The sequence below is a fragment of the Gossypium arboreum genome, chromosome 13, assembly GCF_025698485.1.
Source record: "Gossypium arboreum isolate Shixiya-1 chromosome 13, ASM2569848v2, whole genome shotgun sequence".
Taxonomy (NCBI): domain Eukaryota; kingdom Viridiplantae; phylum Streptophyta; class Magnoliopsida; order Malvales; family Malvaceae; genus Gossypium; species Gossypium arboreum.
Window position 1 is genome coordinate 17,832,763 of NC_069082.1, and position 72,089 is coordinate 17,904,851.

Sequence of the window (72,089 nt, forward strand, 5' to 3'; positions counted from 1 at the left end):
CCCGTGTGGTTCACATGGCCTAAGCCCCCTAGGACACGCCTGTGTCCCTAACCTGTGTAGAATTAATTTCTAATCCACACCTACAGGGGTTTTCACACGGCCATACACACACGATGTACTAAGTGTGGGATTTATCCCAAGCCAATACATTTGGCCAATTCTCAAAAACTTAAAATAATAAGTTCTAACCCTATACATGCCATATTCAAAAATATAAATCCAACTATATCGAATGTTTCGGCTGATAGTGTGATCGATATCTCTGACTTCAGGTGATCCTTGATGCTAATTACGCGGCACTGAAAGAAAAGGGAAAGGAAAGGGAAAGGAAAGGGAGTAAGCATAAAGCTTAGTAAGTCGCATTTAAATAAGTATACCACAACATTTATTCATAATCAACATGCTCATATCACCAAAGTAGGCATAGGTGTAACTTACTCACTACCATCCATACAAGTCACATTATATATATATATGGATCTCATATCTCATACGTACCAATTAGGTACCTGTACCATTCACAACACGGTTATACTTTCCTTATTAACTCTAGAACATAACACTCACCATTGAACAATTCGAAAAGTTATCAGATATTGATCACGAGGTTTCGTGATAGGTTTTAAATATTTATAATTACTCGTTCTTGAACGAACTGTTATCGCGATGTAGGCAAGTGTACCTACCGAACAGTAGTATATTTTAGTAAGACCGGATTATCGAACCCAAAGGAACTAAAAGTACTAGTAATGACTATCTTTTTATTATCTAGCCAAAGAATAATGGGGTTTTGTTTTAATTAACTAAATTATCTAAACTAAGAACTTAAAGAGAAAAGAATTGGGGAATTGCTTTTGGGAAAATCGATTGAATGAAGACAATACCTAAGGAAAAATCCACCTAGACTTTACTTGTTATTCTGGCTCCGAATCGGACGATTTATTCATTCAACTTGTTCCGTAGAGATCCCTAAGTTATGTTATTATCCCTATTCCAGACTAATAACTCTAATCCCTAGATTGAATAACCGAGACTTTTCTCTAATTAACACTCTAGGGTTGCATTAACTCGATCTATGGATCCCCTTATAAGGTTTCACCCTAATCCGACAAAATCTTATCACCCTATTTCTAGGCGCTCAATCAACTCCGCTTAATTATGACAAAATTACTCTTAGACAGGGTCTATTCCTCCTCTGAATAAGAGCATGTCTTGAATCAGTATCCTGGGATATCAAAACAAGAATTAAGAACACATAATTAAAAACAAGTTAAATATTTATCATACGATTCAGAAAATAATAACAAGATTCGTCTTAGGTTTCATTCCCCTTAGGTATTTAGGGGTTTTAGTTCATAACTAAATAAGAAAACATCTCAGAAGAATAAAGAATACAAAACATAAAGAAAACCCAAAACTCCTGAAGGGAAATTGAGGAGAGATCTTCGATTTTGATGATGAATCCAGCTTCTGAGATGGATCAATCGGCTTCCTTGGAGTAATTCCTTACCCCCTATTCACCGTCCCCCCCTTTTCTCCTCTTCTAGGGTGTATTTATAGGCTTTGAAATTCCTAGACGCCCTCAAAAGTGGCCCTTTCCAAATTGGACTTAACTTGGGCTCGGCAGAGACATGCCCGTGTGACACGTCCGTGTGCGATTACTTCAAGCCATGTTCGAGCCTGTTAGAATGGCACGAGCGTGTACTATACCCGTGTGAGTTATGCTCCAATTTTTCCAGATTGACATGGCCGTGTGGTCTGCCCGTGTGAGGAGGTCCAGGCCGTGTTAATTTCGTACTTTGGCCCATTTTCTCTGTTTTTGGCCCGTTTCTCGTTCCTTTCGCTCCTCTATGCTCTCCTAAGTATAAAACATGAAATTGAAGCATTAGGAGCATCGAATTCACCAACTCTAATGAGAAATCATCCATAAAATTCATTAAACATGGGGTAAAAATATGTATAATTTACGGTTTATCAGATATTCACTAAGCCTCAAACATAGTGTATAATGTCGATGCCATGTCCCAGACATGGTCTTACACTGACTATCAAAATCAAGGCTAACGCCATGTCCTAGACATGGTCTTACACCAGCTCTCACATGTCCATGCCGATGCCATGTCCCAGACATGGTCTTACATTGGCACATCTCGTAACCGATGCATGTCCCAGATATGTCTTACACTGGCTTACATCTCGAGGCCGATGCATGTTCCAGACACGTCTCACACTAGCACTCGTCTCAATGCCGATGCCATGTCCCAGACATGGTCTTACACTGGCTCCCATAATGTGGTCGGTCCATGACCCAGACATGTCTTAGACTAGCTCACACAAGTGACCCAAATGTCACGGCCTGAATATCCGATTTATTTCATAGGGTTCTACGGGATTTTCACTATCACAATTTCTATTTATGCATTCTCAATTCACAATCAACCAGTTCATGATATATCAATTTAATGAAAATTCAAACACATATAGTAACAATGTAGTTGTACTATTCATATACGACTTACCTCGAGTTACAAAATGTAGACGACTCGTTAATTAATCTACTTACTTGGCCTTCCCCCGGTCTAAAGTCGAATTTGGTAAATCTTGATCTATATTAGAAAAATACACTCATTTAGTCACTAAATAAAATCATGTAATCCAAAATTCACGGCATTTGGTAAAATGATCATTTTGCCCCTAGACCTTGACAAAATGATCATTTTGCCCCAATGCTCAGAAATTGATTTTTATCAAATTTATTCGTATTTCAACCCTAGCCAAACTCTTTTTAATCTTACAGTAACCTTAAAATACCACTATTTCACACACTTATTACCTATTTTGTAACTTATGCAAAATAGTCCCTTTAGGTGTTTACATGTTAACACCTCTCACAAAAGTTGTTTATAACACAACTAGGACTCATATTCTTCCATAAAGACTCAGCAAATATCACAAATCCATTCATGGCAAAACCCTAAACTCTTAATCATTTTGCAAAAATAGACCCCTCATTTGGAAGCTTATGCTTCAAGGAGTCCAAAAATGTAAAAATCATTAAGAGAAACTATCAAAATCACTTACTTGAGAGGGCTCAAAGTTGCTGAAAATTTTGAAGCTCATAATCCCCAACAATGGCTGATATTTTCGGTGGTGTATGGGAGAAGAAAAGAAAAGATGACAACTTTTCTTTATTTTACTCAATTTGCTCATGTCATCAATACCTAACACTTTGACTACTTGATTTTCCTTGTCCCATCACCGGTTATGCTTACTTTTGAGGGTCTAATTTCCTTTTAAAACCCCTAATTTAGGTTCTCTAGTTATTTGACACCTTTAACTATCAATTTGGGACTTTTACACTTTATGCGATTTAGTCTTTTTTTGCAATTGGGCTCACGAACTTCAAAATTAACTTACCAAATTTTTCATGCACTAATATATTAATGCTAGAACATCAAAATAATAAAAAAAAATCTCTTAAACTTTGAATTTGTGGTCCCGAAATCACTGTTCTGACTATGCCCTAAACTAGGCTATTACAGTATGCTTGTAAGAATGATCGTTATAATGACCATGTGAGTATGGATTTATATTCATGATGTATAAATATGTGTTGAATCTTATTGTTGAACATATGTAAGACTTTTAGATTAATGTGATTTGAGACACAATGTGTTTATCCTTTAAGTTTGTGATTTGTGAATAATGTCAAGCTATGTGACTTGAAAAGCATGATTACACTTAAGTAATATGCATTAGTAGTACATATGCTGAGATGATTAGTCGAGTGTTGAGATGTACATTTATGAAGAGGTTATGATTGCTTGACCAAAACCTAAGCACAATAAGCTATGATCTAGTTAAGCATGATAAGCTATGATCTAGTTTAAAAAAAATAAGTTTTAGAATCTATTGATTAGTAATTATGAAGACATTTTGATGGAATTGGTAAATGTATGTAAATGGAATACTTATTATTTTCATGCGGGCTTACTAAACTTTAAAGCTTGCTCCCTCCTTTCTATTTCTTTTAGTGTTGTCAGGTCAGCTCGGGAAATGGAGATCGTCGGAGACAGTATCACACTATCAAATTATCAATTTGGGGTATTAAAAGTCTTAAATGTTTTAGAGAGAGTGGCATGTATAGAGGCTTAATTATCATGATATGTGTTTTTTTATGATTTGGCCAATGATGTTGTCTTATATTGATTCATTATATATAGCCATGAGATGTGACTTATGTTGGTTATGGGTTTGTAAGCCTATTTATCTATGCTAATGTCCTGAGATATGGTTATGTGTATGCATGTGCTAAGATTTCATATGATGTGGTTACGCTTGTTTGCTATGAATGGATAGTGACATGGCATATATACATATGTGCTTGATGAATGCATTATGACCAATCGAAGTGGTCATAGCCATGGAATAAATGTGTGATATGGTAATAAGATAATAATGCCCTGAATAAGAATGCTTGATGATTAAGTTGAGATTAATTGGTAAGTTGATAACCATAGTATAAAGGTAAAAGTAGTCATCAAAATGACAAGGCTAAATGAATGTGAATTGGTGTGTTTAGATGTGGTATAATAATGAGTATGTGGAATACATGGATGGTGGCATGTAAATGCTATAATTGTGCCTTAAAAAAGGATGTTTAATCATTAAATTGATGCTATGTTATATGCTTTTGATGTCTATAAGTATGGTTGGGATTAAGAGTAACAAAAGGCTTAGAAAATAGCCTAAGTATTGGCTACACGGCTAGAGACACGGCTGTGTGTTTCATCCATGTGTAGGACACGGCCTGGAGACATGGGCATGGGTCTAGGGCGTGTGAATTCTACACTTAATTCGCGAGAATTTAATTAGTCACATGGCCTAACACACAGGCGTGTGGCTTGGCATTATGGTTCATTTTGTTTGCTGACGTCATAAATAGAGAGTTGCATGGCCTGAAGACACGGGCATGTCGAAGACACACAGGTGTGTCCCTATGTCCATACGGGCGTGTGACCCTGTTCCATGAAAAAAATTTTAAGTTTTCCCAAACTTTATCAAAGTTCTTGGTTTGGTCCCAAACCGCTCTCAATGTTTGTTTTGGGTCTCGTAGGCTCGTACAAGGGACAATTTGCATATGAATGAATGAATTTGATTAGAACTAAATTTATGGCTCGGTTTTACATGTTTGCTTGTGTTTAAGTCTTGTAATACCTCATATCCTGTCCCAGCATTGGACACGGGTAAGAGGTGTTACAACTTCTCTGGAAATATATCAGAATACTCACAGACTACTTGTACTGACTTAATCTTTGACTTAGATACTTTAGTGTCCAACACATAAGCAAGATAAGCATCATACCTTTTTCTAACATATTTCTGTGCTGACACGGTTGATATCACATTATACAACCCGTCCACTTTATCAAATTCAATACAGAGTACTTCACCATCTAACATTTCAACACAATATGTTTTTGTTTACAATTTACCACGGCATCATGCTAAGTTAACTAGTCTATACCCAGAATCACATCAAATTCATCAAACGGTAATAATATCAAATCAGCCAGAAAACAAATACCCCGTATCATTAATGGAAAATTCTTGCAAATTTTATCCACCATCACGTGCTGGCCTAGGGGGTTTGATGCTTTAACCATGAATTTAGTGGGCTCAATAGATAAATATTTATTGGACACTAAATTCGTGCAAATGTATGAATAGGTAGAACCAGGATCAATTAAAGCAGTTATATCAATATCAAGAAGAGAAAAAGTACCAGTAATAACATCGGGTGCAAAGATAACCTCACATGCACGAATAGCATATGTCCTTGTCGGTGCTCGTGCTTCAGGTTTAACAGTTGAATCTTTTTTCGTACCTTAATTTCCACTCACATTGTCGGGGTTTCGAGGTGGTCTACCTCTTGTAGCAGAGTTACTTGACTTTGAAGTCTATACAGTATCTTTCTCAGGCTTTTCCAGGCAATATCTAAGATAGTGGTCAAAAAAACCACATCTAAAACATGCTCCGCTTCTCATGCGGCACTCACAAAAATAGAATTTATTACAGTTTTTGCACCAGGGTTTGGTGTTTCTAACACTACCTGCACTTGCTACAGATGTAGCCTGAGATCTTGGATTAGAGCGTTGAATACTTTGTCTCTCCTAGAATACCCTATAGAAGTGGTAAAATGGTCATGTTATTTCTTTGATTTCTTTAAAATCGACTGTTGTGATTTATCCATAAATCTTTTACTTGTAGTTCTAGCTTCCATCTCAACCTGTCTCATTTCTTTACTCAATTCTTCAGCTTTATGGGCTCGGTCGACTAGTACCACAAATTCTTTTAATTCTAGAATCCCAACTAACAACTTTATGTCTTCATTTAAATCCTCTTCAAACCGCTTGCACATTGCGATTTCAGTCAGGACACATTCTCTGGCATATTTACTCAATCTGATAAACTCTCTTTCATACTCAAATACTACGATATGCCCATGTTTAAGCTCTAAAAATTACTTCCGCTTCTGATCAAGGAATCTCTAACTGATATACTTCCTTTTGAATTCAGTTTGGAAAAATTCCCATGTGACCCTTTCTTTCGGTACAATAGAAATTAAGGTGTTCCACTACTGGTAGGTTGAGTCCTTTAACAAGGATACAACACATTTCAAACATTCAACAGGTGTATAAGACAATTCATCCAAAACCCTAATAGTATTTTCTAGCCAGAATTCAGCCCTTTCATGATCATATTTAGCTATTACTCTGAATTCGTCTACCCCATATTTATGAATTTTATCTATAAGAGGTTTACCAGTTCTAACAAGTTTTATACCTTGTGGCATATAGGGAATCGATTGAAAGATAGGAGAGCGTGGAGGTTGTTGTACAACCGGATTTGTTCTTATGAATTCTGTAAACCATTCGTTCATCATTTGGAAGTAGACTTCTTTAGCCTATCCTCCTAGGCCCTCAAATACGGGCCTTCTACTATTTGAAGCCGCTCTTTGAACTGAAGCTTGAGCATCACTCTTAGCTTCTTCAGATTCAACTTGGTTGGACGATATTACTATATGAAAAGCATATTTAAAATGGTCAGGAGATATCACACTATCATAGGTTATATAATGGCATGTATAGCTAGACTCGTACAGGCTACGTTAGTCTAAGAATCAGCTAAACCATAGCTCTTATACCAATAAATGTAACACCCCTAACCCATATCCATTGGTGAAAAAGGGTAACGAAGCATTACCGAATTTTACAGATTAAGTACAAACATTTCATATCATCTCTTTTATATCAGAAATCAATCATAAACAATCATATTATTCCTTATATGAGCCCTCGAGGCCCAAAATATGTAATAAAAATAAGTCGGGACTAATCCGAGTACTTAGAGAATTTTTTGCAAAATTTAAAAATTTTTCCAAGGTAAGGTACACACATCCGTGTGGTCAGACCGTGTGTGCATTCGAAATAGGGCACACAGAAGTGTCCCAGCCCATGTTAGTACCGGTGTAACTCTCTAACTTGAGTCCCACGGTCAAGTCACATGCCTATGTATTAAGCCGCGTGTAAGTGCAGGGGTCACATGGCCAAGCCACATGCCTATATGCCAGGCTGTGTGATCAATTCTGAGCATTCTGTTTTGAAATTTCAAAGATGCAGAGAACACACAGTGAATTCACAAGCCTTTGGGCTAGGATATGTGTCACACACGGCTAAGACACATGCTGGTGTGTCTCCCTGTATGGACAAAATAAGGCCATTTCTAAGCCATATTTCTCACCCAATTGGTCTTTCACCTACATAAACATTTTAACACATATACAAGCCAATCCAAGATTTTTAAACCAAGCCAAAAATCAAGTCCTCTGCATGACATATTACTTCATAAATCCATATTTCTAAACTTACCTATTGGACCAAAAATACATTTAGAGATACTTATGAAATTTACTATCATTTGTCCATACTTAACACTCATATCAAACATGACATTATCTCATATATATATATATATCAAAACACATTGATCACAAGCCATTCCAATGGCTAATTATAACCAAAACACATATTTGTCATCAATGACCTATTTGCACCTATACATGCCATTATACCAAAATCTAATTCTTTACATATATCGAAATGAGCCAAAGGATAGTGTGATGATGCTCTAATCAACTTCCAACCACTTTGAGCTTCCGAATTACTATAAAACAGGAAAAATAATATAAGGTAAGCATATCATGCTTAATAAGTTCATATAACGGGAAATTAACTTACCATTCATTTACATTTAAAATAAGCATGCAAAAATTCATTCAAAGAAATTTGGCAATTTACCTAAACACATAATATCAAGAAACATGTTAGTCATGTAATTCATGTGAATATCAAGAAACATGGATGAGCTCATCATGTAAAAAATTTTCATGTACATATGTTTTCGACATTATATATTCATATAACATATACATTTCCATAATAATTTATCTCAAATTCAGATCATTCCATGTTAGAACATTGCCCATTGAATTTATTAGCAATATCAATGGATACACAGGTAGTACACTTGAAGTGTACAAACTATAATCTATCAATTCATATTTGGGAGTGCTCCTTAGACCACATAATTGGGAAGCCCTCTCTCGAGACATATAACAGGAAGCTCATGTGAAAGCTAATAACAAGTAGCTCTAAAGAGTCATTAATCGGGAAGCTCCGAATAGCCAGTATCGGGAAGTTTAAATGAGCTATATCAGGAAACTCCTGAGAGCCATTAATCAGGAAGATCACAAAGAGCCTTTAATTGGGAAGCTCACGAAGAGCCATATAACAGAATACTCATAAGAGATGCGATGTGTCTACAACACATGCAGAATCACCACCGATCGGGATGCTCCGAAGAGCTATTTACGAGAATCTTGTAAGAACCATATAATGGGAAGCTCGAGAGGGCTAATAACAGGATGCTCTTTTGAGCTGTGGTGTGTCCGCAACATATGCAGGACCACAACCAATTCGGGAATCTTGTATCTATCGAACTTCATTTATTCAAACGAGACTTAACATTTATTGGACTTTGTCGGATATGTAATCAATTTCATATACATGGATATTACACAATTCATATATATATACAACATTCAAATTCAAACATATAAATGTACACAATTTAATTACAATAGCTTACCTTGACAAGTGTTCATTGATTTATTGTCTACTAGTCCGACACTTTCTCTTTTCCTCAATCCAATTGTGTATTTGGTCTATCCGAATCTATACGAGTAAATTTAGCTCAATTTAATACAATTCATATTTAACTCAATCCAATTCACATCCTAGGTAAAATTACCATTTTACCCCTATTCTTTTAATTAATTACAATTTCGTCCCTAGGCTCAGAAAATGAAATTCATGCAATTTAATCCTTATTTCAAGCCTAGCCAATTTTTACATGTAACATTAGTAGCCCATATATTTCATAAAATTTAGAATTTTTCCATGAATTTAACAACTTTTCAATTTAGTCCCTAAATCATAATTTCATCAAAATTCCCTTTACAAAAGTTGTTTATCTATCAACAATCTTTCATTTTCTAACATAAAACTTCATAATTCAACTATATTCATCCATGAACCCTAGTACTTTGATAACTTTCCAAATTACTCCCCAAGATAGCTAAATTAAGCTATTATGATCTCGAAAATATAAAAATTACTAAAAACGGGACTTGAATACTCACCTAATTGAGCCAAATAAGCTTGTTATCTTCAAGCTCTTCTAACTAGGGTTTCCATGTAAAAAAATTTGGAAAAGATGATGAAAAAATTATATTTTCTTTATTTAATCATTTATAATCTTTTATTATTTTTACTTTCCAATTTAGTGCTTTTCTTTATTTAAATTTTCATAGATGACTAAGCATACTTATCTACTAACTCCTCTTAATGGTCTATTTTCCATATAAAGACATCAAATTTTGAATTCCATAGCTATTTGATACTTATAGCTACTAGAACTCAATTTTTGAATTTTATGCAATTTGGTCCTTTATCAAATTAGACATGTAATCGATAAAATTTTCTTAGCGAAATTTTTGTACGACATTCCTATCATAATGCAAACCATGAAATAATATTAAAATAAATTTCCTTACGGACTCAGATTTGTGGTCCCGAAACCACTGTTCCGATTTCACTGAAAACAGGTTGTTACAGTCCTCTAATTGATTCTTTCATTATTGGAGAACTGGCTTTCAAAGAGGCTAGCATGTATGCCATGACTACTATCGTTGGGGAATGGAATTGGGACTATTTTGAGAAGGAGTTACTAGAGAACTTTTTATCTTATATTGCAAGCATTCGACCCCTAAGAGATGATGTTGGCCTTGGTAGATTTACAGTTATAGATGGCTATAAGACACGAGTTCAAGGCGAGTGGACTCCAAAAGAAGAAAAATGGGATTTAGCTTGAAAATTTAGAGGCTTGCGGAGAGTATTTGAAGTGATGCTGTAGAGGTATGTGTTGGAAAAAAATTAGTTTGAAAATGGTTGTTTTGCACATCAAAAATTTAAAATTTTAAAAATCGACTCGGTTTGTGATCTTTATAGTAATAAACCTTAACCGAATTTGTACTTATGTTTTCAGCTTAGCAGACATTTGTTATTCTTAACTTTCAACCAAATGATATTCTCCGCTATTCTCATACCACAAACTACTTCGAGTGTGAGCTTAATCCAATTGAATCGAAATACAGAACTAGAAAAAGTTTTCACTCCTTTTGGAGCGAAAACGAAAATTCTCTCTTCTTAATAGAAATTGAAAAAATTGTTGTTCTAGAAAAATATATGTAATAGTTAAGAATAAATTCTCTCTATTTTTTAGCAAAATAACAATCTCTTAAAGTTGTGTAAATAGCTCTATCGGCGCCACTATTTATAAGAGGAGAAAATAGAACCCTTATTGAGTTGTAGTGGTTTATTTCAAATAGAAAAACAACTTCTTATTTAGAGTAGGAGAGAGGTGTATGGCACACCCTAATACTCCTACTAGGGTTGATGATGTCCACAAAACTAACTAAAAATTTGACTAAATGACCAAAGATACGTTCCCACGAAGACCAAAAGTACTAGTAATTACCGTCTTTCTTTTATTTAACTGAATAATTCAAGTGATTAATTAAAAACTAAAATTAACTAAATTATTAATGAACACGACAAAAAAAACACAAAAATAATCGATTAATAACCAAGAAACGAAACAATAACCAGTAAAGAATTCACCTAGATTTCATTTGTCACTATCAATCTAAATTACGCAATTTCTTTACTTAATATCTTGATCCGTAAAAATCCTTAAATTATACAAATATCTCTTTCGAGCATAAGAGCAATTGTCTCTAGGTTGATTAATTGAAATTTCTTTCTAATTAAAATCTTTATTATTGCATTAACTTGTGCTATGGATTTCCCTATTAGATTTGACTCTAACTCGATAGATTTATGTCGTCCTATTTCTAGGATTACATGCAACTCAATTCAATTACGGAAGATATACTCTTAAACAGGGTCTATTCAACCGCCAATTTAAGCACATCAAATATGGATTAATAATCTAAAAACATCAAACCAAGAATTAGGCACACATAATTAAGAATAAGAAACTAAGTATTTATTGCGTAAAATAAAAATCAAATGACAGAATCCATCATAAGGTACATCTCCCCTAGTTATTTAGAAAATTAGTTCATGCTTGAAAATAAAAATATCCAATATACAGTATAACCGAAAGAACTAAAGAAACTCATGATAACTTCCTAAGATATCAACTGGGAATCTTCAATATTGACAAAAATCTACTTCAGAATCAGCTTGAATGGTGTTTTTTGAGTTGTTTTCTTAAATATTCTACAACGATTCACTCTGATCTTCTTATTTTTGTTATATATATATCTTAGAATGCCCGAAAAACCTAAAAATCATGATTTTCCGAAGTTTGGTGTGAAATCCTGTGAAAACAACACACTTACCACACACTCGTGTTGGTTACACGGTTATGTGGCCAGGTCATCTAGAATGGTCCAGCCAGTGTGGCTCATGTAGTTTGTTCCGATTTTTAAGTTTTCTCTATTAATCATCAAAACATGAATTTAAAGGATTAGGAGTATAAAATTCACAATTAACATCGAATAATCACCTAAAAACGCATTAAGAATAAGGTTAAAACATGTTACTTTTAGCACTTATCGTTGTGGCCCCCTTCATGTTACATGAGGGGTTTTAGGCCTTTCTCACATTAGATCCAATTACGAGTATTTCTTGGGCCTTTTTTATCCAATACTCTGTAATGTGGTCCAACCTAATTTAGTTTTCTTATTTCCCAAAATAAAATTTAATATTTATATATAAAATAATTTTCTCATCCCTATTTTACCCCCAACAAAATTTTAATGATTTTTCCCTTAGTAAAATTTTGAGAACATATGTTCAATATCTCACAACTCAACATGTTCACTATGACTGTAACACCCCGTACCCGAGTCCGTTACCGGAGTCGGACACAAGGTGCACACAGACTTAACTTAATAATTTTCACAATCCATTTAAAATTTTCCAGACAAGCTGGTTACTGCATCACTGTTGCCTTAAAAATCATATCTTGAGTTTCAAAGCTCGAAAATCAGTTTCGTAATTTTTCCCTAAAATTAGACTCATATTTCCATCTACATATTTTTTTCTAGAATTTTTGGTCGGGCCAATTAGTACAGTTTATTAGTTAAAGTCTCCCCTTTTACAGGGATCGACTACACTGACCTTTGCGCATTACGACTTGGATATCTCCCTGTACAGGGATTCAATACTGATGCCGTTTGTTTCTATAGAAACTAGACTCAAAGAGAAATCTATAAATATATGGAATGACTTCTAATTATCTCTGGTTAATTTTAATGAATTTCCAAAGTCGGAACAGGGGATCCAGAAACTGTTCTGGCCCTGTTTCACGAGAACTTTAATATCTCTTAACATATAACTCATATGACTGTTTCGTTTCTTCCATATGAAATTAGATTCATCAAGGTTCATTTACATAATTTATTCACTATTTAATTCCATTCCTACAAATTTTAGTGATTTTTCAAATCCATACCACTGCTGCTGTCAGCATCTGTTTTCAAGGTAAACTTTACCTATTTCGTGATTTCCATGGACCAACTAAAGTTTTGTCATACATAGGTCCACATATACTCATATTTAGCCATTCCAATGGCTGATCATTTGCCCAACACTTCCACTCCAGTCCATAGTCACATCATGAAACCATACATATATACATAAACACAAATGGTCTAATGCCATACTCCACTTTTACGAGCCATTTTCGCATGGCTGTATACACATACATCACAAAATGTACTTGAAAAACAGCAAAGGGTAGTCCTATACATGCCATATCCAGAGTTCAACTAAAAGAGTACCAAAAGGGCTTCGATAGTGTGGATGACTTCGACTTTGATGATCCCGAATCCGATAGCTAACGAGCAAAATCTATAAAACAGAGAGAGCCAAAGCAACGGGGGTAAGCATTTTAATGCTTAGTAAGTCTCAAGTAATGAAATCAGCTTTGACTAAAGTATTACATTCACTTAGCTAAATGGATCACTTTAGTAATACACATTCTCATAATCATACTTACTTCACACTTCATCAACATATACACACACAAGGTATCAACCTATCTAAGAGCCGAAAGTTCGTTAGTCGATTGAACGAATATTATTTCAAACGAATCAATTTTTCTGATGCACATGCAAACATACCTTATCATTTGGGTTTTTCGAGCGTATTAGTTGAATTTATTGCAGCACAAAACGCTCACCATCAAACCAAGTTTCTTCGGAATTTAGCCGGATATAATCCATAAGCACAATTGCCTTCGGGTCTTAACCCGGGTATAGCAACTCGCACAAATGCCTTGGTCTTAGCCGGATATAACAACTCGCACAAATGCCTTTGGTCTTAGCCGGATATAACAACTCGCACAAATGCCTTTGGTCTTAGCCGGATATAATCACTAGCATAAATGCCTTCGTGGCTTAGCCCGGTATCATTCAAATACTCATGCACACATATATCAATAATCACGACACATCCATATTTCACTTTCGTTACTAAGGCTCAAACACAAAACATTTATCAAACCTTTCCAATTTCGCTCAATAGCCACACACAAAGAGCATGATTTCAATTGACTTTACAACGTAGTCCCTACGCACATTCGGCTATCCGCCATAATATGACAAATCATTCAATATAATTCAAGTAGGGTCATTATCAAGACTTACCTCGAACGTGGCGAGCGATTTCGACGGCTATTCGATCACTTTTTCCTTCCCTTATCCAATTGTGGTCCTCTAAGCTCTTGAGCTAATTCACACAAATTTAACTTATTAAAATCTCATTATGCTAGCTTATGGCGAATATGACAAGGAGTTTAAATGGTCATATGGCCACCCTTTAGCTCGAATACACAATGGTCATGCACATTTTAATTACATCAAGCAATTCAATACAATTCATTCAAACATCAAAGAGAAGCTCAAGGTACTTAGCCCATATATCCATTAGACATTAGAGTCACATGTGTACGAAATCACTAATCGAATTCAACATACTAGCTAATATTTCCCCTTAGTCAATTTCTAAGTCAAGCTAAAGCCATCAATAGGCTACCTAAGGCCGAATATACACATCAACATATGTACTGCTCATGTGGCCGAACATACACATCTATGTTGAGGCCGATTTCAACACTTGATACATTCTACAAGTATGGTCGCTTGTATCGACTAAACACCATTTTGTTTCAAGTTCAAAACTAGGCTAATACGCACATATACACTAGTAAATCAAACACTAACATTTGTACTTCACCTTACTAGCATTTCTCATTCAAATAACATGAACAACGACCATAGTTTTCTTTTACTTCCTACCATGGCGAATGACATACAACACCATACCATGCATCATTACAAGCTTTACTTTTAGCATGCAAATGACATCCACAAATCCACCTTAGCGAACATTATCTCCATGACATAGTGAAGATTTGAACCATGGGCTAGTTAGAACTCAAGCTAACTACTAAAACATGCTTGAATCTCATGGCACAACATCAAACTTACCTTAACTTAGATGCAAATATGGCCGAATATCTTCAACCTTTCTCCTTTCAAACCGGCCAAGAAGAACCAAAGGATGAAGCTTTTCTTTTCTCTTTGTATTTTCTTCCTAGTTTTGGCTCAAAGAAAGGATGAACAATTTTTTTTCTTTCTTTCCCTTCAACTCACGGCAATGGGGGGGGAATCACACACCTTCTCTCTTTTTTTTTTTTTTATTCCTCACCTTAGTTTAATTTTTCCTCCCATATTGCACCAACAAAACATGTCTATGACATGTTTTGCCTATCCTCCCTTGTCATAGCCGGCCACCACTTATAAAAAGAGGGGTATTTGACATGCAAGACCATTGTTTTGCATGCATGCTTTAATTAGTCATCACACATTTCCCTATCCTACTTTCAAAGTTTACTACTAGGTCCTTTTTAGTGAAATTCACATTTATAACCCTAAATCAAATCATCAAAAATGTCACACATGAATTTACACATATCATAGGCATCAAAATGAATATTAAATTATTTTTATGCCTCGGTTTTGTGGTCCCGAAACCACATTCTGACTAGGGTCGTTTTAAGGCTGTCACAATGACCAATTGATTTATTTTCATTTTTGGGCTTCAAAATAGTCCAATAACATAGATTCATTCTTCCAATCATTTTTTAAGTAATCCATATAGAATTAAAATTTTTCATTTTTATTTTTGGAAACCTACATTAATTGCAAAATGATTCTATTTCTCCATTTCGGAGAAAACTATAATCATTCATGAATGTTTCTCATTTTTCTTTTTTTTTATTCATTTTGTTCATTTATGTTCAAACACGCAATTCATTTCTAGTTTCAACGAGCTAGCGGAGGGACCGATTAGACATATATAGTTGAGGCTCAAATGATTTATAATTAAGTTCCAGATTTTCACCTAGTAATTATAAACTCATTTAGTCACGAAGTCATTTCACTATAGTATTGTGACTGAGCTCTTCCCAACAACATACCATTAAGAAAGCAACTACTCAGTACTCGTCCAATCATCTCTTTGGGATAATATTTGTTCTCCAAATATGATCATATTCTATCTCATGGTAACCGTTACATCTTTCTTTATGAAAATTCAATCACTATATAATTGTGATCAAGTCATTCATCACAAAGACAGACAACCCGTAGCCATGTTTACTTTTCATCAACCATGTAATGGCATTGAAAGGATATCATTTACCAATGTTTTGGGCTATGAATTCCACTGTTGTGAATGACGCTACATACTACAAAAGTCGTACACCCAAGCACCAGCTGTTGATTCCTTATCTATTTGAACTCAAGTTTTTACTTACATCAAAATGTACGAGTCACGCATACATAGCCCGCCATCCACTCAAGATTCAAGTATGCCACACTATGAACGTCACAAGGGAATAAATCCATAAACAGATTCAGGATCTATTCTGCTTGAGTCCTATCCGATGTACTGTTAGTCCAATCAATCACATCTATGTCTCTATCTTCTGAGAGTCATCAGCTCCGATACTCAAGACAAGGCATCTCCCCAATTAGACTTAATAAGTGACATATTAGTCTTTCAATCGGTTTGCTTATTTTCGATTATACTAAGGACATGTTTAGATTCGTCTACTGATACAAGTTGTCTTTCCGTACTACGATCCGACCACATAATACCACTTAGTATTAGTTAAACATTTAGACAACCAATGAGTAACATTTGCATCTATTTTGTTTTGCATGCAAAAACCATGTGAGGACAATTATATAAAGTATATTGATGTAATCAATTAATTTGTTTTATTAATCAATTTATTCAAAAAAATACAAGTGTATATTGACGAAAATACTACATCTAGGATACCAAATCCAACAGTATGTCGGATGATAGCTTGTGTTCCATTTGTGGATGCTGTTTGAAAACACCTCTCCATGCAGTAAGAGATTGTTATTTTGCTAAAGTTGTTTGGATAATGGTAGTGCTTATTAATAAGCTTGGCCGATTTCTTTCATACTTCGTTAGATAATTGGCTTGCAGAGCATTTGGGCAATATGGATGGCACTAAGGCTAATGACACAAAATGGGATATAGTATTTGGATTTTTCATTTGGAAAATCTATAAGTGTCAAAATGCTGCTGTGGTCAGGGGTGAAAATCCAAATGCGATGGAGTAGTTGGTTTCACGTGATCAAGGACAGTAGTTGTATACTCAATGAAAAATAATCTAGTGACTGATCAAGAAAATGAGATAGAAGCCACCCTCAAGATGGAATTTATAAGCTCAACGCTGACGGTGCAGTTCATCAAGGTACAAATATAACTTCTGCAGGTGGGCTGCTAAAAGATTCGAAAGGTGTATGATTGTTTGGTTTTATTTTCAAAAGTATTGGTTGATGTTCAGTTTTGAACTCTGAATTATGGCCATTTATGATGGGATGAAGCTGGCAAGGAATCATGGTATTAGGAAGTTAATTGTTGAGAGTGACAGCTTATCTGCTGTTAATTTAATTATGGAAATGAAAAGAATCGATGTTCCAAATTTGGTCCGGGATATTAGACATATGATGGGTCGAAGCTGAGAAATCAAATTGTAGTACATTTCTTGTATTGCTAATCGGGCTGCTGATATAATATCTAAAACAGCTAGAAATTATAGTCCAAGTTTTTACATCTGTTAGAATTAAGTGACCCAAATTCTTATTTAAATAAAATACGATGAAAATAAAATAAAAGTAAAATCCATATAGAACTAGACTTCTTTTATTTTATTTTAGAATAAGGTTTTTAAACCTTATTAAACTCCATCTATTTTATATTGATTAGGATAAGGTGTTTCAATCCTACTAGAATATGGCTTTGCAAGCCTATAAATAGACATAGTCTATTCCTCTTGTATTAGAGTAAAAATTTTTCGACATAGTGAATTTTCTTCTCCTCCGCCTCGTGGTTTTTTTCCGAAAGGGTTTCCACGTAAAATTTATGTGTTCTTTATTTTTATTTATTTTATTCTATTTTATTTTTCACAAATTGGTATCGAGCTTCCGGTTATTCATCTCGATTACGGTAATGGCGTCTTTGAAGTATGAAATTCATTGTTGGATCGCAATACCGATTTGCGCTAGGCAAATTAAGATGCAAGCGGTTCTTGCACGATGGATCTAGAGGATGCCCGCTAGGATAGATAAGATGCCTTCGACATTAACAGATGAAGAGAAGAAGCGTAAGGATCGAAAGGCATTAACACAATTACATCTCGCATTTGTCCAACGAAATTTTGCAGGATGTGATGAAAGAGAAAACCGCCATTGCATTATGGAAGAGGCTAGAACAAATATGTATGTCGAAAACTCTAACAAGCAAGTTGCATATGAAGCGGCGTCTTTATGCTCATCGTTTGGAGGAAGGTGCATCGTATACGAACACTTAATGGTGTTTAAAGAAATTCTCTCAAACTTGGAGGCCATGGAGGTTCAAGATGATAAGGAAGATCTAGGGTTGATTCTACTTTGTTCGTTGCCCGTCTTATTCAACCTTTAGAGACACGATTTTATATAGCCATGAGTCTCTCACAGTTGATGAGGTTTATGATTCTTTAACCTCGTATGATAAGATGAAGCATCTTGTGGTTAAACCCAACTCTCGGGAGAGGGTCTCATTGTTCGTGGGAGACAAGACCGGAATGTTGATGATGATCGTGGTAGAACACAGGAACGGAATCCTCGTGGTAAATCTAAGGGTAGATCGAAATCTTCAAACAGAGGTAAAACTTGCAACTTCTGCAAGAAGAAAGGGCACATTAAATCTGAGTGCTATAAGCTACAAAATAAGATTAAAAGGAGGTCGCGAATCAAAAGGGAAAACAGACCGTAAAATTCGGTGAAGGCGATGTTGTAGAAGACTACAATGATGGTGAACTTCTAGTTGCTTCATCAATGATTCTAAAGTAAGCGAGAGTGGATACTTGATTCAGGCTGCACCTTCCACATGAGTCCCAATCGGGATTGGTTTACAACTTATGAAACAGTATCTGAAGGTGTTGTTTTGATGGGAAATAATGCTTCATGTAAAATCGCAGGTGTTGGAACAATTAAAGTTAAGATGTTTGATGGAGTTGTCGAACACTTAGTGACGTCGGCATGTTCCGAATTGAAAAGAAATTTAATTTCGTTGAGTACTCTTGATTCAAAAGTGTATGATATACACAATTGAAAGTGGGGTTTAAAAATTCCAAAGGGTCCTTGTTGTGATGAAAGGGCAAAGAAAGATTGCCAAGTTATATGTTTCTGTGGTTCTATATTATTGGTGATGCAAATTGCCGCTTCCTCTTCCTTGTCGATGATGATATTACTAAACTTTGGCATATGCGCCTAGGGCATATGAGTGAGAATGGCATGGCGAATTAAGCAAAAGAGGACTTCTTAATGGGCAAGGAATTTGCAAACTGAATTTCGTGAGCACTTGTGTTTTGGGAAGCAAAGAGAGTTCGATTCACTAGAGGAATCCATAACACGAAGGAAACGTTGGAGTATATCCATTCGATCTGTGGGGCCCCAGAGTGCCTTCGAGAGGTGGAGCTAATTATATGCTAACCTTTATTGATGATTTTTCCGTAAAAGTTTGGGCGTTCTTCCCAAGCGTAAAAGCGATGTGTTTTCCACATTTAAGTCTTGGAAAATTATGATTGAAAACAGATGGGAAAAGCAGATAAAATACCTCCGCATGCACAATGGCTTAGAGTTCGCTCGATGAGTTTAATAGATTGTGCAAGTCGAAGGATCATGAGACACTTGATTCATTATACTCCACAAAGAAAACGGTGTTGCGAAGCGAATGAACAGAACGATCATGGAGAAAGTTCGATGTATGTTGTCAAATGCCAACTTACCAAGTCATTTTGGGCGTAAGCGACCTCATCTTGCATGTTTTTGATCAACCGATCTCCATCCGTTGCCATTGAGAAAAGACTCCACAAGAGGTATGGTCCGTAATCCCGCTAATTATTTCGATTTAAAGATTTTTGGGTGTCTGCGTATGCTCATGTTGATAATGAAAATTGGAACCGAGATCCATTAAATGCGTTTTCTTGGTTATAAAGTCGGTGTAAAAGGCTATAAGTTATGGTGTCCTGAAAATAGAAAAGTTGTGATTAGCAGAGATGTTGTTTTTGATGAAACCGCTATGCTACCTAACTTATCTCTTAAAGACTCTTCCAATAAAGAAAACCAAAAGCGGTGGAGCATCGATTAATACGTAATCAACTCCTCAAGCCAAGATAAAATTGAGAATAGAGTTGCTTCTTCACCGCAATACTCTATCGCCAAAAACAGGACAAGAAGAGAAATTAAACCTCCAAAGAAGTATGCCGAGGTTGATCTAGTTGCTTATGCTTTAAATGTGGTGAAGATATAGATGCGAATCAAGAGCCATTTAATTATTACGAGGCGATTAGTTGTGAAGACTCGAAAAGTGGATGTTTGCTATGCAAGAGGAGATGGAATCACTTCACAAAAAGCAGAACATGGGATCTTGTAAAACTTCCTAAAGGTAAAAAGGCGTTCGTTGTAAATGGGTGTTTAAAAGAAAGAAGGGACTCGAGAGTTGAAGAACCGGATATAAAGCAAGGCTTGTTGCAAAGGGTTACAGATCAAATTCCGTGAGTGGACTTCATGATGTGTTCTCTCCGGTTGTTAAGCATAGTTCGATTCGAGCTTTGCTTGGTATTGTGGCCATGCATGATTTGGAGCTTGAGCGGTTAGATGTAAAACCGCATTTTTGCATGGAGAACTTGAGGAAGATATTTACATGCAACAACCAGAGGGTTTTATAGTCTCGAAAAAGAGGACTATGTTTGCTTGTTGAAAAAGTCCCTTTACGGTTTGAAACAGATCACCAAGACAAAGTGGTACAAGAGGTTTGATTCTTTTATGACTTCTCATGATTTCAAAAGAAGTAGTTTTGACAATTGTGTCTACTTTAAGAAAAATGTTGATGGTTCTTTTGTGTATCTACTTCTTTATGTTGATGACATGTTGATAGCAAAGAAAAGATAAAAGAGAGATAAGAAAGGTTAAAGCCCAACTAAGTGAAGAATTTGAGATGAAAGATTTAGGACCAAGAAAGAAGATACTTGGTATGGAGATTCTCGAGATAGAAAAGCAAGTAAATTGTACCTAAGTCGGAAGGGTACATTGAGAAAGTTCTTTGCGTGTTCAATATGCAGAGTGCTAAGCTCGTTAGTACTCCTTTAGCACCATTTCGGACTTTCATCGGCCTTATCTCCTCAATCGATAATGAGATTGAGTACATGTCACATGTTCCATACTCTAGTGCAAGAGGATCTCTCATGTATGCTATGGTTTGTTCACGCCCGATTTATCATATGCGGTCAATCGGCAGGTTAGCGAGATACATGGCGAATCTGGTAAAGAACATTGGAAAGCGATTCGATGGATTTTAAGATACTTACGAGGCACTACTAATGTTTGCTTACAGTTTGGAAGAACTAAAGATGGAGTTATAGGGTATGTTGATGCTGATTTTCTTGGAGACCTTGATAGAAGAAGATCTCTCACGAGTTACGTCTTTACAATCGGAGGTTGTGCAATTAGTTGGAAAGCCACTTTGCAAACTACTATCGCTTTGTCTACCAAAGTTGAGTACATGGCGATTCATGAGGCTTGTAAAGAAGCTATTTGGTTGAAGGGACTATTTAGTGAACTCAATGAAGACCTTCAAATCAAGACGAGATTTTGTGACGATGAGTGCCATCTTTCTTACAAAAGATCAAATGTTTCATGAGAGAACAAAACACATTGATATTCGGTATCATTTTGTTCGTGATATTATTGCTCGTGGTGATATTGTTGTGAGCAAAATTAGCACTCATGAAAATCCTGCAGATATGATGACTAAGTCACTTCCTATAACCAAGTTTGAGCATTGCTTAGACTTGGTTGGTGTTCATTGTTGAAGTTAAACCCTTAAGGGTTTTTGGAAGAGGTGAAGAACTTGTTTATTGAAAGTTCGCGATGAAGAACTTGTTCATTGAGAATTTGTGTCAAGGTGGAGATTGTTAGAATTAAGTGACCCAAATTCTTATTTAAATAAAATACGATGGAAAATAAAATAAAAGTAAAATCCATATAGAACTAGACTTCTTTTATTTTATTTTAGAATAAGGTTTTAAACCTTATTAAACTCCATCTATTTTATATTGATTAGGATAAGGTGTTTCAATCCTACTAGAATATGGCTTTGCAAGCCTATAAATAGACATAGTCTATTCCTCTTGTATTAGAGTAAAAATTTTTCGACATAGTGAATTTTCTTCTCCTCTGCCCGTGGTTTTTTTCCCGAAAGGGTTTCCACGTAAAATTTATGTGTTCTTTATTTTTATTTATTTTATTCTATTTTATTTTTCACAACATCTTTGATCAACCTACTGAGGAAGTTTCTCAAGTACTCTTCCAAGACTTTATAGCGATTGCTGAAAGCTTTACCATGTAATATTGCTTGATTTTTGTACGTAGCTTCTTTCTTTTTCCTCCAAAATAAAAAAATTTGCACGAAAACTATAATTTGATTAAAAGAAAAAAAGACAAACGAACGAACAATTACAGGCTAAGAACAAAATACTGCAAAGCAAACGTTGTTGAGCCGCCCGTTTTGTAGCCCATTTACTTTGTTATTAATATTAACAGTATTTGATAAGCACTGAGTGTGGCAATGAAACTAACATGGAGCTGAAGTTTGAACTTGTCTGAATTTTTTTTTCTCCCAAAATGTGACCTTTTTTTTAAAAGTTTGATCAAACCCCAATTATGAAAACGGCGCTGGCTGTTTTTGTTTACTTGCTAGCTCCAGCTCCTGCGGATCTGTATTTGTAGCGCATGGCCCAGAAAAGGTAATGCAAGAAATTCAATGTGCTGAGCACGCACATGAGCCAGTAGAATCTGTCGAGATGGTATCGGTTTATTGTATAACCAGACAGCCATGGCGAGTGGCCTGAGTTACCAGTCACGTTGTTTACTATCGATACAATCACTGAGCTTAAATAATACCCCATTGCTAAAGAAGTCCAGGAAAGGGAAGTAGCCAATGATCTCATGCTTGACGGTGCTTCAGTGAAGAAAAATTCTAGTAGCCCTGCCAAGGTGAAAAGATCAGCCGAACCTAAGAACAGATACTGCAAAGCAATCCAGAAAAAGGTGATGGGTAATGGAGCTGTCGAGTCGAGTAGGCCTGAGTCGGTTGCTACTCTTTTTCGTTTGATTTCCACGAGTGCGGCCACTGCCATGGATATTATGGAAAGGAATAAACCGATTCCGATTCGTTGCAAGTGAGTTATGCCCATCTCGGTGTTGGTTACCCTTCGAGCAAATGGGATGATCAAGTGGTCGTAAACTGGGGCTAGGATCATGATGAACACTACAGGGAAAACCGGTAGTGAAGCTGGTGGGATTTTCAATGAACCCAGCTTGGTGTCCATGGAAGCGGCTTGTTCGACCGAGAATGTCGAGAGCTGAGCTAGGCAGCAGTTGAGGGCGATGGTGCAAGCAAATATGGGGAGGATTTTTAGCACGATCTTGACGTCTTCTACTTGGTTCACCGTGCATTGAAGTGCTGGGTGAGCTGGCTTGTACACCACAGCTCTGTTTAGGAATTTAAGGCTTTGGGTTGGGATTTCATCTGTTTGTTTAGCATTTTCTTCTTGTTCTTTGTTGGTTTCAGGTTCAAAAGAAGGGCTTGCAGAGAGGTTAGCAATTGCATTGCTTGAGTTTCTGCTCATGCAACCGTTCAGCATAGCTGCAACCAGTACCTGTAATGAAATGGAAGTATTATAGACCAACATCTATTGGATCAAACCATGGAAAGGGAAAAAAAAAGAAGTGTAAATTTACCTTGCAAATGGTTGTAAGTGGGCTGCCAGAGGGTATTTTGTTCCTATAAAAGCTAGAGCCAAAGAAGAAGATTGGGATTGACACCAATATTGCAATGGTGGAGATGGCAAAACCCCACTCCCATCCCTTATTATCTTCAACCCACACAACAAATGTGACAGCAATAAGGGCACCAAATGAGAGACAAAAGACAAAGTAGTTGAAGAAAGTAGATCTTTGCTTCCTTCCTTGTGGAGTGTTTTCATCAAACTGCTCAGCACCATGAGTTGGTAAGGACCCCTTTATCCCTCCAACACCAAGTGCCACTAGATAAAGGCCTATGAACAGCATAGCCGCTTTCCCACCATCAATTTCCTGGCATGGCATAGATGGGGTGGTGGATGGATCACATGTTGGAGGCTTTAAGGAAGGTGTCCAAGCTTGGATGGTAAGAATGATCAAGCCCTGTTTCGATAGCAGCAATTGGTTAGACATATATATATATATATATATATATATATATAGAGAGAGAGAGAGAGCATGTACATATATTGTTCCAGCAATGATTTCAAACAACTTATGATGATCATTTTCAAGCATTTCTTTTGTCATTAACTTTTTTAAGGGCACCTATACCAAGACCAAACCAGTTAACCACTTTCCCTATCTGATTTCAACATCCAAAACCAGAAAGCCTAAGAATAGGGTCATTGTATATGGTCCAAACTCATCAAACAGTGGGTCCGTTTGATCTCATATTAAGCCATACACAAGATTTTGGACTGCGATGCTGAAATTTCAATATGTCATTTATGAAGAAGCTGGGGTGTTGGCTACTTGGCTCTTTCAAAGTTGAGTCAGTAGCCATTCATGCATGTGGTTCATGAACCTGCCCAACATGAGCAACTATACCACTTTTGTACTTTCAGATAAGATCCCATTTGAAGAAAGAAATATGGGAATCGTATCTTAGAGGTAGACAACACTATGTCGTCGAGATAAAAGTGTTATCAAGCACCCAAAGCTTCGACGATTTGACATTCATATGGCACCTGTCTAGCAAAAGCCATCACCACCTGTTGCGTTGGCTTTATCGTGTGCTTTATTAGATACTATTGAAGATCAATAAGACAAGATAGATGTTACCATCTGTGCTGAAACTGAGAAAACAAAAGCATCCTCTTTTTGCAACACGTACGCCACATAATACTTTTAACCCCCCCCCCCCCTTTTAAGGCCAAGGCGTTGGCTTCCATTGGCTTACGTTCCAGGGGGACCCCAACGCAAACACTGGCCTACTCCACGCCCCCACGTCTGAATTTTGTCACTTTATATAAAATTTGATGCTCTTTTGAAGAATATTTCAAAGCCTTAACCAACATAATCAATAGTTGATGTAAGCTTTTTTTTCATATGATGAAAGATGATAAACAGACCCTTTTATTGGTTTTTGTTTTGTTTTTGGTGTCTGAGAGAAGAAAAAGAGAAATTTATGGGACATTTATCACGAACACCTCGATGGTTGCACCTAAACAGACGGTGTTCCTTGGATCTATATGCCAAAGAGCTTGCGCCTGTGACAGGCCCCTAGGCCTTTAATGCTTCTACACACGGATTTTTGTCTTTATTTTTCTTTTAAAACGGTATCCCATATCTGGTTTCATGCAAAAAAAATAATAATAATGCAAGTGACATGCAAACTACGGGAAAAAAACAAGTTTAAGAAACGGTGAAATTAGTACCAGGAATTCGATGAGTGCGCTTATGAGGTAGATGTGGTAAGTGGTGAAGAAAGCATCAGACAAGAAGCCACCAAGGAGAGCCAAAAGGAAAGCAGTGCCCATGAAATTGGTGACATTGTTTGCAGATTTTGATGGAGATAAGTGCATGTACTTTGACAGATACAGCACCAGGTTGCTTGCATTTGCCAAGTAGGCCAAGTTCTCTAGCACTTCCACAACTACACACAAACACATAGGATTCATCATTAGAACCATATGATAGAAAAAAAGAAAAAGAAGATAAAAATAGCATTTGTGGGAGTAAAGACTAACCCAAGGCAAAGGAAGCAGCAAGCATGCCACCATGTTTGCCCCTTAAAGCAGGCTTGTTCCTCCAATCCACATACCCTTCCCATCTAGTATCCTGATACCCTCCTTCCTATATTAAAAACTCATCATAAAAAAAGAGTTAGTAACTAAGAAATTTCGTTTTGTGTTTCTGTTAGAATGAAACAGAAAGGCAAGAACAAAGAGAAAAGAAAAAGGGAAAAGGGGAACCCACCATTGCTTTTTTTTGTTTTTGAAGTTGTATAGGATATGAGGTGAGAGAAGTGAAGATTTGAGTTGAAAAGCAAGGGGGCATGAGTGGTGGTGGGGGGTATTTAAAGAGCATTAGATTCAACTTGGAGGGAGAGAATGGCCTAAAAAGCCATTTAGAAAATGACTTTGATGGATCCCCCTTTGGAACCCCTTTTGCGTTTACTAAGAATTCTTCTTTTCTATTTTGAACTTTCTTATTCAAACAGCCCCCCCCCCCCCCCCTTTTTTTTAACGCATTAAAAAAGTCAAGACCACTCTATCTCCATGTGAATGCACAGGTTCTTATTATCAAACATTACTTACTATAGGTTACAATTAAATACTAGGTGAGAAGTATCCGATCCTCTTCGAAGTGTTTAAATTATTATAAACAAAATTAATCATTGCAAAGTTTAAAATAAATATAACTTGAACAAAAATAATAGTAAATAAAAATGCGTTAATTAAAACATAATTAAGATAAAGAACACGTAGCAACAACACAACCCTTTGATCTCGGGCCTTTGACTTTTATGAGTTGAGGAATTTATGAAGTAGATAAGGATTGAGCAATGCATATAACCAAAATTCATCTATTTTTTACACAAATAAAATCAATCCATGACGCAATTTGAAAATAAATTATTAAAAGAAGCAATGGCTTTATTTATTTATCATTATTATTACTGAAAGAGAGTATGACCATATATGAGGGATAAAAGGAATAGTGATGAAAGATGCAAATTGAGTCAAAATTTAGCATCATCTTAAGTTATATATCAACTTATAATTTGAATGAAGAAACAACTGAGAGAAATATTATTTATTATATTTACTTATAGTTTTAATGTCTCAACTTTAATCTCATAAATTTTACTTCTTTTGTTTTTATAATATTATTAATTTTGATTTTATGAGTTATTTTCATTAAAGTGATTTTTTTCTTTAAAAAACTTTTAACATATAAATTTATTATCGATTTAACTTTATTGATTAAATTTTCATATTACTTTAATTGTGTGATTGAATATATTTTTAAAAAAAATAGTGCAAGGGACTAATTTATATCAAATTAAGTAAAAAATTAAATCTCAAATTTTAATACAATAGGGATTAAAATCATAATTAAACTAGTAGATGGAAATACTTAATCTGTCGATTACTCTTAAAATTTTAAGTACTCTTCACAACATATAGTGACGATGGCCATGTGATATTTATAGTTTGTGCTTTAACATAATGTGTTTTCTTTTTTAGAATTGGCATAATTATTACAACTTTTATTGACAAAAAAATTACAATTTTCGGAAATCTTTATATAGTACAAAAACGAGCAATATTGTTTCTATAATATATAGTTTCAAAAACAAGGGTTACTAGGTAAAGTTAATTAAATGATTTGTAATTAGTTAAAATATGACTTGATATTTTTAAATGACGTAATATATTCATTTGATTTGTTGTATTTTAAAATATTAAAATTAATAAATTTAATCAGAAATTGGGTTAAGTTAAAAAGAAACTATTTATACTTTATAAAATTTATTCCAAGTCACATCATATTTTAAATTAATGTAATATTATTTACTTGAGTTTATCTCATTAATTGAACAAATACTTTTTCAAATATTACGAAAATGATATTTTTGCCCATTTTTCTAATGTGTAGGGACATTTTTACTTATTTCAAACATGCGTAAACCTATACATAGGCCCAAAACACACTCATGGACTCAAACATTACGTTCACTGTGTCAATTCTTTAATTACCTGTTTCAAAGAAGTGTTTATAGTTAAGGTTATATGCACCACCGTCAGTGTACATCGTGTGGTAATAAGCTTGATGCTAGGTTTTAAGTAATGTTTTTGGTTTGAATATTGTGAAGGAAGAAAATAAAATTAGGATAGCTTTATATACTATTTGAAGGTTTAATTTAATTTAATTTCAAATTTAATTGGGATTTAGTATAACTATTAAATACTAAAAAATAATATTTGAATATTTGAATTAGTGGTTAAATCGATTAACTCTTGATTTTCTGTTCTAGCATTGTTTTTCTTTATTGGTTTTGAGTGGTTAACTCAAAATCAACCCTTGTCTAAAGTCTAAACTGGTATTCCAATCCCATTAAAAAGATATATGCAATAGTGGAATGGGTAAAAAAAAGTCAAAAATTGAGATTTTGAATAAATCTTAGAAATCCAAAAGAAGGGTATGTTTTTCACAAGAGGACTTGGAAGCTGAATGCTTTATCTCAACAACCGAAGTTTTGTTCGTCCAATCCCACGAATTGCCTGTGCCCAAGGCACTTCATATTTAATTCGTAATTACTTTGATCAGTGGATTTGAATTTCAGCAACCCACATCTACACACTGTCTGATATGATACATATGGAATCAGTTCGTGTATCTTGAAATACACTCAAACATTGTGTTTTTTCATGAAATATCGTGGTCCTAAAACGTGTTTTATTTTATGGAGTGGGGAGGAGAAATTTAGTAGACTAAGGACTTACCAATATTAATTAATTAATTAATTAAAATTAATTAAAATCTGGAAGTCAATGGACAACAGCCATTCACCTGATGAAGGCATCATATGATATACATGTGCAGTTAAATTAATTTAAATGAAAGCCATATTCTTTGTGCACAATCTCCGGTAGCTGACAGCTATAATCCCACGTCAGTTGGAGAAGCATTTCAATTATACCAATAAAAGATTCATTTGCATTAGTTGACCTATAAGTTGTAGTTCGTTAAGGTTGGCATTTTTAAACCCCTCAAACTTAGAAAAAAAGAAAAGATATACATTTAATTGGGTATTTGACTTTTAATCTGCATTCAAGGCCTTCAAATTTTTTGGAAAAGAAAAAGTAATTAATTCTCAATTTTTTTTTTGCACTCAATTGGGTATTTGAATTGCCAAAATACATTAAAAGGCTCTTAACCATTAACTTTAATAATTGACCATTAAAGTTAACCGTCCCTAATTTTTTTCAATTAAAGCTACCACTTGTCACAAGCATGACGGGACATGTGGCAAAATGATAAAAAATAAAAAATAAAAATTATTAAATTTTAATAAAATTTATAAAAATCATAAAAATTGTAAAGTTTTATACATAAAAATTATAATATATATATAAATATAGGAAAAATTACAAAATTTATAAATTGTAAGAATATTATAAAATGTAAAAAAATAAAATTAAGTAAAAAAATTATAAAATTATCATACAAAAGAAGCATTTTATAATTTTTCTATAACTTTTATTGATTTCTACTTTTATCATTTTTCGCCACATGTCACACTGTGTTACGACTTGTGATGGCTTTAACTGAAAAAAATGGTAAAATTAATGGTTAAAGGGCATTTTTTATGCATTTTACATTTTTTTATGACTTTTATAAAATTTTACCATTTTTATATTATTTTATGATTTTTATATTTTTCTAATTTTTTATATTTTTATATTTTTATTAAAATTTAATAATTTTTATAACATTTATTGATTTTTTTAATTATTTTTTGCTACATGTCACGCCGTGATTGTGACATGAGGTGGCTTTAATTGACAAAAATTAAAGGCAGTTAACTTTAACAGTCAATTGTTTTATTTTCCTCACTAGAAGAGGACGTTAACCATTTTGGCGGATATCCTCTCTATCAGAGCAGTATCCCTTTTAGTCTAAGTCATCCTTATTTGAGAGTTTGATTTTGAATGAAACAATCTACCACAATTAATAACTTCTTTATACTTAGATTTCCCCCTTTTTTCGGCTATTGAACTTACATCAATGAAACATAAATATTGATATGCCATCAAGGATTTCATTCATCAACAACATTTTCAACATAACATTCAATACAAGATAAAATTTTCAAAGTGGTGGTATCTAACAAAAGATCTTACACCCCCAGCAATTACATGGTAACCCTGATTTAGAAGGCTCACCAATAGTCGTTGATCTGACTGTATCTCTTCAATCACCACGCTTAACCTAATAACCTTAAAGGAAGAAGAAATTGGGTATGTTCATAAGAGCTTAGTGAGTTCCTAGGAAGGACAACCTTACCATGATTACTATCAGATGTAAAAATATAGGAATAAGGGGACATGTTTATTTCGCCGCCATTGTCGAATACATTACTATAGCTTTCAGTTCAATTGGTGAATAACTTTGTAGTTCAAATCAGCCTCTTGGTGAACAACAACATTTGCTTTACTCATGTATGACAATCACGGGCACATCTGCCTCACTTGCATGGTTTTCCCTTTATGACAAACAAGCTTATTTATCATGTGCACATGCAATGTATAATTCCACATGAACTCTTTTTCTACGTACTCCCTTCCTTATGCTAGTTTTTGATCCCTGGTTCCCGAAGAACCCAATTTATTTCATGTATCTTCAAATCTGCTCATCTAAGCTATATATAACACTTCCACCATATCTTTCTAACTCCCCTTCTTGTATGAAAACACTAGTGTTCTCCCGTAAGGTCAATTTTTCACCAGTCACGGTTTGCAACAAGTGCCATACCGAAGGCAAAATTCATTATCTTATATGTTTTTAATCATTATACACAATATCCATCTGATACCTCCATTCACCTGTTTGGATTCGGAGCTTGTGCACCAATGAAAGAATACTTATACTATGTATATAACTAGGTTTTCTGGGCCTGTTCAGTCATAACTAACCATGCAAGCACTGACTCTTTGCATGAGGCTTCTCAGACATATACATCAGAAGAAAATAACTTAACCACTTACATGGCTATAGAGTTTAGAAATAAACGAACTGTCACATATACCAGACACAGAGTGTAAAAGAACTCACTGAATACTTTACTTAGAGTTCTAACTACTCTACTACTAGTTCTTTTCCTTTGACACTAGGACCTTCATCTATTTCTTTAGCTAAACAGTAAAACAATTCCTTTAATCATAAAAAATAACCAAATACTTAAGATACAGTAAGAATCTATAAACATGCAAATGGTTCCTGGTTAAGAGTTTCCATCTTTCTTACCCAGTGCTTAAGGAAATCCTACCAATCCTCTATTAAGTTAGTCTCTATCTATTTGGTAAAACTTATAGGAAGTTTTTAAGAATTTACCAATAGACAACTAGCACCGAAGTTCTCTTAACTTGTACAGTTAATACCCTTTCTAGCAACGAAGAACTCTTCTGGTTTCTTCAATGATAAAAATTTCTAGTGAATGAGATGAATAAAAAATCCTCTCTCCACTACCCCGCTATCCTTTTTATAGCTAACCCACGTTCGAATCCCAAACAAGTTTATCTCTAATCATTACTTGTTCTCACACGCTTCCACTAATTAATCACATCCTACAAGGCTTTACAAGTGTCCTAATTACCAACACGTTGCCTCCACGAGGATGTCAGGTGACATAAACATATCCTACAACCACCATACTTACTTAAATAACGACACTAAAACACGGGTGATGATCTCATTAGTGGGAAAAGTCCGTCCAATAAGGTCCTCGTCCTACTATATCCTTCCTAACACTAGGATCGGTACTTTGCATAATAATAGTTCTTCGTAACTCTCCACCACGAAGTTATCACCTACTCCATTCTAAGTTTTGCAACTTAGGTGGCCTCCACTAGCGTAATCTCTCAACTTGATCCAGTTCGCCTAATCAGGGTGTGACAATTGTGACATGAAAACCTCCTTGTATATATATAAATTAAATCCTTAAAATTATACTAAGGTTGCTTTGTATTATATATTTTCGCGATAATGTCTCATTTGGTATTTGAACTTTCATAAAATGTTTAATGTGATACTTGTACTTTGAAAATATCCAATGTAATATCTAAACTATCAATATGCATTTTATTGTGGTACCTGTACTTTCATAAAACATCTAATAAGGTACATGTACTTTGAAAATGTCTCAAATGGTACTTGAACTACCAATATGTGTTTTACTATGATACACAGTGCTAAAACCACTAGTGGATTACTAAACCAACCAATGAAAATTTGACACATAATTTTTTCAAATCAACATGTACACATGGATAATACAACACTACGTGAAAAGCTAAATAAAACAAAAATTAAATTAAATTAAAAAATAAGCAACTAATCATATGGTTAATAAAAAAAGTAAATACTAACTTTTATGATAAAAATATTATTTAAAACTTGATTAAAAGTATTACGTCAAATGGAAAATTCTTTGGAGAAGATGGTGATTTACTTAAATAGAGAAGGTGACGCTTCTGCTTATGTAAATTTAGTATTTACTTTTTTTTATTAATCATATATTTAGTTATTTTTTATTTAATTTAAATTATTTTTTTATTTAGTTTTTCACGTAATGTACTATTCATGTGGACTTGTTGGTTTGGAAAAAATTATACATGTAACACCCTAACCCGATCGGATTGTCGGATCTAAGTTATAGTGTGTCACGTTCGTTGTCGGAACAACTACAATCAATTCATAAGTAATATATACACTAAGTATGATAAAATCAAATTATGAAAATTTTAATTTGCATATAACTTTATATGTATGCATATCCCTTTATATGTATGCATATCCACTATTTATATATTATTAGAATATAAAATATAACATTTGATTATAACATCATTCAACTACTACAAAACCTAACATATTAGGTACATGCCAAATACAAGTAATATTGAAAACTAACAAATATGGCTGAAGTCGAGATTGTGGATAGGATACTAAAGTTGATGCACAAAAATCCTGATTTAGATCTAACCTGCACACAGAGAAAACAGATCCTATGTTGAATAAAGTATTTAGTGGTATTTTTATAATTTAAGTAGATAATGTTAACATTAACAATTCTACCAAAATAAACATGTATATCTACATATACATATCTACTATATACTTATTCTTATAACCTAAAGTTACCAAACTTAACATACTCGATAGTAAACTTGTTTTGTGAAAAAAACCTGTAACACCCTATACCCGGCCCGGTCACTGAGCCCGAATATTAGAATGCTGCACCACCGTCTCACATCACACACAATACAAATGAGCTCATTCTAAAATAAACATCTTCATTTTAGCATTTTGTATGAGTTTTAAGTCAAATAGACTCCTAATTATCATTAATACATGCTAACACACATCAAATGGTATTATAAATATAATTAGACATACATAGGGACCACATAGCAAAATTTCCCAAAACAATCACGTAGGTATTGATACTGAAACATAGGTATCGATATTTCCCTTAAATGGTATCGATACCGATTGGAAAATCAATACCAAAATGGCATTTTGTTTCTTGTTTAAAAATCAAATCCCAGAAAATGTCAGTACATTTATTAAAGTATCAATTATTCTACCCTGAATATTATATACTCATGATAAAGTATCGATACCAAATTACAATATTAACTTCCTGCACAACAAAATATCATAGATGTGCCATTTTTAAAACCTAAATATCGATACCTCTGCTCCAGACACCAAAAATACAACATAATAAGGCTAATAATCCATCCCAATCAGAAACCATTCAACATGTAATTAATACCTTGTCAAATAAACATCAGAATGACCACAATAACAATTCAATCATCGAAAACATGTCTGAGTAACCAAGCAAAATAATATGAACAATATCCATAAATCCTAAGAATTAATAAGCTATGAAAATAACCAAAACGTCATGGCAACATTTATGCAATAGTTCTACCACATTGTCTTTATTTCCCAAATCATAAACGGATAATAAACACTTACGAGTTAACATAACAGACTTGCTTGGATCACCCCCTCAAAACCACACCGCTCACACTGGAACGCTACTAATCCCCAATGAATTAAAAGGAGTAGGTGAGCTTAACAAGCTCAGTGAATGCCTAGAACAACTACCATGCAAACAATTTACCAAGCATTAACCAAACAACCATATAACACAACCTGAATAGTTCCAACTCTAGTGTCATATTATACTTCACTCGTGCATTATATACTAGTTCATTTACATGGAAATCACATTCACTTTTAAGCATATATGACATTACACATAAAATCATATAACATTTAAGCATATATCACAATACTCAAATATATTTATAGATAATTTGGCATTTGAGCTATGAAACGTAAAAGTGAGCTCTACCACCACTCATCAGATACATAGATTTCCAACACACCAAAAAACTCAGAGTAGAACATATCCCAAAAAAGTGAAGCATATAGCTAACACTCTCCATCACACCAAACATGTCTCGTTGAATGGAGCTTAGCTCACATTCTTTTATCTCTCCAACATGTCCTAGGGCCTGAACGCCCAAATCACATAACACATATAGGTGAGTACTCACAATCCTATGACATGCCAACTATATCCAATGGTCTCAAGACACACAAGGCCAAAATATCCATTATTAACACACACATTTACTTACCGTTCACTGCACTTTATCTCTGCATAATCACATTATAAACACAACATATTCACTATCATATGGCACGTATATCATGCCCACAATTAACTCATTCACTATAGCCATCATAAGCTTATTACATATATCACAATGTCACATTATAATCCACAAATTCACAACATATTTTCACAATATATTTTCACATATAAATTCATGAGTATGAGAAAGATTACTGTAATACCCCTAACCCGTACTTGTTGCCGAAATAGGGTCTCGGAGCATTATCAGAACATCCAAAACATTTTTCAATTCATTCACACAACTCACTATTCATTAACCGAGGTTATTCATAACATCCATTAATTAGACCCTCGAGGTCCAATACGAGCATTAGAATTGAGTCGGGACATAATCGGGACTTCTAAGAATTTTTCGCGAAATTACAAAATTTTTCCAAGCTGCAAGGCTCACACACCCGTGTGGTCCAAGGGACACGCCCGTGTGACCCTAGGACACGCCCGTGCTAGAGGCCGTGTTCGACCCCATGTAACTCTCTCACTTGCACACTACTAGGTCGTGTGGTTAATTAATTTAATTTGAATTAGGTATAGGTTTCACACGGCTAAGACACACGCCCATGTTCTACCAATAATTCAAGTTTACATTTTAGTCCCTAATTCAAGTTTTCTTCAAAAATTACTTTGTAAAAGTTATTTTTATCTATCAATAATCTTTCATTTTCTACCATAAATTTCTAATTTCCAGCATAATACATGTAATATCCTAATTTTGGGCCTAGTCGGAATAGTGGTTTTGTGACCACAAAATCCGAGATAGAAATAATTATTTTATGATTATTTTAAGGTCTATGATATGATTGCATGATTGTGTAAATTGAAATTAAGGACTAAATCGAATAATTTGCAAAACTTGCATTCTAGAAGTTTCTAGTATGAAATTGTTTTGAAATATTAATTAGGAGGTCTTAAATAGAAATTTTACCAATTTCTAAGTCTATGGACAAAAATTGGACATGGATGGAATTTTTGGAAAGTTTAGTAGTAAGGGCATTTTGGTCATTTAGGGGTAAAATGAATTAAAATACAAAATTAAAAGCCAATTTTGCTAATCTTCAACCCCATGGCCGAATATAGCAAGGAGAAACCATGGCTAGGGTTTTTCAAGCTTCCAAGCTCGATTGTAAGTCCGTTCTAGCCTCGTTTTTAATGATTTTTACGTTTTTGGAGTCCCGGTAGCTCGATTAAGCTTATGTTAGCAATAATTCAACCTAGGGTTTATATTTGGAAAAATACCCATAGGTGAAATTTGTGTATTTTGGTGTTTTATGCTAGAATATCAGGTTTTAAATTATGTTAGACAACTTGTGCTACTCGGTTTTAAGTGAAAACGAGCAAAGGGGCTTAATCGGTAAAAATACCTAATAGTCATAAGTACATGTTAGAGTGAGAATTTGATGTTGCCATAGAAGGGAAAAATGATCAGCATGTCATAAAACATAAGAAAATAGGCCGAATTTTAATTTACGAGCTTTGGGGCAAAAGTGTAAATATGCAAAAGTTTAGGGGCAAAATTGTAATTTTTCCAAAATATGATTTTGGGTCAATTTGAATAATGTGAGTCCTAATTAGACTATATTTTAAATGATAGAGCAAGGAAAACTGAAATTCGGGCTAAAATGGGGAAAATACCAAGTTGTGGACGAAATGGTAAAAGTAGCCATTTTCGCATACGAGGTAAGTTCATGTGTAAATGTAGTAACATAATTGTCATTTTAAGCAATTTAATGTTGTTTGTATGATATGATGCTGATTATTATCATGAAATATTATGCTTTGTGGTTATTGTTGAATAATATGTAATTATGTGAATTACTTGATGAGTATGAACTATCACCGAAGTATCGGTTCCAATATTCCATGGAAGATGGCAAATGTGAGATCGAGGGAAAAAAGCCCGTTTGAACCTGAGGAATAGATTAGGATACAAGTGACATGTCACTAGGATGGTTGAGCATCCGAACTCGTTGAGTTGAGTCCGAGTTCACTTATGGATGCAAATGTCCGAACTCGTTGAGTTGAGTCCGAGTTCGAGAGATGTAATTAGGCATCCGAGCTCGTTGAGTTGAGTCTGAGTTCACTTATGGATGCGAACGCCCGAGCTCGTTGAGTTGAGTCCGAGTTCACTTATGGGCGGGTTACATGGTAGCTTGGCTACATATGTGGCACTTATGTGCAAACTTTCCATGTATCCGAATTATATTCTGATGTGTTCAACGGGTAAAATTCTACTCAAGCGGAGGAATACTCGAGATGAAAGGGACTTATTGGTAAGTGTTGTGAAATGGACACTTTAGACAGGTATGTTCTTAACCCTCGGGTTGGAAATAGATACAACAACAGTAAGATTGTAAGATGATGAATGATATTTAGAAAATGTGATATGAATGTCTTGGTGATGATTATGTAAATGATGTTTTATGTTTTCTTATATAGTTATGTTACTTGCTATTTGCATGTGAACTTACTAAGCATTTATGCTTACTCCTCCTTTTCATTCCTTGTAGTTTTGACAAGCCAGCTCGTAAATCGAACAGGCGGAGGCTCGCTCACACTATCCGTATACCATCTTGGCATAATGGCTTGTATATTTTGAGTATGGCATGTATAGCATTATAATCATTTTGTATATATGGTCTTATGATATGGTTATTGAGTGGTATGAAAATGCTTGGTAATGATTAGCCATTGGAATGGCTAATTATGATCATATTTGGTGTTATGTATGTCAAATTGCTAGCTAATCCATGGAAACCATGAAATAGGTAAAATTTACCATAAAATGGATTCAGACAGCAGTAGTGACGTGAATTTGAAAAATCACTAAAAATAGTAGAAATGGAATTAAATAATGAATAAGTTATGGAATTGAAGCTTGATGAGTCTATTTTCATATGGAAGAAGCGAAACAGGTATATGAGCTATATTTTATGAGATGTTTAAATTTTTGTGAAACAGGGCCAGAGCGATTTCTGGATCCCCTGTTCTGACTTTGGAAATTCACCATAAATTTTAAAAAGATAATTAGAAATCATAATTTATATGTACAGATTCCTTATTGAGTCTATTTTTATTAGAGACAAACGGCATAGTCATTGAAGCTCTGTACAGGGAGATATCTGATTCGTAATACACAGAGGTCAGAGTAGTCGAACCCTGAAACAGGGGAGACTTTAACTAATAAACTGTACTAATTGGCCTGACAAAAAATTCTATAAAAAAATTAGTAGATATATATATGAGTCTAGTTTAAGTAAAAATTTACGGAATTGGATTTCGAGTTTCAGAACTCTAGATATGATTTTTAAAGCGACTGTGATGCAGTTAGCCAACTTGTCTGGAAATTTTAAAATGAATTGTATGAGCTGTTTAAGTAATGAATTAAGTCCGTTAACACCTCGTGTTCGACTCTGGTAACGGTCTCAAGTACGGGGCATTACGTTTAGTGGTATCAGAGCAGGTTTAGCCGGTTCTCGGACTAACCGAGCATGTGTGAAAGTTTAGCTATACATGCCACTGATTTGTGATAGTGTGATGTCTTCCGACGCGTATGAGTACCGTCTTATGTAGACAGGGTACTCTCCAACCGAGCTGTGCCGACCATGTTCAATGTTATGTGAAGGTATTTGAGTAAAATTATGATTATGATAAGTCTCGGTTCAGAAAAGTATGAATAAAGGTTTATGATACATATGTGATAAATATTCATATTTGCTTAATGCTCATATGATGTAGTGTATGTGGCTTACTTGATAAGATGAACGGAAGAAATAGAAAGTAGTAGAGGTATGAATAAAGGTCATAATATTATGATACGAGTGAAAATGTCCTTGTCTTGATTTGGACGTCGAATGTTGATAAATGTTAATGATATATAATTTTTAGGAATAAAGGATTATAATGAAATGAACTTATATATATTAAATTGTTGGGACTGAATTATATGATTGTAATGATATGTACATGATGATGCACAAAATGAAAGTTGTGATTGTGATGCAAATATCTATGTTTGTTTGGCCTTATACAATGTCATGAGCATGACTTAATTTAATTAAATGAATGGATAAGTAAAGCTATCTAGAAAACATAGAATGTATGCATAAGTATATTGTCTAAATGGACAATAGGAAAATTTGTGTAAGCCAACATGAATGTTGCATTGCCTGAATGAATGACATGATTTTGATGATGTTGCTATGATGATGGAAGTTGTGTCATATGTGTATGTATAAGAAAGTCGAGTCAGAGGTCCTACAACCCCTCCCCCTTACCGAAATGGTACTTATAATGGAATTTCATGAGATTTGTATTAAATAAGTTTCCGGTTGAGAACCCAAAGAGTACAGTGATAGAATAATTATAAGTATGATTAGAGATTGAAAATGAGCTGATAAGTAAAGTCAGAGCCAGTAAAGTATCGGATTGACGTAAAGATTATTGGAGTTATGCACTGTCCCAGTTGGAAAAGGAATTCTCCTTGGTAAACCGAATTACTCAGGTGCAAGATTGAGAAAAGTGTAAATCGAAATTTATTCAGAATTGGCCTTCTTTAGTGAATGGTTTAATATGAAATTTGTGACGGCAAAACTAGTTGGGGAAATGATAATTGAAATGTGAACTATCTGAGTGTGACAGTTATGACTGGACAGATTTAGCAGTCTCTTTTGAGATGTTCTATGTGTTTACCCGTTCTCAAAAATATTTCTATGGCTATTGATCTTCTGAAGAAATTCTTGTTATATGGGAATGTCTTCTAATTCCGGTGTTGGATGAAAGCATTGGTAGTCTGACTGGTTTATAATTTATATTGCTCTATTTCATCGGGTATTCTATTTCATTTCATCTGATAAGAATTGATGAGAGAATACGTATGATATTATGATTCTGTTTCTTCTACTTGATGCTTCATCGATATATATGTATGGGAAGATATATTGATCTTGTTATATTTGATTTCGATGGGATTAAATGATGTTTTCTTCTGGACTTTCTTTCTTTGAAGAATTATCGGGGTATTCCGTATTTTCTCTATGAGTTTGGTTTTCGATTCTCCGGCATAGTATCGTATCTTGGGTTTCTTTATCCTAGATCTCTTTATTCTGGATTTCTTTATTCTGGGTTTCTCTATCTTGGATTTCTTTATTCGGTTTTCTTGTTATCTTTGTTCCATAATTTGTCAATTACGACTCATGTTCGAAGTGGGTTCTTCAACTCGTGATAATCATGTAAAATATGACTATACTTCTAATTTGATCTTAGTAATGTGGTGATTTTAGTATTGGGATTTTTTCTAATTTCTGTGTAAGGATTTGACATCAGTAAAGGCATAGGTGATAAAAGCGCGAGTTTCAGCCGGTATGGTAAATTATTTATTTGAAAGATTTCATGTGACAATTATGTCAGGATTATTTTTCCCAAGTCTGATAATAGAATTTCATTTTGTACGGATAAAAGAGTAAATAGTTTGAACGAGAAGTGTATATTTATTAGAAAAGAGTTGGATATTAGTTTAAGTCACTACGAATGATAAGGTTTCCATCTTGTGAAAGCTGAAAAGTTTATTACATGTTGACAGAGTTCGGATAGATGAAAATATTGGTAACAAGGCGTCGAACTAGACTAGTCTACATTGAGCAAAGACTTCGACTTTCAAGAATGTATTGTTGTATGAATTGTGACGTGTTTCAAGACGGTGAGGTAATGTGATAGTTTAGAGCATCGATGTTACATAAAATCGGAGTTGTTAAAGGGGTTAAAGCCGAGCATTGGGATCTATCAAAATTATCCTTGTCAGCGTTGATATTGGGATGGAAATGAGAAGGATTATTCTTGAGGCCATATCAGAATCATTTCTATGGCGGAAAGAGGAAAATGTGATGTATCCTATTATTAAATGTTTGGCGAGATCTATAAATCATATCTTAGTATTGAATGAATTCCTACTCATCGATCCATGGAATTTCGGTCTCTTTGATTGTTGGATTTCTTGGAATTCTGGTCTCCATTAAATCAAGTTGAGATCCGGGTTTTATGTCATGATATCATGGGAAACTGAGAAGGGTTGAAAGTTTAAGAACAATTGAGAGTTGAGACTGTAAGCTTTTAGATCATATGAGGAATTGAAGAGATGTATTGGAGGTACAGTCTAAGCGCAAGTTCTTCGGCACCGAATATGAGATTAAAAGTGAAGACCACTTTTCTGGTAAGATTTTCGGGGACGAAAATCCCTGAAGGGGGGGAGAGTTGTAATATCCTAATTTTGGGCCTTGTCGGAATAGTGGTTTCGTGACCACAAAATCCGAGATAGAAATAATTATTTTATGATTATTTTCAGGTCTATGATATGATTACATGATTGTGTGAAAATTTCGTGAAGAAATTTTATGCATAAAGTGCTTAAATTGAAATTAGGGACTAAATCGAATAATTTGCAAAACTTGCATTCTAGAAGTTTCTAGTATGAAATTGTTTTGAAATATTAATTAGGAGGTCTTAAATAGCAATTTTACCAATTTCTAAGTCTATGGACAAAAATTGGACATGGATGGAATTTTTGGAAAGTTAGTAGTAAGGGCATTTTGGTCATTTAGGGGTAAAATGAATTAAAATACAAAATTAAAGCCAATTTTGCTCATCTTCAACCCCATGGCCGAATATAGCAAGGAGAAACCATGGCTAGGGTTTTCAAGCTTCCAGCTCGATTGTAAGTCCGTTCTAGCCTCGTTTTTAATGATTTTTACGTTTTTGGAGTCCCGGTAGCTCGATTAAGCTTATGTTAGCAATAATTCAACCTAGGGTTTATATTTGGAAAAATACCCATAGGTGAAATTTGTGTATTTTGGTGTTTTATGCTAGAATATCAGGTTTTAAATTATGTTAGACAACTTGTGCTACTCGGTTTTAAGTGAAAACGAGCAAAAGGGCTTAATCGGTAAAAATACCTAATAGTCATAAGTACATGTTAGAGTGAGAATTTGATGTTGCCATAGAAGGGAAAAATGATCAGCATGTCATAAAACATAAGAAAATAGGCCGAATTTTAATTTACGAGCTTTGGGGCAAAAGTGTACATATGCAAAGTTTAGGGGCAAAATTGTAATTTTTCCAAAATATGATTTTGGGTCAATTTGAATAATGTGAGTCCTAATTAGACTATATTTTAAATGATAGAGCAAGGAAAACTGAAATTCGGGCTAAAATGGGGAAAATACCAAGTTGTGGACGAAATGGTAAAAGTAGCCATTTTCGCATACGAGGTAAGTTCATGTGTAAATGTAGTAACATAATTGTCATTTTAAGCAATTTAATGTTGTTTGTATGATATGATGCTGATTATTATCATGAAATATTATGCTTTGTGGTTATTGTTGAATAATATGTAATTATGTGAATTACTTGATGAGTATGAACTATCACCGAAGTATCGGTTCCGATATTCCATGGAAGACGGCAAATGTGAGATCGAGGGAAAAAAGCCCGTTTGAACCTGAGGAATAGATTAGGATACAAGTGACATGTCACTAGGATGGTTGAGCATCCGAACTCGTTGAGTTGAGTCCGAGTTCACTTATGGATGCAAATGTCCGAACTCGTTGAGTTGAGTCCGAGTTCAAGAGATGTAAGTAGGCATCCGAGCTCGTTGAGTTGAGTCCGAGTTCACTTATGGATGCGAACGCCCGAGCTCATTGAGTTGAATCCGAGTTCACTTATGGGCGGGTTACATGGTAGCTTGGCTACATATGTGTCACTTATGTGCAAACTTTCCATGTATCCGAATTATATTCCGATGTGTTCAACGGGTAAAATTCTACTCAAGCGGAGGAATACTCGAGATGAAAGGGACTTATTGGTAAGTGTTGTGAAGTGGACACTTTAGACAGGTATGTTCTTAACCCTCGGGTTGGAAATAGATACAACAACAGTAAGATTGTAAGATGATGAATGATATTTAGAAAATGTGATATGAATGTCTCGGTGATGATTATGTAAATGATGTTTTATGTTTGCTTATATAGTTATGTTACTTGCTATTTGCATGTGAACTTACTAAGCATTTATGCTTACTCCCTCCTTTTCATTCCTTGTAGTTTTGACAAGCCAGCTCAGAAATCGGGAACGGTCGGAGGCTCGCTCACACTATCCGTATACCATCTTGGCATAATGGCTTGTATATTTTGAGTATGGCATGTATAGCATTATAATCATTTTGTATATATGGTCTTATGATATGGTTATTGAGTGGTATGAAAATGCTTGGTAATGATTAGCCATTGGAATGGCTAATTATGATCATATTTGGAGTTATGCATGTCAAATTGCTAGCTAATCCATGGAAACCATGAAATAGGTAAAATTTACCATAAAATGGATTCAGACAGCAGTAGTAATGTGAATTTGAAAAATCACTAAAAATAGTAGAAATGGAATTAAATAATGAATAGGTTATGGAATTGAAGCTTGATGAGTCTATTTTCATATGGAAGAAGCGAAACAGGTATATGAGCTATATTTTATGAGATGTTTAAATTTTTGTGAAATAGGGCCAGAGCAATTTCTGGATCCCCTGTTCTGACTTTGGAAATTCACCATAAATTTTAAAAAGATAATTAGAAATCATAATTTATATGTACAGATTCCTTATTGAGTCTATTTTTATTAGAGACAAACGGCATAGTCATTGAAGCTCTGTACAGGGAGATATCTGATTCGTAATACACAGAGGTCAGTGTAGTCAAACCCTGAAACAGGGTAGACTTTAACTAATAAACTGTACTAATTGGCCTGACCAAAAATTCTATAAAAAAATTAGTAGATATATATATGAGTCTAGTTTTAGTAAAAATTTACGGAATTGGATTTCGAGTTTCGGAACTCGAGATATGATTTTTAAAGCGACTGTGATGCAGTTAGCCAGCTTGTCTGGAAATTTTAAAATGAATTGTATGAGCTGTTTAAGTAATGAATTAAGTCCGTTAACACCTCGTGTTCGACTCCGGTAATGGTCTCGGGTACGGGGCGTTATAATACATCCGTGGCCCATTTTCATACCTTGAAAATTTTTCAAATTAATCCCTCAAATAGAGAGATTAAGGTATCCCGGTTTCCAAAATACCAAAATTACTAAAAACGGGACAAGGAAACTTACCCAATTAGACCTTAAAAGCTTCTTTTCTCTCTCCTAGGGTTTCCATGTGTTTTTAGGTTGAAGATGATGAAAATAAGATGATATAATTCTATTCATCTTTTTAATTAATCATGTATTTTGGTATTTCCAATTTAGTCCCTTGTCTTTTTCTATAATTCCATGGATTAGTCATCATAAAAATCTACATACTTTTATTAATGGTCTAATTACCATATAAGGAACTTAAGTTTTGAATTCCATAGCTATTTGATCCTTATAGCTACTAGAATTCAACTTTCACATTTTATGCAATTTAGTCCTTCTCGTAATTAAGCACTAAATCGATAAAATTTTCATATTAAAATTTTCACACGTCTTTTCTAACATATTACGGGTCATATGGTAAAATAAAAATAAAATATATTTTGGATCGGATTTGTGGTCCCGAAACCACTGTTCCGATTTCACTAAAAAATGGGTTGTTATAATTACATTTGGAATTTAGAGTAGGGGTTCAGGTTACTTCTAGATTCCCAATTAACGCATTAAATCGTGTCCACAAGCAGCTCTTCTAAACACTCACCAATTACACTTTTTGTCAAAATAGCGAAAGCTCAAACTAGCATTTCCTTAACTCATAGATAATCTTAATGAATCTGAAGCTTTAACACAACAAATCAAACAAAAACACATTCAAAAATTAGCTAAGGACTCAACTCAAACAATCAAAAACATAAGCCTAAACTAAGTTCTCAAGTAACCGAAACCTTCGACATAACAAACTTAAATTCCAAATATCTCAGTCTATACTTCATCTTTTCGTCTAAAACTGATTTCGTTCGTCTACACCTACGACAGATTCTCAACCTTTAAACTACACAAAACTACTCAATTCATGGTATCAATATTTTTGACATATTCATGGCAATTTCCACGAAATTTATTTAAAATCCAAGAAATACTTAATGAAACTTAAAAGTAAGTTTAAAAACCTTTTAATATCATCAAAACAAATTGAAAAACACTTTGAAGTTACATTTTTACCCAAAATCCCGAAATCCACCATTAATGAGCCAATTTTCGGCTTTTATTCAAAACATGCGATTTAATGGCTAAAAACATAGTTTTAAAAACTAAATACATTTAAAACTATTTAGGAGTTGAATCGTTACCTTAGATGAAGAAAAACCAAGCGTTTGATCAAAAACCCAGAAGCTTAACAATGGAGAAATCTATGGTGACTTGGTTGTTTTTCTTGATATTTTTATGGAGGTTTATAGCTTGGGTGATGATAGAAATCAAAAGTAATCAAGCTTGTAAAACAAAATTGAATGGAAGAGACTTGGGAGAGAAATGGATCACAAGACAATTGAATGGGAAGAAAAATAATGTGAAACTTGTAGGTGGAGGAAGATATTAGGTTAATTTTAAAGTTTTGGTTTAACTATTTCATAAACACATAGAATTTTGCCCCTTTTACAAATCAGTCCCTATTTCAAAATTGAAAACCTTTTTAACATTATTTTCAAAAATTGATTGGATTTTCTAAATACCATAAACAAAAATATTTTTGAATACCATGCTAACGAAATTCCCAAGCACACTAAAGGTATAATCCTTAAAATACCCCCAAAACTCCTAAGCCCTATTTTGGGGTGTTACAAAACCACACTTTTTTTCTCTGATTCAATACAATTCACAAAGACAATTCATTATACTCGTAATAATAATTTTCATTATACTCATAATAATAATTTATAAACTAACCTATAACACCTCATAATCAAATCCTGATTGTCCAGTCCGATCACCGAACCCAAAATACGGAATATTACCACAGATATCGGAATATAACACTTACAATTTATAGAAATTAATTTTATTTAATCACCAAATCATGTCATAATTTCATGTATAATTTGAAATACAACCAAATCCAAGTCTAAAAACAAGCTTAAGGAAAGCTATAAGGTTAATTCGAAATCAAATAATGACTAATTTGAAATTTTCGCAAAATGAAAGGAAAAAGTACAAAATAGAGGTCACACAACCGTGTGTCCAGGTCCTATAACTTACTGTGGTCTTGTGGGTTAAAAGTCCAATCTTTCCAAAAGTTACACGGTCGTGTGAGTCAAATTTTTAACATATAAATAGTACTTACATGAGCATGTGGCTAGCCCGTGTAACAATCGAGAACTGTGTGGCTAAGAAACTCCTACATTCCAGTGGTCACACAGTCGTGTCAGCAACCCATATGTGACACATGGCCATGTGCCAACCCGTGTGGTGCAAGAATGTGCCATTAAGTATCAAATTTCATGCCAAATCAAATTAATAGCTCACTTGGTGCACATTTGGTAATTCAAACCTGCATAAAATCAAATCTAAACACATATTAATACATCCAATTAACAAACAATAATACCATACAAGTTATTCCACATAAAATGGACACTTTTCTAAGCTTAACAACTTATATAATTATCGACCACTCAAAAAGACATACCAATCATCTTAACACTTCAAACTCAACTAAAACATGTTATAGATTAACCTCCTAATCATCTAACCAATATGCCTCATTGGCACCATTTCGCAACAAGGTTATATAAGTATTACAAACCATTCAAGATCAAACACCATTCCTATATGCTTCAAATTATGCACAAGACATACAAGACTAATAACAATTCATGTATCAAAGGCATCACTCATTTATACTAATTAACATATTTACCTAGACTACTAAATCCAATCGCTATTATAACTCTTCATACCATATTCAAGTCTATTTATAATTTACTTATACTTAACCAAATATGTACACCATTATCATACTATATAAAAGATTGTAAACAAAATTTATACCAAGATAACACAAAATTAAAGTCAGATCTTAAGATCACTATTTTCCCATACAAATAATATGTGTATTATCTAACAATTCCCTATCAAGTTCATACTTCATACAAGTATTACCCATACTCAAAATTGCACGTATATTAGTCCTATATACACAGCATTTCTAACTTGTAACATTCTCAACCATTCTCATTTATAAAATCATTCCAAAACAACCTACTCAATAAGGCACAATTTAGCATTTACCATACTATTTAGAATTCATCCTGTAACACTCCTAACCCGTATCCGTTTTCGGAATAGGTTAAGAGGCATTATTGGACTCGTAACTTAGATCAAAACAACCAAATATCAAATACCATCTCAATTTAATAAAATATCATTCATTCATGTTCATTACGAACTTAAACTAAGCATACAAGGTCTAGTCTATTCATCTAGGACTAAATCGATAACGTGTGAACTTTTTAGAACTTATAAAAATTTTCAACTTTTAAAAGGGTCACACGCCCGTGTGAACAGGCCATGTGCCTCACACGGCATTAAACAAGCCTGTGTGTCTAAGCCGTGGCGAAACAAGGCATACATACTGACTTGTCCACATGGCCATAAGACACGCCCGTGTGCCAGGCCGTCTGAGAATTAAGGAGGCTACTGACTTGGCCACACGGCTGACCATACGCCCGTGTATTGATCGTGTGTCTAGGCCATGTCAAAATTGGAGGGTATATTGCCTTTAATTCGTAGGGTACCCCAGGGGGCACACGGCCGTGTAACATGACCGTGTGTCGCACACGACTAAGATACACGCCCGTGTCTCTGCCCGTGTGGACAAAAATAGGCCATTTGAAAAGCCAATTTTACGCATAATTTGGGTCAACTTACAAGCAACAAAATAAACATATATGCACAACCAATTCAGCCAAATTCCAAACCAAAACATAAGCCACTCATGACATATCTAATTCAATCAAATACATACTCATAAGCCTTACCAATCTATATCAAAACATAAGTCAAAAGCCTAACAAAACATTTCTTTCTATACATCATTCAATTTCATGCTAAAACTTGCCAAAACTTACCAACATTTACCATTTCTTTTGTCCAACTAAAACATATAAAATATATCATATTGCATCACCTATCTTATACCAAAACCATGACATAACCACAACCATGCCAAGCCATATCACATGGCTAAATATATACATCACAAAACATAATCCCACAACTTCTAGCCTATACATGCCATACTTTAATATATACATTTTCAAAGTACCAAAATGAGGTTCGATAGTGTGGTGATGGTCCTTGATGATCCCCGAGCTCACAGTAGCTTTGATATCTAAAAAAACAATGCAAACACACATACAAAGTAAGCTTTCAAAAGCTTAGTAAGTTCGTACCAAAAATCATCAACAATTTATAAAATATAAAACATCAGCATATGAGTACTTATTAATTCTCAATTCATCTATCAATTCTATGCAAACAGAATTCATATGTTTATACCAATTTAATGAACTTCATATGCATAACATCATCTATCACATAGGTATCATACATACCTGAACCTTCCCATATTTATTTATTTTCATTCTCACCTATCATTCGGATATTTTAAGACTTTCCAAAGATTAATCATGCTTTGACATCCGCACACTTAGTGCTTCAAGAGTTAGCCAAAGCTAGAAAGATTCCGCACACTTAATGTCATCTCAATTAACCGAAGCTATCTCGGTATCGCACACTTAGTGCCTCATATAGTCGAAGCTATTTTGAATCGCACACTTAGTGCCAAATACACTTGATTTATCATCGTATTCAACCATAATCAATTATATATACAATCTATGTATAATTCAAGCATCAAAATATATTTGTAACATCATGTTTTATGTACGAACTTACCTCGTACTCGAAATTGTCGACTCGGATTATTTACTCAATAACCTTCGACTTTCCTCGGTCTAGATCCGAATTCCTCTTTTCTTGATCCATATGTATTCAAAATTAACCTTTTTATTCACTAAATCATTTAAACCAATCCATATACACACAATTTAAGGCATATTGCAAACTAGCCCTCATATTTTCACATTTAAACACTTTAGTCCCTAATTCACAAAATCACAAAAATACACAAAGTTTGCTTGTACACAAGCTTAGCCGAATTTTCATAGATCTCATACAAGTCCACACATTTCATTTATTTCACATTTTAATCCCTCAAAATAACATTTTTATAATTTAGCCCAAATTACTCAATTTCATCAAAAATTCAAAGACAACATATGTTAACCCAAAACATATCTTTCATAATTCATCAAATAACATCACAAAGCTCATAGTTTCATCAATGACATAACTCAAAAGCATCAAAAAAATCATAAATTGAGATATGGGCTTGATAGTATACTAAGCAACAATCACAAAAACGTAGAAATTATCAAAAACCGAACAAAACTCATACCTTAATTAAGCTTCAACCATAGCAGAATGAAAACCTAGCCTTTGGCTTTCTTCTTTTCAAATTTTCGGTCAAAAATGATGATAATAAGGATGATTTTATGATATGTTTTATTTAACATAACTTAATTACTAAATACCAATTTTAACCTTATCTATTTCATTAAAATTCGACTAACTATTGTCCATATTTGTCCATTCATTAAACCAATGGTCTATTTGCATCATAAGGATCCCTCATTTATAAAGCCAAATCAAATAGGCACTTTTAACATCTACCACACAACTTTTACATTTTACGCAATTAAGTCCTTTTTATTAAATTAAGTACACAAACATTCAAATTTTCATACAAGATTTTCACACATGCTAATTCACACATCATAAACACAGAAAATCATATTTAAACATTTCTCTGACTCGGATTTGTGGTCTCAAAACCACTATTCTGACTAGGGTCTAAATCGGACTGTTACAATTCTCTCCCCTTAGGGTTTTTCGTCCCTGAAAATCTTACTATTGAACAGATTCGGATATTGCTGCCTCATAATATCTTTAGGCTCCCACGTAGCCTCTTTAATTCCGTATCGATGCCACATCACTTTTACTAATGAAATTTTCTTATTTCACAGTTTTTTAACCTCTCGAGCTAAGATACGGATCGGCTTTTCTTCGTAAGTCAAATCTGACTGAATGTCTATCTCAGACAAAGGAATTACATGTAACGGATCAGATTTGTATCATCAAAGCATCGATACATGAAACACATTATGAATCTTTTCTAGCTCTGTGGCAACAATAATTTATACGCTACTGACCCAATATGCTCGATAATCTCATACGGCCCGATGAACCTCGGACTTAATTTGCCTTTTCTATCGAATCTAAGCACTTTCTTCCACAGAGATACCTTTAAAAACACTTTATCACAGATCTCAAACTCAATATCTTTTCTTTTCAAATCTGCATGAGATTTTTGATGATCGGAAGCTACTTTCAAAGTATCTCGAATCACTTTTACTTTCTGTTCAGATTCTTTTATCAAATCAACCCCGTGAATCTTATTTTTGATGAGCTTCGTCCAATATAAAGGTGTACGACATTTACGACCATATAAAGCTTCGTACGGTGCCATTTTAATGCTTGACTGAAAACTGTTATTATAAGCAAATTCAATTAAAGGTAGATATTAATGCAACATCTCAACATATTCTCAAGTATCTGAATAATCCACTCGGATTGACCTTCCGTTTGCGGATGAAAAGCAGTACTAAAGTGAAATTTAGTACCCAGAGCATCTTGCAATTTCTTACAAAATCGTGATGTGAATCTCGGGTCTCTGTCTGATACAATAAATGATGGCACACCGTGCAATCTCACAATATCAGAAATATATAACTCAGCTAATTTATCAAGTGAGTAATCAGATTGAACCGGAATAAAATGAGCTGACTTCATCAATCGATCAATTACAACCCAGATTGCATCTTTCTTTCTCGGAGACAGGGGTAATCCCGAAACAAAGTCCATTGTAACTCGATCCCATTTCCACTCCGGAACCATAATCGATTGTAACAAACCAGATGGCACTCGATGTTCAGCTTTAACTTGCTGACAGATCAAACATTTAGAAACAAATTCAGAGATATCTCTTTTTATTACAGACCACTAGTACTGCTGCTTCAGATTATTATACATTTTTGTACTACCGGATGCACAGATAACCAACTAATGTGAGCTTCACTCAAAATCATCTGAATTAACTCTGAATTTCTCGAAACACAAATTCAATCTCAGAATCTCAAACAATTATCTTTATCAACTCTGAATTCTGAATCAGACTCTACATCACACTGAGCTCTTTTAGCTAAAATCTAATTATCAATCTTCTGAACTTTGATAATCTGCTGCAAGAACAAAGGTCTTGCTTTTAATTCAGCTAAAACTGAACCATCATCGGATAGAACTAAATGAGCATTCATCGCGTGCAAAGCAAACAATGATTTTCGACTTAAGGCATCAGCAACAACATTGGATTTTCCCGGATGATAGTCAATCACAAGTTCGTAGTCTTTTACCAACTTTAACCATCTTCTTTGTCGCAGATTCATATCTTTCTATGTCATCAAATACGTCAAACTCTTATGATCAAAATACGCATGACATTTCTCACTAAACAAGTAGTGGCACCATATCTTTAGAGCAAACACAATCGCAGTTAATTCAAGATCGTATGTCAGATAGTTCTTTTCATGCAGCTTCAACTGTCCCGAAGCATAAGCAATGACTTTGCCTTCTTGCATTAAAACACATCCTAGACCAATCAATGAAGCATCACTGTAAATCACAAATTCTTTACCCGATTCGGGTTGTACCAAATATCGTAGCTTCAGTCAACAAAGTTTTTAACTGATCAAAACTGTTCTAACACTTTTCAGACCACACAAATTTCACATATTTCTAAAGCATTCAAAAAACCTTTTACGAATCTTCTATAATAACCAGTAAGTCCCAGAAAACTACGAACTTCAGAGACATTCCTTGGAGGTTTCCAATCCAAAATATCTAAAATTTTGCTCGGATCAACTCGGATACCAGAGGTTGATACAATATGACCCAGAAAACCAACTTCTCGCAGCCAAAATTCACATTTACTGAACTTCGAATACAACTATTTATCTCGCAGAATCTATAGGACTAATCTCAAATGCTCGGCATGTTCAGATTCATCACGTGAATAAATCAATATGTCTTCAATGAATACAACAACAAATTGATCTAGATACGGTCTGGAAATTCTATTTATCAAATCCATAAAAATAACAGGTGCGTTAGTCAATCCGAAAGGCATAACTAAAAATTTATATTGGCCATACCTCTTTCTGAAAGCAGTTTTCGAAATGTCTAAGTCTTTCACTCGCAACTAATAATACCCTGATCTCAAATCTATTTTTGAAAACACAGCAACTCCTTTCAACTGATCAAACAAATCATCAATTCGAGGCAGATGATACTTATTCTTGATAGTCACTTTGTTCAACTGACGATAATCTATACACATTCTCATCGTTCCGTCTTTCTTTTTCACGAATAGAACCGGAGCACCTCAAGGTGAAAAACTCGGTCCAGTAAATCCCCTATCGGTCAATTCTTGCTACTGAGACTTTAATTCTTTTAGTTCGGTAGGAGCCATTCTATACGGAGCTATCAAAATCGGAGTAGTTCCAGGTACCAATTCAATGCCAAATTCTACTTCTCTAACCGGAGGTAATCCCGGAAGTTCTTTAGGAAACACATCACGGAACTCACAAGCAATAGGCATAGATTCAACTTTCTTTTTTGACATTCTCGAATCAATCACATATGCAAAATAAGCTTCACAACCCTTTCTCACCATACTCAAAGCTTTCATCGAAAATATTATAGCAGGCAATTCATTCAAATCACTAGATTCAATTCTGACTATTTCATTATTCTTGCATCTTAAATCAATAGTTTTCTGTTTCCAATTCACAACAACATCATGCAATGTTAACCAATCCATACCCAGAATTTTATCAAATTCATCAAAAGGCAACAGCATAAGATTAGCAGGAAAACAAGTGTCTCGAAACATTAACGGACAATTCTTGCAGACTTTATCAACCAAAACACATCTGCCTAGGGGGTTCGAAACTCTAATTACAAATTCAGTAGACTCTACAGGCAAAGTCTTACTGTTCACTAAGTTCATGCATATATATAAATGTGTCGATCCAGTATCTATCAAAGCAATCACAAAAGTATCATAAAGAGTAAATGTACCCGTAATCACGTCTGGCGATGAAGCTTCTTCGCGAGCTCAAATAACATAGGCTCTGGCAGGTGCACGAGCCTTGGATCTAACAGCTGTATCTTTTGTTCCTCTTTGACTACCGCTTACATTTCCCGTATTTCTGGGAGGTCTACCACGAGAAGCGTTGCCACTAGGTCTCAGATTCTGAACATTATCTTTTTTAGCTAAATCTGGGCAATCTTTTATAAAATGATTTCGTGAACCACAACTATAACAAGCTCAGTTATTACTCTTTCCCCAACATTCTCCAAAATGTCATCTTCCACATTGATCACACTCAAGTTTTTCATTCTTTGCATTACCAACACTGGCAACAGACATAGCTGGAGCTTTAAAGCTCGATTGCAATCTAGCACGATCTCTGTTCAAATGTCCCACACTAGCTATTGAACGGCTATTATCATCTCTGTATTTCTTTGATCTAGATGGGAATGACTTGCTCGATGATCTCTTTCGTACCTCTCCAGCTTCAAAATTAGCTTTTCTTTTCTCTTTCTCAATATCTTTAGCTTTACATGCTTGTTCAGCAAGCACAACAAATTCTTTGATTTCCAAAATCCCGACTAATAGACGAATATCTTCGTTTAAGCCATCCTCGAATCTTTTACACATTATTGCTTCCATAGACACACTTTCACGAGCATACTGACTTAATTTTACAAATTCTCGCTCGTATTCTGTGACAGACATACAACCTTGTTTAAGCTCAAAAAACTCTTTACGTTTCTGATCAATAAATTTTTGACTAATATATTTCTTCTAGAATTCAGCTTGGAAGAAATCCCAAGTAACCCGTTTATTCGAAACCACAGATGTCAAAATCTTCCACCAATAGTACACCGTATCTCTCAGAAGGAAAACAACATATTTTATACATTCTTCAGGATTTAATGATAATTCATTAAACACTCTTATCGTGTTTTCTAGCCAAAACTTGGCTTTTTCAGCATCATCGCTCGTTGTAGCTCGAAACTCTTCAGCCCCATATTTTCTAATCTTATCGACTAGTGGTCTACTTAACTGAACTGGATTCACTGGTGGCATAACAAGAGTTTGAGGAGAATTAGCTAGGGGTGTAGGATGTTGTACAGCCAAATTGGTTCTAATATATTGGGTGAACCAATCATTCATCATCTGATAGAAGGCTTGTCTAGCCTCACCATCACGGCTACTCGTAGCCGGTCGAGAATCAGATGGCGTCGTCCCTTGCACGGGAGCAGGCGCATTGCTTTCGACTCACCTGCTACAGCTATTTCAGGATCTATTTGCTATATAAAAGCACATTTCAATGTCAGGATTCATCATAGTATCACAGTTCATAAACATGGCATGTACAACAAGACTTACATACGTTATGGTAGTCCTAGAACTGACTAAACCATAACTCTGATACCAATAAAATGTAACGTATCCATCGTCGAAATAGGTTAAGAGGCATTATCGGACTTGTAACTTAGATCAAAACAACCAAATATCAAATACCATCTCAATTTAATAAAATAACATTCATTCATGTTCATTACGAACTTAAACCGAGCATACAAGGTCTAATTCATGTATCTAGGACTAAATCGATAACATGTGAACTTTTCAGAACTTATAAAAATTTTCAACTTTTAAAAGGGTCACATGCCCATGTGAACAGGTTGTGTGCCTCACACGGCATTAGACACACCCGTGTGTCTAAGTCGTGGCGAAACAGGGCATATATACTGACTTGTCCACACTGCCACAAGACATGCCCGTGTGCCAGGTCGTGTGAGAATTAAGGAGGCTACTGACTTGGCTACACGGCTGACCACATGCTCGTGTACCAACCCATATACAACACACGACCAATAGACACACCCATGTGTCTAGGCCATGTCAAAACTGGAGGGTATACTACCTTTAATTCGTAGGGTACCCCAGATGACACACAGCCGTGTAACATGACCGTGTGTCGTACACGGCTGAGACACACGCTCGTGTCTCTGCCCATGTGGACAAAAATAGGCCATTTGAATACCCAATTTGCCACCCCAATTTGGGTCAACCTACAAGCAACAAAATAAGCATATATGCACAACCAATTCAGCCAAATTCCAAACCAAAACATAAGCCACTCATGACATATCCAATTCAATCAAATACATACTCATAAGCCTTACCAATCTCTATCAAAACATAAGTCAAAAGCCTAACAAAACATTTTTTTCTATACATCATTCAATTTCATGCTAAAACTTGCCAAAACTTACCAACATTTACCATTTCTTTTGTCCAACTAAAACATATCAAATATATCATATTGCATCACATATCTTATACCAAAATCATGACATAACCACAACCATACCAAGCCATATCACATGGCTAAATATATACATCACAAAACATAATCCCACAACTTCTAGCCTATATATGTCATACTTTAATATATACATTTTCAAAGTACCAAAATAAAGTTCGATCGTATGGTGATGATCTTTGATGATCCCCTAAGTCACATTAGCTTCGGTATCTAAAAAAACAATGCAAACACATACACAAAGTAAGCTTTTTCAAAAGCTTAGTAAGTTCGTACCAAAAATCATCAACAATTTATAAAATATAAAACATCAGCACATGAGTACTTATTAATTCTCAATTCATCTATCAATTCTATGCCAACACAACTCATATGTTTATTCCAATTTAATGAACTTTATATGCATAACATCATCTATCACATAGGTATCAGACATACCTGAACCTTCTCGTATTTATTCATTTACATTCTCACCTATCGTTTGGATATTTTAAGACTTTCCAAAGATTAAACATGCTTTAACATCTGCACACTTAGTGCTTCAAGAGTTACCCGAAGCCAGAACGATTCCGCACACTTAGTGCCATCTCAATTAACTGAAGCTATCTCGGTATCGCACACTTAGTGCCTCATATAGTCGAAGCTATTTTAAATCGCACGTGTGTCTAAGCCGTGGCGAAACAAGGCATACATACTGACTTGTCCACATGGCCATAAGACACGCCCGTGTGCCAGGCCGTCTGAGAATTAAGGAGGCTACTGACTTGGCCACACGGCTGACCATACGCCCGTGTACCAACCCGTGTATTGATCGTGTGTCTAGGCCATGTCAAAATTGGAGGGTATATTGCCTTTAATTCGTGGGGTACCCCAGGGGACACACGGCCGTGTAACATGACCATGTGTCGCACACGACTAAGATACACGCCCGTGTCTCTGCCCGTGTGGACAAAAATAGGCCATTTGAAAAGCCAATTTTCTGCCGCAATTTGGGTCAACTTACAAGCAACAAAATAAACATATATGCACAACCAATTCAGCCAAATTCCAAACCAAAACATAAGCCACTCATGACATATCTAATTCAATCAAATACATACTCATAAGCCTTACCAATCTATATCAAAACATAAGTCAAAAGCCTAACAAAACATTTCTTTCTATACATCATTCAATTTCATGCTAAAACTTGCCAAAACTTACCAACATTTACCATTTCTTTTGTCCAACTAAAACATATAAAATATATCATATTGCATCACCTATCTTATACCAAAACCATGACATAACCACAACCATACCAAGCCATATCACATGGCTAAATATATACATCACAAAACATAATCCCACAACTTCTAGCCTATACATGCCATACTTTAATATATACATTTTCAAAGTACCAAAATGAGGTTCGATAGTGTGGTGATGGTCCTTGATGATCCCCGAGCTCACAGTAGCTTTGATATCTAAAAAAACAATGCAAACACACATACAAAGTAAGCTTTCAAAAGCTTAGTAAGTTCGTACCAAAAATCATCAACAATTTATAAAATATAAAACATCAGCACATGAGTACTTATTAATTCTCAATTCATCTATCAATTCTATGCCAACATAATTCATATGTTTATACCAATTTAATGAACTTCATATGCATAACATCATCTATCACATAGGTATCATACATACCTGAACCTTCCCATATTTATTCATTTTCATTCTCACCTATCGTTCGGATATTTTAAGACTTTCCAAAGATTAATCATGCTTTGACATCCGCACACTAGTGCTTCAAGAGTTAGCCAAAGCTAGAAAGATTCGGCACACTTAATGTCATCTCAATTAACCGAAGCTATCTCGGTATCGCACACTTAGTGCCTCATATAGTCGAAGCTATTTTGAATCGCACACTTAGTGCCAAATACACTTGATTTATCATCGTATTCAACCATAATCAATTATATATACAATCTATGTATAATTCAAGCATCAAAATATATTTGTAACATCATGTTTTATGTACGAACTTACCTCGTACTCGAAATTGTCGACTCGGATTGTTTACTCAATAACCTTCGACTTTCCACGGTCTAGATCCGAATTCCTCTTTTCTTGATCCATATGTATTCAAAATTAACCTTTTTATTCACTAAATCATTTAAACCAATCCATATACACACAATTTAAGGCATATTGCAAACTAGACCTCACGTTTTCACATTTCGACACTTTAGTCCCTAATTTACAAAATCACAAAATACACAAATTTTGCTTGTACACAAGCTTAGCCGAATTTTCATAGATCTCATACAAGTCCACACATTTCATTTATTTCACATTTTATCCCCTCAAAATAATATTTTTACAATTTAGCCCAAATTACTCAATTTTATCAAAAATTCAAAGACAACATATGTTAACCCAAAACATATCTTTCATAATTCATCAACTAACATTACAAAGCTCATAGTTTCATCAATGGCATAACTCAAAAGCATCAACAAAATCAGAAATTGAGACATGGGCTTGATAGCATACTAAGTAACGATCACAAAAACGTAGAAATTATCAAAAACCGAACAAAACTCATACCTTAATCAAGCTTCAACCATAGCCGAATGAAAACCTAGCCTTTGGCTTTCTTCTTTTCAAATTTTCGGTCAAAAATGATGATAATAAGGATGATTTTATGATATGTTTTATTTAACATAACTTAATTACTAAATACCAATTTTAACCTTATCTATTTCATTAAAATTCGACTAACTATTGTCCATATTTGTCCATTCATTAAACCAATGGTCTATTTGCATCATAAGGACCCCTCATTTATAAAGACAAATCAAATAGGCACTTTTAACATCTAGCACACAGCTTTTACATTTTATGCGATTAGGTCCTTTTTATTAAATTAAGCACACAAACATTCAAATTTTCATACAAGATTTTCACACATGCTAATTCACACATCATAAACACAGAAAATCATATTTAAACATTTCTCTGACTCGGATTTGTGGTCCCAAAACCACTACTCTGACTAGGGTCTAAATCGGACTGTTACACATCCACTCAATATTCAACCTATCATCAATTCATACCATAATTGCTTACCTTTCCTATGCATACTTATTTAAGCTACTTAACTAATTCATTTCTCCTATTACATAAAACATGTCTAAAACATAATCAAATAAACATATACATCTCATCTCTCAAATTTAACATTCAATCCTACAATTCCTTATTAAGAATACATGTAATACTTTAATCAATTACTAATTGGTCTCATACTGATCCACTTCTCCTATTTACCATTTCACCTATATAAGTATTTTAAACATTATCAAAACAGAGCTATACGGCTATACCAACAAGGCACTAATCATTTATGCCACATTGTCATTCCAACTTATATAATTCTAGCATATCATCTAACAACCATAAAGCATATAATCAAATTATAATTTATCTAAACTAATAAAATTAAATATAATAAAACACATATCATGCATATAATCAAACATTAAATTATAATTGAAGTATTTGAGAGTAATCCATAATTTTCCTTTTTCTTTGATTATTTATCGGTTGATTCAAATCTTGATCTATATGGTCATTTCAATTATAAGTTTAAAGTATCTTATAACAATTTATTTCATGCATATAACAATCCAATTTATTTTACAATAATTTTCTAAAGTTTTACATTTTATTCAATTTAGTTTCTAAAACCAAACAATTATAACTTTCACATTTAAACCTCATTTTTCAATTAGATTTCAATTACATACTTTCACAACCTTCTAATATCTATAATTACATAATTTTCATGCTATTTTTGAATTATTTTCATTTTAGTCTCTATACACAAAACTAGAATTTTAACTTTACAATTTAGTCTCTTTTCTATTTCTAAGCTTATATATCAACATATTAACACCAAAAGCTTCAAAATTGATTAATAGAAAATTTTCAAAATTTTAACATTTTTAATATTTAATATCCGGGTTGGCTAAATTAAACTACAACGATCTCAAAAACATAAAATTTACAGAAAACTGACTTAGAAATGCTTACCATGCAAGGTTCGAAAGATTGGAACTCAAGGAAGTTTTTATTCTTTTATTTCCATGGAGTTTTCGGTGGTGGGAGATGTATAGAAAAAAATATTACTTTATTTCTTTTCATTTATTATTATAATAATATAATTAATTATAATAATAACATTACTTACACCCAAATCATCACCTAACCGTCCACCATCTTTTAAATTGACTAAATTTTCATTTAAAGTCTTGCTTTAATATTAATTAGCCCTTTTAACAAAAAAAATCAATAGCGATTGATTTTTATCATTTTATGATTTAGTCCTTGTAATATAATTAATCACTAATTCAATAAAATTATTTATCCAAAATTCAATTCACCTATATAGTAATTTTTAAATGTTTATTAAAAATAATTTTGGGCCCGATTTATGGAAACAAGGTCTCAATATATTGTCTTTCAACACCACTGTCTTTAGCGTTGATACACTTGTACCTTAATTAACTATCCAATTAACAAAATTAAAGGACCAAACTTTAATTAAATTTCATACTATCCTCGTAGATATTAAATAATAATATTTACAGGCTCGAACATCGAAAATAGGGTTTTGAGACCACAGCTTCCGACACCATTAACTTTCGGGTCATTACAATACGTGTCAATTTTTCATGGCCGGTTTAGCAATTCATTCACAGTGTTAACATCAGTTACCATAATAAAACACATATTGAAGTTCATGTACCACATTGGACATTTTTAAAGTACAAGTACCACATTGGACATTTTTTGAAAGTACACGTATCATAACAAAACACAGATTGATAATTCAGGTACCACCACATTAAACATTTTTAAAGTACAAGTACCACATTGGAGTACAGGTACCAATGTGATATTATCCCTATGTTTTTTTTGCCAAATTAGCCTTTTATTTTTTTATATGCATTTTATTAGTCTTTCATGAATTTTGTCTAGACTTGATAATGGGTTAGGCCGGGCCAATGTAAAATTTTAGGCCCATTTTTGAGGTCTGGGCTCGACCCAAAAAATGGACCTAAAATTTTGCATAAGCCAAACCTAGATAAAAAAATACTAAACTTGAGCCTGGCTCTAGAGGTGTGCATGGGTCGGGTCGAGTCGGGTTCAAGCTGGGCCCAACTAATAATTTAGGTCCGTTTGCTAGGCCCAAGCTCGACCGGCCTGAAAAATGGGCCTAAAATTTTGCCCAAGCCTGACCAGAATAAAAATGTTAAAACTCGGGCCCGACCCGGCCCGCCCATATTAATTTTTATATTATTTTTTATATAATTTTAAAATATATATAAACCATCAAAAATACTAAAAACATCAAATAAATATTTCTCAACAAATTGAAAATAAATTTTAAAAATTATGTATACTTAAATAACACTAAAATAGATGCAACTTAACAAGCAAATGTTTCTAAAATAATAACAAAATTAACAAATGTCTTTAAAAGAATAATAATAATTAACAATAAAATAAGTTTTATACAATATCCAAACAATAGCAATAAAATAGTAGCAACATAATAGTAAAATAGTAGCAAAATAGGGAGAAAACAATAAGAATATAATATTAAAAAAAAAAGATTTTTTGTCATGTAGTGAATTCGGGCCGGGCCAAACCCGGGCCAAAAATGTCTTACCCGAGGCTCGGCCCGTTTTTTAAACGGGCCTTATTTTTTTTGCCCAAACCCTCCCACATTTCGAGCGGGCCTTCGGGCCGAGTCGGGCTATACACACCTCTACCCAGCTCGGCCCGCCCGTATTAATTTTTTATATAAAAATTTAAAAATATAAGACATCAGATACACTAAAATAAATTAAAATAAATGTTTCCTTACAAATTGAAAATACATTAAAAAAAAGTCTTTCTACTTAAATAACACTAAAATATTTGCAACTTAGCAAATAAATGCTTCAAAAATAGTTGTAAAATTAATAATAAAATAAAAGTTATATCATATCCAAATAATAACTATAAAATAATAGCAATATAATAGTAAAATGCAACAAAACAACATCAAATAACAATAAAAAAAAAAGAGCAAACAATAGTAAAATAGCATTAAACAACAGTGAAAAACACTTAGGCAAATTCGAGCTGGGTCGAGTCAAGCTCGGGCAAAAAAATTCTTACCCGATGTCTGGCCTGTTTAGAAAACAAAACTTATTTTTAGTCCAACCCCATTTTTTGAGTTTATATTTTTATCATAACCCTCCTACTTTTCAGATGAACCATTGAGCCTGAACATATTTTTTGAAAAAAAATGCATATAGTGATGTGAAATATGCATCTCAACATATTTTATACAATTGGGTGAAAGCATACAACTTTTCCTTAATGTGCACAAAATAAATACACATCATGCTATCACATATGTAAAGAATAAAATACATTAGATTATTTGATGAAATTAACAAAAAGAAATTTACATTAAGATTAAAAAACCCTAGAAAATAAGGATGAAATTAGAAATTTTAAGTTGGAGACTAAAATAAAATTATAAATTGTTGAGAGCAGACCCTAAATTTTTATTCAAGGTGGCCAAAAAGCCCCTCCCTTTCCCTTAGGTTCGCCCCGTCAAAGAGGTTTAGAAATAATCAAACTATAATAGTGAAACTAAATTCGTAAAAAAATGCATGGCTTAAGGACTTCAATATAGAATTTGGCCAATAAAATATTATGGTTATCCTCGTTTTACCCGAAATTTTGTTTTTGAACAGCTTAATTCCTCCAATTAAAACTTGCGAACTGGTGTTTTAATTTATAGGATGCTAAAATCGTCCACGTGTAACAGACAAACTTGTGATTGATCATATGGCTCCGAGTGCCAGAGATTTTCAATTCCCATCCTATCAGACAATGACACCTAAACAAATACTAATATATCTGAGGTCAGAAGGTCGTTGCATAAAGACTAGATTATGACCACTGATGTTTCTGTCCTTCTGATCATGGTTTTTCTTTTAATCTGACCGACAGCAATTGTTGTTAATTTATAGGTCAAAATATGTGGTGAGTTCAAATTTATGCTTTAAAACAATTCTATAGTTAATATTGTTAGTGGTTTAATTGTGGAGGTTCGTTTAATGTTAGGGATGAGGTTAGAATTTTATTTTTTAAGAATTAAATTGGATTCGGAGGGATTAGAAATAAATTTTAAGAGTCTGTTTGTTTACATATAAAAAGTTTTACGGAAAATATTTTCTGTGTTTGTTTCACAGAAAATAGTTTAGTTAATAGAAAATAACTTACAAGTCAAATTAAAATAAGTCATTTTTCCTGTAAAATTGCTTACTCGTTTGAAAACCGTAAGTCATTTTCCGGAAAAGAGATCATCTATAAATAATTTTATTTTTATATAAAATTAACTTAAATTAAGTTTAATATTATTATATTGATAATCAATTTTATTTTATTTTTAAAAATATTTAAAATATTATATTTTTCAATATTATTAAACATACATGTTTAATTATTTATATTTAGTCATACAATAAATTATTAATATAATAAATATAATTTATTATTTTAATAAATTATTTAATATTTCATTTTTATTTTAATAATAAATATTTATTATAATTATAAATATATTAATAATAAATGTTTTACAAGATAAATGTTAAAATATGTCATTAGTGCGTGTACACTTTACTGATTTGTAATTTAGTCTTTGTACTTTTATTTAAAAATTTAGTCCCTTTATTTTTCAAATTTAAAAATAAAGTCCAATTGTTGACATCGTTAATTTTTTGTCAATTTTGTTGATGTCACATATTTAAATAAAAATACCCACTTAGTAGTTAGTAGTCATGTAATTAAAAATGACGTTGTAATGAATCTAAATTTAACATAATATTTTTAATAATGCAAAAACAATGTAAAATATAAAATTATAGATAAAAATAAATTCAATTAAACAATGAAAAATAAGAAATCTCAAATGTTTGTTTGTTTAATTAAAATAACTTTTATGAAATATTTTAAGTAATCTACCAAACAATAAAAAATATTTTACATGATTCATTCAAATATCAAGAAATATTAACTTTTTCAGAAAATTAAATCATTTTCTAAAAATAATTTTTCGTAAGTCATTTTCAATAAAACAAACAGGGTCTAAATTTTAGGAATATCAAAATGAAATATTATTATTGGCGTAACTTAAAATTTTTCATTTCTTAAAATAACTAAAAAGAAAATTTTGGGATCGAAAACTAAAGAAAAAAAAATTGGGCTCATCTCTTATTGTAAAAAGAGAGACCCGTAAATTGAAATTCTCCGGTTACTCTTTCCCTTCGCTAAATCCTTTAAGAAGCCTTTGGATTTCAAAGCTAAATTTAAGAAATTATTTTTTATTACAATAAAAAAGCTGAGTTCTAAGTTGAAAAAAGAAAGAAAAAAAGAAGATGAATAAGATATGAAGGAACCATCTTCCAAGCATGGAATGAAAATTGATCAAATTAGAAAACTCAAAGAAGAGCCTCATCTATCTGCTGCTGATATCATATATCCATAGCCTTGTTAAACAACTTACCTCTACCAGAACTAAAAACACATCCCCTGAATGAAAAAAAGAAACCCACCCCATGAGCCTCCCAAAGATTTTAACAGTTTCAAAGACAAAAACTTGACCATGTACGGTGAAGGTTTTTTGATAATTCTATATCTTGCAGGTTTCTGGGAAGAGGATTGGAGATGATGGCAGACATTTTTTTATTTGATTAATAAAGATGTTCTTTTCATAATTTGAGTAATAATAAATATCGGCCAAATTAGCTTTTAGTCCCTATAGGTGGCACAAGAGATTGATGACATGTTAAATGACGTTGCAAAAGCTGCCACATGTGATTTCCTATTGGTCTAATGCCATGTCATTAACTGTTTTAAGGGTAAGTGCCACTTTAAAAAATAACAAAAGTACAAGTACCAAATCAGAAAAATTAAAAGTATAAGTATCAGATTGACAATTTTGTTAAAGCATAGGGGTAAATCTTGTCATTATCCCTAAATATAATTACCATTTAATTGACAATTATTAATTTAAAAATTATGCTTAATTTTAAAATAGAGTTATTACTTAATTGGAATTATTAGTTAAAATTTTTTTATGTAAGAAAGAAGTTTGTGATAACTTTATTTTTAAAAGAATTGTGTTGATTTTATTAATGTAAAATAGAGTTGTTACTTTAATAGAATTCTAAGCATCTTAATTTTTACTTAATTAAAATTAGAGTTAATTAATTCTTATTTTGAATAATGCTACTTTACATTAATTACATAAAGTAAAAATATATTGTATATTGAAAATGTTAAAAATGCTTTAATTATGATTTAAAATTTTTTATTATAACCAATAATCTTTTGGTTTAGTGGCAAGAGCATTTGTGTTGTGACATGAGAGTACGAGACCTTGTGGTTGAATCCCTAACAACCCCAACCCTATCCCCAATTCTCAAAAAAAATCTATTATAATATTTAAATTGATAAGTTAATATATTCTAATTATATTCAATAATTCAAATAATAAATATTATTTTTATGTTAATTATCGCAATTAAAAATATAATATTTAAATTTTTAATAAAAATTAAATAAATAAAATCATATGCATGTAAATTTTATGTTAATTATGTGATATTAGAAGCTAGTATATAAAAAATCGTGATAATAATATCCAAAATATTAAAAGTTTTCAACTACAAAATAATTAATAATAAAAAAACTCACTGTGTGATAGCTAGGTCAAAAGTGCTCTCTCCTAGTTCTCTAAAGAAACAAGGGCGACTGTGGTTGGGGTAAAGTGAGGCGGTGACCTTTGGCCTTTATGGCAGGAGAGGAGGTATCTTTTCTAGCAGAAGAGTTAATTCAACTGACAGTTAAGAGTTCTCTAGTCGTGCCGAGGAGTAGCTTTTTCTTTATTTTGTTCAGAATGGACAAAAAAGTCGTATAATCCAGATGGATTTCGTGAGCAAGTTAGGAGTATTTGGAAAACAAAAAGGAAATTTGAAATTAATATGGCTGGGCAGAATCTGTTTTAGATTTCTTTTGAGGATGAAGATGATTTGGAGGCGATCATGAATGGCAAACCTTGGTTATTCAGAAAATAATTAATAATCTTTGAAAGGCTGACTGAAACGATAGAACAAAGTAAAGTTAAACTGATATACTCCTCGTTTTGGCTACGAATTAGTTCGTGCCCTCCGGAGTGTGAAAAGAAAGATCTGATGCACACCATAGGTTCCACGTTTGGAAGAATTTTGCGATCAGATATAAAGGAAGAATCTTGTAGAATACAAATCTTGTTGGATCTTAGACAACCTCTTCGAAGGGGTATTTTTATTGCTATTGGGACCATAAAGAAAGTCTAGCTACCATTTAAATATGAATCTCTGCCGAATTTCTGTTTTGGTTGTGGAATAATAGGTCATCTAGCAAAAGATTGTGATGCGGCGATTAGATAGGGGAAAGTTTTAGGGGATGGTAAATTACCTTATTTTGTAGCACTAAGAGCCTAATCTAATTTAGTGGGTAGAGAAAGTCTGCAACTGGGATTGGTAGATAATAATTCTTATATACCGGGGGAGATGAAGAATGGATTCATCCGCTAGATTCATTAATTAAAGACAAAGACACAAGGGCAAAGGAGGAGATGGGAAATACACTATAGGCAGAATTGCTCACAAATAAAATCAATACTCAGCAGGGCATGGATGTCAGAGAAATCGACATTGATTCTTACGTCACTAAATATGTTAGAAGGGAAAAAACTGTTGTTGTTGGGACAAATGTTAATACATCTGAGATGGGTAACCGGAGGAACCCCAAACAATTACGATGGACGCGTAAAGGTAGAACAAACCCAGTTAATGACGTTCAGATGGGGACTATCCCATGTAAAAGGAAAAATTCTACATTTGAGGAGGAATTGCATGGCAATTTGTATAATGATACTCATACCCACAAGAAGGGTAGGATAGAGTCTAATGAGATTAAATCTTCTATATTGGAGGAAATAGGAGATTATTTGATGGTCCCTCCTTATTTTGGATCGGCGGCTGCCAATAGCCAAGCCAATTGGAGCCAATGAAAGCAATAAGCTAGAATGTTCGAGGATTGAGGAGTCTTCAAGCAATTAGACGGCTTCGGTTTTTACTGAAGCAACACAATCCCCAACTAGTCTTCATCATGGAGATAAAAGTGAATGTTATGCGAATGGAGAAAATTTGAAGAACTTATGGGTATATGAAGGGTTTTGATGTGCAAGCTGATAGTTCGAAAGGCAGGTTGTCACTGGCATAGAAACACAATATTCATGTAACAATTTTTAGTAGTTCGAAAAACCACATCGACGGTCTAATAAAAGAAAAGCAGGATAGCGAAGAATGGCATTTTACGGGTTTCTATGGCAACCCCTTTCTAAATGAATGGTGCTATACTTTGAATTTGTTGAGATAGCTAGGACAAATCAAATCTCACCCTTGGCTAGTATGTGGAAACTTCAATGAAATTCTTTATTCTTTTGAGAAGAGATGTGGGGTCCCACGAGAGGAAAAAAGAATGGAGGCTTTTCGTGATGCTCTTGATGCGTGTCAATTAATGGATGTAGGTTTTTCAAGTGTATGGTTCACATGGGAAAGGGGTAATTTAGCTGCAACAAATATACGGGAAAGGCTTGATAGAGAGGTAGTGACTGAAGCATAGTTTTTGGCTTTTCCAAATGCACAGATTCAGCATCTATCTTATTCACACTCAGATCATTGTCATTTCCTTTTGACTACTGAGAAGGAGAACAAAAAATCTCGAAAGGCTATATTTCTATTTGAAGCATAGTGGTTATTTGAGAGCTCTTTTGATAAGATGGTAAAGGACTCTTGGGACAGTATGCAAGGATTGTTACCGGCTAAGCTGGAAGAGCTAAAGCAAATAATTAGTCAATGGGCACTATAAGTAAAGAAAGGCAGACAGGGGGTCAAACAACAGTTACATAGGCAACTGAACAGATTATTGGGGGAGGATAGGATCGATGATAACCTAGCAGAAATTATTAATACAAAAATACATCTTAATTAGGAAATTGACAAAGATGAAGTCTATTGGGAACAAAAAGCTCGTGCAAATTGGCTAAAAGTGGGAGACGAAAATACCGCATTCTTTCACAGGTGAGCCACTCAGCGGAATAGGGCGAATGTTATCAACAGCTTGTAGAACAATTTTGGAGAACAGGTGTGTGATGATAAAGGGATGGCAATGATTGCAAAGAATAATTTCAGGAATTGTTTAGGTCAAGAGGAGTTAGCAATCCAGAACTGATTTTAGAGGGAGTGGAAAGATGTATAATGATGACATGAATGCAAAACTCACGTCAGAATACACTGCAGATGAAATAAGGATAGCTTTGAAGTCAATGGGCCCCACAAAAGCTCCCGGCGATGATGGATTCCCAGTAATTTTCTTTCAAAAATGTTGGCACATAGTAAGAAATGAAGCAACGACCTTTTGTTTAGAAATCTTAAATAAGGGAAAGGAAATTGAAAGTGTTAATCGTTTTGATTCCCAAAACTTTACAGCCCACATATATGAAAAACTTTAGGCTTATAATTCTTTGCAATGTCCTATATAAAATAATAGCTAAGGTAGTAGCCAACAGATTTCAAAATATTATAGGAGTATGTATTGATAAAGCACAGAGTACCTTTTTCCCAGGTCGATTCATTACTGATAATGTGCTAGTGGCTTATGAGATCTTGCATACACTTAAGGAGAAACGAACAGGCAAGAAAGGACACATGGCTTTCAAATTAGACATGAGCAAAGCCTATGATAGGGTTGAATGGGAGTTCCTGAAGGTTATGATGGAGCGAATGGGTTTTGCAAATTCTTGGGTATCTTTTATTTTGAAATGCATCTTTATGGTTTTTTACTCTATCCTGTTAAATGGAACAAAAAAAGATTGTTTTAGACCAATGAGAGGGCTAAAGCCGAGAAACCCTCTTAGTCCATACCTATTTCTTATATGTAGTGAAGGTCTCTCATCACTTATGCGGTCGGCTATGAAGAAAGGGGACATTAAAGGTCTAAAGGCATGTAGGCATGGTCCACAGATTTCACACCTCCTTTTTGTTGATGACTGTATCATCTTTGGAGAGGCAACGACTTTAGGAGCTTGTAAAATTAAAGACGTCTTGAAAGAGTATGAGAAGTGTTCTGGGCAGTGTGTGAATTTTGAAAAGTCCATGGTATTTTTTAGTACAAACACCTCAAAAGATGATAGATTCATGGTTGCTAGATTGCTAGGAGTGTGTAGATCAAATGATTTTGAGAAGTACCTGGGTCTTCCTAATTTGGTGAGAAAGAAGAAAAAATATTCCTTTCAGAATTTAAAAGACAGAATTAAAAAGTGAATAGATGGCTGGAGCTTTAGAATTCTGTCCCAGGGAGGGAAAGAAATTTTTATCAAATCTGTGTTACAAGTAATTCCGACGTACTCGATGATGTGCTTTCTCTTACCAAGATCTTTGTGTGATGAATTAGAATCGATTATGGTAAGATACTGGTGGAAAAAAGAACATGGTCGTAAAAGAATTCATTGGTGTAGTTGAAAGAAAGTATGTGAACTAAAACATAAAAGTGGGCTCGGTTTTCGAAATATGGCAAAGTTTAATGTGGCTCTTCTTGCTAAACAGGGCTGGCGGTTAATTGACCAACCAAATTCTTTAGTAGCACAAATATTAAAAGTAATATACTATCCGACTACTACTTTCCTACAAGCAGAACTCGGGCGTCATCCATCTTATACGTGGAAAAGTATTTAACGAAAGGTATGTTGAAGAAGGGACTAAGGTGGCGAGTTGGCACAAGCGAAAATATTAGAATTAATGATGATGCATGGATGTCCGGGGCAGATAATTTTAGAGTTCGTCACCGTATTTTTAATGCTAATATAACTATAGTTGCGGCATTAATTAATGAAAGTAATAGAAAGTGGAGGGAAGAATTTGTAACATCCTGATTTTCAGATTTATTCGCGGTTTTCAATATTTTGTAAAGATTTTAAAATTTTGTATTTGGATGTGAAATTAATATTTTGAGTAGGTAAATGGGCTTATAGAAGGCCCATGTGTTGGCCAAAACCCGGTTGAATTTTTGAATTTTTGGACTTAAGAATTAGGGGTTCTGGCTAGATGGCCCTTGTATAGAGATATGGGCAATTGCATCACAAAAAGAGCCTTAGTAAAGTGGCAAGGGTGACGCCACTAGGCTTCTAAAAAGGTGGCATGTGGAGCATTAGGGAAGGCATGGGATCGATTCCCAGTGTTGACAAATTGATGCATTTATTTTTAAGTGCTGGAGGGGTAAGTGTTGGAGTCCAGGTGGATTCTGCTAGAGGAGAGTTTGAATCAGTCTAAACGCTTGGATTAAGGAGAGATAAGGGGAGAGATTTAAGGGATTAGGAGAGAGGTTAGGAGTTGGCCGAATTTTCGGAATTGAAGGGGGAAAAATCGGCAGAGGGTTATGAGGTTAGTATTTCGGCACCTAGGGTATTGAGTGGTGCCGTTCTTTTCTGCTCAGACATCACAAGGTTTTCTTTTCTCTCTTCTTCCTCTCTAGCCGAAACTACCACTTCCCCTTTTCTTCTTTTTCTATTTTTCTTCTTCAAAACCATTCATCAATTCTGCTGTTTATCGATACTTTTGCCGAATCCATAAAAGCCGAAATCTTGAACACACATTACAGGTACCGATTTCTTCAAAGCCAAACCCTTTAACATTGTGTTTCCATTAATCAACGATTATTCTTTCTAAACTCTAGAGACCTGTCGGAAATTCTACATTCAGGTTATAGTTTCATATTGCCATCTCCTTCATCACTCAAAAGCCGAAAAAACCATAAATTTGGGGGCTTATAGCCGAAACTTCAAAACTCCGGGGGTTGAGTTCTACCGTCATTTGAAAGATAAATCTGCATCAGATTGCGTGGAGATCAAAAAAGAGTAAGGGGTAAGTGTTCATCATCTCAGAGCTGGTCCTATTTTACAAAGTTAGGAAAAGCCGAAGTCCCTAAAATCTAGAGAGGCTGTCGATTTGGGCATATGGCTCTAAGGGTTTTTAACTGACATTTTCTGTCAATGATTAGTGTCTTCTTAAGTGTTGGATTGAAGGCGTGGGTTGTTGAAGCAATCGGATTCGGAGCTAGCTATCGATTTTGGCAAAAAGGTAAGGTTTCAAAGGCTTTTAGGGACATGGTTCGATCATGGATAAGTAGGTTGTGGGTTTAGTGATTATGGTTTGTAAATAAGAACTGTGCTAATCAATTGTAGGACATCGGAAGAGATCTCAAGAGCGATCGTCATGAATCGGTGTGTAAGAACACCCTTTCTTAGTTCAATTTAAAAAAAGAAATGTCGAAATTTCGGCATTTCATGGGCTTGTGAGTATGCGAATGCTCTCAAGACGTGGAGTAATTGTTAGATCTAGCACCGCAAGGTGGTAAGTAAGTTTGTGTGACGTCTTAACGTACTTCGGGGAAAGAGGGCCTCGATGGGCCAAAACTGGGCCCAATGGGCTTACGGACCAATATGGGTAAGAGATGGGCAAGGTAGCATGTTAGGTAGATGGTGGAACCAAATTGCATAAAACGACTAAAAATTACTGAAATAGCTTGTGTAGTTGCGTAAGTACGAAATTACCCCTAAAGAGCATAATTACTGAAATACCCCTAGGGTTTAAATTGGCTAAACCGCATGATTGATTAATCTTGTATTGTACATGATATGCTTTATTAATATCATTGCATGGGATTGGGGTATTGATGGAGGAAGTATTGAAAGTGGTTCATCAACGATTGGAGGCTTTGCCTCAACTTATCGATATTTGAGTGCGTGCTTGCAATCGTGGAGTGTGAAATTTGGGTGGGTTGAGATATTCCCCACATGGAGTGTAGGGGTGATGCAGGCGGTGTAGCGGTTGGTGGGTTGAGTAGTCTCCCAGTTGGGCTTGCATTCATTACTACTATTGTTACTTATGTTACTGAATTGGGCCTATGGGCCACACTGTTATGTAAAAAGGGGCTAAGGCCTTGCTACTGTATTCTGAAAAGGGCTTCGGTCCACTGTGTACTGTTATCTGAATAGGGCTTAGGCCCAATAGGCTCGAGCTGATTTGGGCTTTGGATGGGTTTCTGTATACACTGAGTTTTCCCAAACTCACCCCTTTTTTTTTCTTCCATCCTTGCAGGTGAGCCCTAGTTGGTGGACTTGGAGCTGGGCGGGATTCGGAGTGGCCACACATTTTCTGCAAATTCGTTTTCTTCTGGTGAACTAGATTTTCCATATTTTTCGTTTATGGTTTTGGGTTTTTGTAATAAGGCCGCTAATTATTTTTATGGTTTGGGTTGTTTCTTTATTATTTAATTCTATTATGATAAAACTGATCTATGATAACTAACAAAATAGATTAGCTCGAAGACGCGTTTTCAAAAACATTAAGTGATTTCAAAATAACACGAATACAAGTAAGACTTCCGCCA

The 72,089-nt window shown here is 34.2% G+C and overlaps 1 protein-coding gene and 1 long non-coding RNA gene across 2 annotated transcripts in view; both read right to left on the reverse strand.

Annotated features, from left to right (window-relative positions):
- Positions 1 to 22,762: 22,762 nt before the first annotated feature.
- On the reverse strand, positions 22,763 to 26,548 carry LOC108450527 (protein NRT1/ PTR FAMILY 4.6-like). Its single transcript, XM_017748192.2, has 5 exons — positions 26,366 to 26,548; positions 26,137 to 26,242; positions 25,825 to 26,042; positions 24,104 to 24,547; positions 22,763 to 24,021 (listed from the first exon to the last, which is right to left on the reverse strand). Exons 1-5 carry the CDS (start codon positions 26,474 to 26,476, stop codon positions 23,050 to 23,052), a joined length of 1,851 nt encoding a protein of 616 aa, XP_017603681.1. The 5' UTR covers positions 26,477 to 26,548; the 3' UTR covers positions 22,763 to 23,049.
- A 45,484-nt stretch (positions 26,549 to 72,032) lies between these two features.
- Positions 72,033 to 72,089, reverse strand: part of LOC108452632 (uncharacterized) — a 1,743-nt gene continuing 1,686 nt past the window's right edge. Inside the window, exon 4 of the long non-coding RNA XR_008277388.1 lies at positions 72,033 to 72,089. This exon is cut by the window's right edge and continues 714 nt beyond it. This is a non-coding gene — a long non-coding RNA (uncharacterized LOC108452632).

Excerpts from the sequence above, each read along its gene's own strand:
- LOC108450527 (XM_017748192.2), bottom strand. The coding sequence starts at position 26,476 with ATGCTCTTTAAATACCCCCCACCACCACTCATGCCCCCTTGCTTTTCA. Across the intron at positions 26,043-26,136 it reads TGCTGCTTCCTTTGCCTTGG|TTGTGGAAGTGCTAGAGAAC; the intron begins GTTAGTCTTTAC and ends GTTTGTGTGTAG. Across the intron at positions 24,548-25,824 it reads GCGCACTCATCGAATTCCTG|GGCTTGATCATTCTTACCAT; the intron begins GTACTAATTTCA and ends CTATCGAAACAG.